General features: G+C 54.8%; 1 protein-coding gene across 1 annotated transcript; it reads left to right on the top strand.

The window, feature by feature from the left end:
* Window positions 1-5,849: 5,849 nt before the first annotated feature.
* Window positions 5,850-32,759, top strand: LOC139254779 (twisted gastrulation protein homolog 1-like). Its single transcript, XM_070873800.1, has 4 exons — window positions 5,850-5,985; window positions 16,412-16,511; window positions 25,855-26,067; window positions 30,919-32,759. The coding sequence occupies exons 1-4, from the start codon at window positions 5,878-5,880 to the stop codon at window positions 31,134-31,136; spliced, it is 639 nt and encodes a 212-aa protein (XP_070729901.1). The 5' UTR covers window positions 5,850-5,877; the 3' UTR covers window positions 31,137-32,759.
* Window positions 32,760-61,252: the final 28,493 nt, after the last annotated feature.

The following is a 61,252-nucleotide window of genomic DNA, read 5'->3' as shown; positions in this document are numbered from 1 at the left end:
CCCCACACACCCCCCCCCCCCACACACCCCCCCCCCACACACACACCCCACACACACCCCTCCCACACCCCCCTCCCACACACCCATATACCTCAGTAAATACATCGACTACATCCTGGAGTTCAGCCTCTGCATAGACACAGGCATCGTCCACGTGCTGTAGCTTGATGACAGAGGTTGGGGTGATCTTGGACCTGGCCTGGAGACGGTGAAGGTTGAACAGGTTCCCACTGGTTCTGTAGTTTAGTTCCACTCCAGCGGGGAGCTTGTTGACTGTGAGGTGGAGCATGGCAGCGAGGAAGATTGAGAAGAGGGTTGGGGCGATGACCCAGCCCTGTTTGACCCCGGTCCAGACGTGGATTGGGTCTGTGATGGATCCGTTGGTAAGGATCACGGCCTGCATGTCATCGTGGAGCAGGCAGAGGATGTTGACAAACTTTTGGGGGCATCCGAAACGGAGGAGGACGCTCCATAGACCCTCGCGGTTGACAGTGTCAAAGGCCTTTGTAAGGTCGAAGAAGGCCATGTATAAGGGCTGGCGCTGCTCCCTGCATTTATCCTGCGGATGTCGCGCTGCACAGATCATGTCCGTTGTGCCCTGTAGGGGATGAAATCCGCACTGCGACTCCGGGAGGAGCTCCTCGGCCACAGGGAGAAGACGGTTGAGGAGGACTCGAGCAACAACTTTCCCAGGGAGATAGCAGGGAGATTCCTCTGTAGTTACCGCAGTCAGACTTGTCCCCTTTTTTAGAGATGGTCACGATCACTGCATCTCTGAGATCTCCCGGCATGCTCTCCTCCCTCCAGATGAGAGAGATGAGACCGTGTATCCGTGCCAACAGCGCCTCTCCGCCATACTCCAGTGCCTCAGCAGGGATTCCATCCGCTCCCGTAGCCTTGTTGTTCTTAAGCTGTTTTTTTGGCTTTGCCTGCCTCGTGCAATGTTGGGGTTTCACTGAGGTGGTGACGGGTCACATGCTGCGGGATGGAGTCGAGAACACTCGAGTCAAAGGCAGAGTCTCGATTGAGGAGATCTTTGAAATGCTCCTTCCATCGGGCCCCGACAGCCTCGGTGTCCTTGATGTCTCCCTGTTCTTGGCCAGCAGTGGGGTGGGGCCTTGGGAGTTTGGGCCGTAGGTGGCCTTGACTGCAGTGAAGAATCCTCGCATATCGTGCCTGTCGGCCGGTTGTTGTATCTCCTGTGCTTTCTCCATCCACCACCTGTTCTTTAGGTCCCGGGGTTTTTGTTGGACCTGAGCCTTGAGCGGTCTGTAATGTTCTTTGCAGCTCCCGAGTTGGGTTGTTGCTTGAGGCTCAGAAATGTTCTACGCTTGCGATCTATTAGTTCTTGGATCTCCTGATCATTCTCATCAAACCAGTCCTGATGTTCTCTGGTTGAGTGACCAAGCGTCTCATCACAGGCACTGGTTATAGAGGCCTGGAGGGCAGACCGAGCGCTATGGGCATTCAGCATCTCAGGGTCATCAAGGCACGCCAGGTTAGCTGTGAGGCGCTGGCTGTATAGGGCTCTCTTAGCTGGGTCTTTAAGTACCCCGGCATTAACTTTTTAGCGGCACTGCTTCTGCTGTCCCCTCTGCTTTGGGGCGATGTTAATGTCGATGATGGATCGGATTAGGCGCTGGTCCATCCAGCAGTTGTCAGCTCCTGTCATGGCGCGGGTGATGCGCACATCCTTGTGATCCCTGGCTCGGACGATGACATAGTCGAGCAGGTGCCAGTGTTTGGAGCGAGTGTGTTGCCATGATGCCTGGTATTTGTCCCTCTGGTGGAACAGGGTGTTGGTGATGAGGAGTTCATGTTCTAGACATTTTGTCAGGAGTAGGGTACCACTGGAGTTAGCTTTCCCTACCCCCTCTCTGCCAATCACACCTCCCCAGAGGGCTGTGTCTTTGCCGACCCTGGCATTAAATCACCCAGGAGGATCAGTTTGTCGCCCGCGGGGACAGGGATGTCTCGAGGTTGGAATAAAACCCTCTTTGGCCTCATCCGTTGCATCGAGTGTTGGGGCGTACGCACTGATGACTGTGGCACATTGGTTCCGGGATAGGGTGAGACGGAGAGCAATGAGGCGTTCGTTGACCCCACAGGGGGGAGTCTTTGAGGCGGTCGACCAGCTCATTCTTGACGGCAAAGCCGACTCCATGAAGGCGGCGTTCTGCCTCTGGTTTCCCTTTCCAGAAAAAGGTGTAACCTCCACCTTGTTCCTTCAACCGGCCTTCCCCTGCCCGCCGGGTCTCGCTTAGGGCGGCGATGTCGATGTCAAAACGTCTGAGTTCCCGGGCAGCTATGATGGTGCGGCGTTCCGGCCTGTCGCTGTTGGAGTTGTCCATGTGGGTCCTGACATTCCAGGTCCTGAACTTCATATTAGTGAAGTGGAAGATGCCTGTGCGTGAGTTCTTTTAACGTGGGAAGGCCGCTACACACCGGCAGCTACACGGGCTGAGCTGAGCAAGGTCTTGGTCCAGTGGCAAGGGGATCCAAGGCGACTGGAGACCAGGCACAGCTCTATGAGCCGAATTGCCTACGGCAAAGTGTTGGCCGCAAGCTCTGCGCCGTGTCGCGCCATTGATGGGAGATGGCCCGAGGTCGGGAGACGGGCATTAGGAAGGTCAGCTGCCCGCTGGGGTTCCTAGGGATGTTTTGAAAAATTTCTTCCAAGGTTCAAAATTTCACCAGAGGTTTCCAAGTTGTTTTAAAAGTTGCTAAGAGTTTAAAAGTATTTCCAAATTATTTTTTTTTAAAGTTACACAGGTTGATTGAAGGTTTAATAAACAGATTAAGAGTTGGTTAAAAGCTATCGAAAAAAGTTCTACAAGTTGATTTAAAAAATTTAAAACTTTTCTCGAATTGTTTAAGAAGTTTAAAAGTTTAAAAATTGAGTCCCTTCGGCCGGTTCAGGGCCGGGCCCCGGGCAGAATGTTTCACAGTACTGCCCATACACACAGCCCCATGCGCACGCACAGCCCCACAGCCCCATGCGCGCGCACACAGCCATCCCCATGCGCGCACACAGCCATCCCCATGCGCGCGCACAGCCATCCCCATGCGCGCGCACAGCCATCCCCATGCGCGCGCACAGCCATCCCCATGCGCGCGCACAGCCATCCCCATGCGCGCGCACAGCCATCCCCATGCGCGCGCACAGCCATCCCCATGCGCGCGCACAGCCATCCCCATGCGCGCGCACAGCCATCCCCATGCGCGCGCACAGCCATCCCCATGCGCGCGCACAGCCATCCCCATGCGCGCGCACAGTCCCATGCGCGCACACAGCCAGCCCCATGCGCGCACACACACACACATATGCACACTCTCACACACACACATGTTGGCACTTGGAAAAATACGGGTTAATAATTGAAAGCCAGCACAGATTAGTTAAAGACAAATCATGGTTGACTAAGTTGATTGCGATCTTTGATGAAGTAACGGGGAGGTAGGATGTAGGCGGTGTGGTTGATGTTATGTATATGGACTTTCAACAGACATTTGCTAAAGTACCACATAATAGGCTTGTTAGCGGGATTACAGGGGCGGTGGCTGTGTGGATACTAACTTGTCGAAGGGCCCGATAACAGAGTAACGGTGAAGGGTTGTTTTTCAGACTGGAGGGAGGTATACAGTGGTATTCCCCAGGGGTCAGTACTAGGACCACGGCTTTTTTTGATATATATTGATGACCCCTGGAGTACAGGGCATAATTTCAAAGTTAGCAGATGACACATAAGAACATCAGGAACAGGAGCAGGAGTCGGCCATTCGGCCCCTCGAGCCTGCTCCGCCATTCAATAAGATCACGGCTGATCCGATCATGGACTCAGCTCCACTTCCCCGCCCGCTCCCCATAACCCTTCACTCCCTTATCACTCAAACATCTGTCTATCTCCGCCTTAAATATATTCAATGACCCAGCCTCCACAGCTCTCTGGGGCAGAGAATTCCACAGATTTACAACCCTCTGAGAGAAGAAATTCCTCCTCAGCTCCGTTTTAAATGGGCGGCCCCTTATTCTGAGACTATGCCCCCTAGTTCTAGATTCCCCCACGAGGGGAAACATCCTCTCTGCATCCACCTTGTCAAGTCCCCTAATAATCTGATACGTTTCGATAAGATCACCTCTCATTCTTCTAAACTCCAATGAGTATAGGCCAAACCTACTCGACCTTTCCTCTTAAGTCAAACCCTTTCATCTCAGGAAACAACCTAGATACGAAACTCCGAAATGTAATAAACAATGAGGAGGATAGTAACAGACTTCAGGAGGACGTAGGTGAAACGGGCAGATACATGGTATAAGAAATTTAATGCAGAGAAGTGTGGAATGATTTTGGTAGCAAGAATATTAATAATATTATTTTTTAACATCATTTTAAAAGGGATGCAGGAACAGAGAGACCTGGGGTTGTATGTACACACGTCATTGAATGTGGCAAGACACGTTGAGAAGGCTGTTAAAAAGGCAAATGGGTTACTTGGTTTTATAAATCGAGGCATAGAGTACAAATGCAAGAAAATTAGCCAAGTCCCGCTCACCCATCACCCACTGTGCTCGCTGCCCCGTGTCCTAACTCGCACCGAGTCCCACTCACCCATCACCCCCTGTGCTCACTGCCCCGTGTCCTAACTCGCACCAAGTCCCACTCACCCATCACCCCCTGTGCTCGCTGCCCCGTGTCCTAACTCGCACTGAGTCCCACTCACCCATCACCCCCTGTGCTCACTGCCCCGTGTCCTAACTCGCACCAAGTCCCACTCACCCATCACCCCCTGTGCTCACTGCCCCGTGTCCTAACTCGCACTGAGTCCCACTCACCCATCACCCCCTGTGCTCGCTGCCCCGTGTCCTAACTCACACCCAGTCCCGCTCACCCATCATCCCCTGTGCTCACTGCCCTGTGTCCTAACTCGCACCGAGTCCCGCTCACCCATCACCCCCTGTGCTCACTGCCCCATGTCCTAACTCGCACCGAGTCCCGCTCACCCATCACCCTCTGTGCTCGCTGACCTACATTGGCTCCCGACTAAGCAACGCCTCAATTTCAAAATTCTCATCCTTGTTTACAAATCCCTCCATGGCCCTCGCCCCCTCCCTATCTCTGTAATCTCCTCCAGCCCCACAAACCCCCCGAGATGTCTGCACTCCTCTAATTCTGCCCTCCTGACCATCCCTGATTATAATCGCTCCACCATCGGTGGCCGTGCCTTCTGTTGCCTGGGCCCCAAGCTCTGGAACTCCCTCCCTAAATCTCTCGAACTCTCTCTCCTCCTTTAAGACAATCTTTAAAACCTACCTCTTTGACCAAGCTTATGGTCACCTGTCCTTGTATCTCATTAGTCTACTCGGAGCTACGTCTCAGGATAAGGGGTCGGCCATTTAGGACTGAGATGAGGAGAAACTTCTTCACTCAGAGGGTGGTGAATCTTTGGAATTCTCTGCCCCAGAGGGCTGTGGGGGCTCAGTCGTTGAGTATATTCAAGGCCGAGATTAATAGATTGTTGGATATTAAGGGAATCGAGGGATATGGGGACAGTGCAAGAAAGTGGAATTGAGGTAGAAGATCAGCCGTGATCTCATTGAATGGCGGAGCAGGCTCGAGGGGCCGAATGGCCGACTCCTGCTCCTATTTCTTATGTCCTTGCGTATAACACAGCTCGGGAGGGAAAACTGGGGTTTGAGTGGGTGACGGGATACAGTTCAATCGGACCTCGTGTGTCAGGCCGCCCCTGGCTCCATGGGGGAAGGGGAGCCCGGGGCCGCGGAGAGGCCTTCTCCTTGTGATCCCACTGTTACTAATAGCTGCCCTGCTCATTCCTTCTCATTTCAAGTGTCCTTCCCGTCCAGCAAAAGGCCCGGGGATGGCTTGGCCCACCTTGCTATTGGTGCCCTTGAGTGTGCTGATCTCCTCCGCCATTGGCTGCAACAAGGCTCTGTGCGCCAGTGATGTCAGCAAGTGCCTGTTACAGGTAAGGCTTTCGGCGCGAGTCTTTCCTCACTCCCCACCTCCTTCCCCGATGTTTCAGCTATGATAGTTCCCCCCCCCCCCCCGCCCTCCCTCCCCTCCTTGACCGAGCCACATGGATGACAAGCGAGAACTGTTGGACCTCTTCTCAGGCAGTTCCCCCGAGTTGAGGATGACTTGCTCCCACACTAACACCAGTTCTCAGGTGACTGATGAGCCCAATGTGGGACCTCCCGTCTCTGTCACAGGTGGGGCAGACGGTGGTTGGAGGGACGGGTGGGTGGGGGGGGGGCTTGGGTTGCCGTGCGCTCCTTCCGCTGTTTGCGCTTGGCTTCCGTGTGGAAGAGTCTCGAGGTGTTCGGCGCCCTCCCGGATGCTTCTCCACTTTGAGCGGTCACGGGCCAGGGATCCCCGGGTGTCGGTGGGGATGTTAAATTTTTTTCCAAGGAGGCTTTGAGGGTGTGCTTGAAACGTTTCCTCTGCCCTCCTGGGGCTCGCTTGCCGTGTAGGGGTCCCGAGTAGAACGCTTGTTTCGGGTGTCCAGCATCGGGCATGTGGCCCGCCCATCGGAACTGCTCGAGTGTGGTCAGTGCTTTGGTCGATGCTGGGGATGTTGGCCTGCGCGACAACACTGGCGTTGTGCGGTCTGTCCTGTCAACGGTTGTACCGAGCTCTGGTTACGCCCCACCTGGAAAACTGTGTTCAGTTCTGGCCACCGCCCCTCAGGAGGGTTATATTGGCCTCGAAGGGCTGCAGTGCAGACTCACCAGAATGATACTGGGGCTAAAAGGGTTCAATTATGAGGACGGTTTGCATAGCCTGGGCTTGTATACCCTTTCAAGTCTGCCATCGTCAGCCCCTCCTGAATAAAACCCCACCCTTGACCCCTCCGTCCTTGCAAACTATCGCCCCGTCTCCAACCTCCCTTTCCTCTCCCAAGTCCTTGGACGTGTTGTCTCCCAAATCCAGGCCCTTCTTTCCCGCAACTCTATGTTTGAGTCCTTCCAGTTCGCAAGTGACACCCTGTGTGACTGTGAGCGGGGTAACCTATCCCTCCTGGACCTGTCTGCAGCCTGTGACACGGTTGACCACTCTATCCTCCTCCAACACCTCTCCACCATGGTCCTGGGTGGGCCTGCACTCGCCTGGTTCCATTCTTATCCATCTCATCGTAGCCCGAGAATCTCCTGCAACGGTTTCTCTTCCCACCCCCAGACCGTTACCTCTGGTGTCCCCCCAGGATCTATCCTCGGCCCCCTCCTATCTCCCATCTACATGTTGTCCCTCGGTGACATCATCCGAAAACACAGCCTCAGTTTCCACATGTACCCTGACAAGAACACAAGAAATCGGAGCAGGAGTCGGCCATTCGGCCCCTCGAGCCTGCTCCGCCATTCAATAAGGTCATGGCTGATCTAATCATGGACCCAGCTCCACTTCCCCGCCCGCTCCCCATAACCCTTCACTCCCTTATCACTCAAAAATCTGTCTATCTCCACCTTAAATATATTCAATGACCCAGCCTCCACAGCTCTCTGGGGCAGAGAATTCCACAGATTTACAACCCTCTGAGAGAAGAAATTCCTCCTCATCTCAGTTTTAAATGGGCGGCCCCTTATTCTGAGACTATGTCCCCTAGTTCTAGTTTCCCCTATGAGTGGGAATATCCTCTCTGCATCCATCTTGTCAAGCCCCCTCATTATCTTATCTGTTTCGATAAGATCACCTTTTGGAAAAGCAGAATCGGTCAGGCAGAGTCAGCATGGATTTATGAAGGGAAATCATGTTTGACAAATTTGCTGGAATGCTTTGAGGATGTAACAAACAGGGTGGATAAAGGGGAACCAGTGGATGTGGTGTATTTGGATTTCCAGAAGGCATTTGACAAGGTGTCACATAAAAGGTTACTGCACAAGATAAAAGTTCATGGGGTTGGGGGTAATATATTAGCATGGATAGAGGATTGGCTAACTCACAGAAAACAGAGAGTCGGGATAAATGGGTCATTCTTGGGTTGGCAACCAGTGACTAGTGGGGTGCCGCAGGGATCAGTGCTGGGACCCCAACTATTTACAATCTATATTAACGACTTGGAAGAGGGGACTGAGTGTAACGTAGTCAAGTTTACTGATGGTACAAAGATGGGAGGAAGGGCAATGTGTGAGGAGGACATAGAGAGGCTGCAAAAGGACATAGGCAGGCCTCATAATCTTATACATTTCGATAAGATCACCTCTCATTCTTCTGAATTCCAATGAGTAGAGGCCCAACCTCCTCAACCTTTCCTCATAAGTCAACCCCCTCATCCCCGGAATCAACCGAGTGAACCTTCTCTGAACTGCCTCCAAAGCAAGTATATCCTTTCGTAAATATGGAAACCCAAGCTGTACGCAGTATTCCAGGTGTGGCCTCACCAATACCCTGTATAACTGGAGCAAGACTTCCCTGCTTTTATACTCCATCCCCTTTGCAATAAAGGCCAAGATACCATTGGCCTTCCTGATCACTTGCTGTACCTGCATACTAACCTTTTGTGTTTCATGCACAAGTACCCCCAGGTCCTGCTGTACTGCAGCACTTTGTAATCTTTCTCCATTTAAATAATAACTTGCTCTTTGATTTTTTTTCTGCCAAAGTGCATGACCTCACACTTTCCCAACATTATACTCCATCTGACAAATTTTTGCCCACTCACTTAGCCTGTCTATGTCCTTTTGCAGATTTTTTGTGTCCTCCTCACAACTTGCTTTCCCACCCATCTTTGTACCATCAGCAAACTTAGCTACGTTACACTCGGTCCCTTCATCCAAATCATTAATACAGACTGTAAATAGTTGAGGTCCCAGCACTGATCCCTGCGGCATCCCACTAGTTACAGTTTGCCAACCTGAAAATGAACCATTTCCCGACTCTCTGTTTTCTGTTAGTTAGCCAATCCTCTATCCATGCTAATATATTACCCCCAACCCCGTGAACTTTTATCTTGTGCAGTAACCTTTTATGTGGCACCTTATCGAATGCCTTCTGGAAATCCAAATACACCACATCTACTGGTTCCCCCTTATCCACCCTGTTCATTGCATTCTCAAAGAACTCCAGTAAATTTGTCAAACATGATTTCCCTTTCATAAAACCATGCTGACTCTGCTGGATTGAATTATGATTTTCCAAATGTCCAGCTACTGCTTCCTTAATAATGGACTCCAGCATTTTCCCAACGACAGATGTTAGACTAACTACTCTATAGGTTCCTGCTTTCTGTCTGCCTCCTTGTTTAAATAGTGGCGTTACATTTGCAGTTTTCCAATCCGTTGGGACCTCCCCAGAATCCAGGGCATTTTGGGAGATTACAACCAATGCATCCACTATCTCTGCAGCCACTTCTCTTAAGACCCTAGGATGTAAGCCATCAGGTCCAGGGGACTTGTCCGCCTTTAGTCCATTATTTTACCGAGTACTACTTCATTCGTGATAGTGATTGTTTTAAGTTCCTCCCTCCCTAATAGCCCCTTGATTATTGGGATGTTTTTAGTGTCTTCTACTGTGAAGACCGACACAAAATATTTGTTCAACGTCTCTGCCGTTTCCCTGTTCCCCCGACAACACCCAGCTCTACCTCATCACCCCTTCTCTCGACCCCTCCACTGTCTCGAAATTGTCAGGCGGCTTGTTCCACATCCAGTACTGGATGAGCAGAAATTTCCTCCCAACTAAATATTGGGAAGACCGAAGCAAACGTCATCAGTCCCTGCCACAAAGCTCCGTTCCCTAGCCACCGACTCCATCCCTCTCCCTGGCAACTGCCTGAGGCTGAATCAGACCCTTCGCAACCTAGCTTCTGTATTTGACCCTGAGATGAGCTTCCGGCCACATATCCATACCGTCACCAAGACTGCTTACTTTCACCTCCACGAAATCATCTGTCACCACCCTGCCTCAACTCCCCTGCTGCGTAAACCCTCATCCATACCTTTGTTACCTCTAGGCTTGACTATTCCAACGCTCTCCTGGCCGGCCTCCCAGCTCCCACACTTGAGCTCATCCAAAACTTGGCTGCCCCATGTCCTAACTCGCACCAAGTCCCACTCACCCATCACCCCCTGTGCTCACTGCCCCCGTGTCCTAACTCGCACCGAGTCCCGCTCACCCATCACCCCCTGTGCTCACTGCCCCCGTGTCCTAACTCGCACCGAGTCCCGCTCACCCATCACCCCCTGTGCTCACTGCCCCGTGTCCTAACTCGCACCAATCCCGCTCACCCATCATCCCCTGTGTTCGCTGCCCCGTGTCCTAACTCGCACCAAGTCCCACTCACCCATCACCCCCTGTGCTCGCTGCCCCGTGTCCTAACTCACACCGAGTCCCGCTCACCCATCACCCCCTGTGCTCACTGCCCCGTGTCCTAACTCGCACCAAGTCCCGCTCACCCATCACCCCCTGTGCTCACTGCCCCGTGTCCTAACTCGCACCAAGTCCCGCTCACCCATCACCCCCTGTGCTCACTGCCCCGTGTCCTAACTCGCACCCAGTCCCACTCACCCATCACCCCCTGTGCTCACTGCCCCGTGTCCTAACTCACACCCAGTCCTGCTCACCCATCACCCCCTGTGCTCACTGCCCCGTGTCCTAACTCGCACCCAGTCCCGCTCACCCATCACCCCCTGTGCTCACTGCCCCCGTGTCCTAACTCGCACCGAGTCCCGCTCACCCATCACCCCCTGTGCTCGCTGACCCGTGTCCTAACTCGCACCAAGTCCCACTCACCCATCACTCCCTGTGCTCACTGCCCCGTGTCCTAACTCGCACCAATCCCGCTCACCCATCACCCCCTGTGCTCGCTGCCCCGTGTCCTAACTCGCACCAAGTCCCGCTCACCCATCACCCCCTGTGCTCTCTGCCCCGTGTCCTAACTCGCACCGAGTCCCGCTCACCCATCACCCCCTGTGCTCGCTGCCCCGTGTCCTAACTCACACCAAGTCCCGCTCACCCATCACCCCCTGTGCTCACTGCCTCGTGTCCTAACTCGCACCGAGTCCCACTCACCCATCACCCCCTGTGCTCACTGCCCCGTGTCCTAACTCGCACCGAGTCCCGCTCACCCATCACCCCCTGTGCTTACTGCCCCGTGTCCTAACTCGCACCCAGTCCCGCTCACCCATCACCCCCTGTGCTCACTGCCCCGTGTCCTAACTCGCACCAAGTCCCGCTCACTCATCACCCCTGTGCTCACTGTCCCGTGTCCTAACTCGCACCAAGTCCCACTCACCCATCACCCCCTGTGCTCGCTGACCCGTGTCCTAACTCACATCAAGTCCCGCTCACCCATCACCCCCTGTGCTCACTGCCCCGTGTCCTAACTCGCACAAAGTCCCGCTCACCCATCACCCCCTGTGCTCACTGCCCCGTGTCCTAACTCGCACCAAGTCCCACTCACCCATCACCCCCTGTGCTCACTGCCCCGTGTCCTAACTCGCACCAAGTCCCACTCACCCATCACCCCCTGTGCTCGCTGACCCGTGTCCTAACTCACATCAAGTCCCGCTCACCCATCACCCCCTGTGCTCACTGCCCCGTGTCCTAACTCGCACCAAGTCCCGCTCACCCATCACCCCCTGTGCTCACTGACCCGTGTCCTAACTCGCACCCAGTCCCACTCACCCATCACCCCCTGTGCTCGCTGCCCCGTGTCCTAACTCGGTGTTTAAGATGGTTACAGGGGTCGATAGGGCAGAGCGAGAGAAACCATTCCCTCTGGTGGGGGGAGTCCAGAACAAGGGGCTATAACCTTAACGTTCGAGCCCGGCCGTTCAGGGGTGATGTCAGGAAGCGCTTCTTCACACAAAGGGCAGTGGGAATCTGGAACTCCCTCCACCCCCCCCCCCACCCCAAGAAGCTGTTGAGGCTGGGGGGGGGCGTGTCAGTAGAAAATGTCAAAAATGAGATTGATCGATTTTTGAGAGATTAGAGTATTAAGGGTTACGGAACTGAGACTGGTAATTGGGAATACGAAACAGATCAGCCATGATCTAATTGACCGGTGCAACATGCTCGAGGGGCTGAATGGCCTCCTCCTGTTCCTGTGTAACAGGCTCGAGGGGCTGAATGGCCTCCTCCTGTTCCTGTGTAACAGGCCCAAGGGGCTGAATGGCCTCCTCCTGTTCTTGTGTAACAGGCTCGAGGGGCTGAATGGCCTCCTCCTGTTCCTATGTAACAGGCCCAAGGGGCTGAATGGCCTCATCCTGTTCCTATGTAACAGACTCGAGGGACTGAATGGCCTCCTCCTGTTCTTGTGTAACAGACTCGAGGGACTGAATGGCCTCCTCCTGTTCCTATGTAACAGGCCCAAGGGGCTGAACGGCCTCCTCCTGTTCTTGTGTAACAGGCTCGAGGGGCTGAATGGCCTCCTCCTGTTCCTGGGTAACAGGCTCGAGGGGCTGAATGGCCTCCTCCTGTTCTTGTGTAACAGGCTCGATGGGCTGAATGGCCTCCTCCTGTTCCTATGTAACAGGCTCGAGGGGCTGAATGGCCTCCTCCTGTTCCTGTGTAACAGGCTCGAGGGGCTGAATGGCCTCCTCCTGTTCCTGGGTAACAGGCCCGAGGGGCTAACTGGCCTCCTCCTGTTCCTGGGTAAGATCACCCAGTTGCCTGTCCTGGGGCTCACAGTTCTGTGTGCGGTTTGTCTCTCTGTGGGGATGTCTGGTAGGGCAGGCATTTCACCTGGAACACAACAGTGGAAGGAGAGGATGTCAGGACATTCTGCTGACCATCCGGATTCTCCTGACCCCTTTGTCGTCTCCTTCCCATCGATCCTCATCTCATCTCCGGGGTCACCTTGTCCTTCCTTTCACCTTTCATCCTTCACTCTGTCCTCATCTCCACCCGACCCACCTCCATCTTCCTCAGCCTCCACCTGACTCGTTGTCCTCCTGCCTCTCCCTCTTCTATCTCCATCGTCCTTGCCTCCCTCTTCATCATGTTCCAATGCTCCCAGGCCACAGGAGTTGTGCCAGAGGATTGGAGAACCACGAATGTTGTACCATTGTTTAAAACGGGAGGAAGGGATAGACCGAGTAATTACAGGCCAGTTCACTTAACCTCGGTGGTGGAAAAATGACTGGAATCAATTCTGAGGGACGGAATAAACCTTCATTTAGAAAGACACGGATTAATCAGGGACAGTCAGCACGGATTTGTTATGGGAAGGTCGTGTCTGACGAACTTGATTGAGTTCTCTGAGGAGGTAACCAGGAGGCTCGATGAGGGCAGTGCGTTTGATGCAGTTTACACGGATTTTAGCAAGGCTTTTGACAAGGTTCCACATGGCAGGCTGAGCAAAAAAGTAAAAGCCCATGGGATCCAAGGGAGAGGGGCAAATTGGATCCAAAATTGTGTGAGCAGCAAGAAGCAGAGGGTAACGGTTGAGGGGAGCTTTTGTGACTGGAAGGCTGTTTCCCGTGGGGTTCTGCAGGGCTCAGTACTCAGTCCCTTGCTGTTTGTGGTATATATCAATGATTTGGACTTAAATGTAGGGGGTATGATAAAGACATTTGCAGATGATACAGAAATTGGCCGTGTGGTTGACAGTGAGGGAGAAGCTCCAAGACGACAGGAAGATATCGATGTACTGGTCAGGTGGGCAGAAAAGTGGCAAATTTAATTCAATCCGGAGAAGTGTGAGGTAATGTATTTGGGGAGGGGCTAACAAGGCGAGGGAATACACGTTAAATGGTAGGTCACTGAGAAGTGTAGAGGAACAGAGGGACCTTGGAGTGCAGGTCCACAGATCTCTGAAGGTAGTAGGCCAGGTGTATAAGGTGGTTAAAAAGGCTTACGGAATACATAAGAACATAAGAAAGAGGACCAGGAGTAGGCCATAAGGCCCCTCAAGCCTGCTCCGCCATTTAATATCATGGCTGATCTGATCATGGACTCAGGTCCACTTCCCCGCCCGCTCCCCATAACCCCTTAATCCCTTATCGGTTAAGAAACTGTCTATCTCTGTCTTAAATTTATTCAATGACCCAACCTCCACAGCTCTCTGAGGCAGCGAATTCCATGAATGCTTGCCTTTATTAGTCGAGGCATAGAATACAAGAGCAGGGGGGTTATGCTTGAACTGTATAAAACACTGGTTAGGTCACAGCTGGAGTACTGCGTGCACAGTTCTGGTCACCACATTACAGGAAAGATGTGATTGCACTGGAGAGGGTACGGAGGAGATTTACCAGGATGTTGCCTGGACTGGAGAACTTTAGCTACGAGGAAAGATTGGATAGGCTGGGGTTGTTTTCTCATCTTCCTTGTCTCCATCATCATAATCTTGCTCATCACCCTCCATCCTACTCATCATCTTCTTGAAGTCCAGAACCAGGGCTCACAGTCTAAGGATAAGGGGTAAGCCATTTAGGACTGAGATGAGGAGAAACTTCTTCACTCAGAGAATTGTGAACCTGTGGAATTCCCTGCCGCAGAGAGTTGTTGATGCCAGTTCATTGGATATATTCGAGAGGGAGTTAGATATGGCCCTTACGGCTAAAGGGATCAAGGGGTATGGAGAGAAAGCAGGAAAGGGGTACATAGGTTGAATGATCAGCCATGATCTTATTGAATGGTGGTGCAGGCTCGAAGGGCCGAATGGCCTACTCCTGCACCTAATTTCTATGTTTCTATGTTTCCTCACCTCTGACCTCCTCCTCATCCTCCTCATCGTTCAGTGCCATTGGCAACTCCTCAGACAATGAATCAGTCCGTGCCCACATACAGCAAGACCCGGACAACGTTCAGGCTTGGGCTGATAAGTGGTAAGTAACATTCGCACCACACAAGTGTCAGGCAATGACCATCTCCAACAAGCGAGAGTCTAACCACCGCCCCTTGACATTCAATGGCATTCCCATCGCCGAATCCCCCACCGTCAACATCCTGGGGGTCACCATTGACCAGAAACTTAACCGGACCAGCCATAAATACTGTGGCTACAAGAGCGGGTCAGAGGCTGGGTATTCTGCGGCGAGTGTCTCACCTCCTGACTCCCCAAAGCCTTTCCACCATCTACAAGGCACAAGTCAGGAGTGTGATGGAACACTCCCTACTTTGCCTGGATGAGTTCAGCTCCAACAACACTCGAGAAGCTCGACACCATCCAGGACACAGCAGCCCCGCTCGATCGACACGCTCCCCACCACCTTCAACACTCACTCCCTCCACCACCGGCGCCCCCTGGCTGCAGTGTGCACCGTCTACAAGATGCACCGCGGCAACTGGCCAAGGTTTCTTCGGCAGCACCTCCCAAACCCGCGACCTCTACCCCCTAGAAGGACAAGGGCAGCAGGACCATGGGAACACCACCACCTCCACGTTCCCCTCCCAGTCACACACCATCCCGACTTGGAAATATATCGGCCGTTCCTCCATCGTCGCTGGGTCACAATCCTGGAACTCCCTCCCTAACAGCACTGTGGGAGCACCTTCACCACACGGACTGTAGCGGTTCAAGAAGGAGGCTCACACCTTCGCAAGGGGCAGTTAGGGGACGGGCAATAAATGCCAGGGGGCCTTGCCAGCGACGCCCACATCCCAGGAACGAATATTGAAAAAAGTTAGTATGCAGGTACAGCAAGTGATCAGGAAGGCCAATGCAATGTTGGCCTTTATTGCAAGGGGGATGGAGTATAAAAGCAGAGAAGTCCTGCTACAACTGTACAGGGTATTGGTGAGGCCACACCTGGAGTACTGCGTACAGTTTTGGTCTCCGTATTTAAGGAAGGATATACTTGCTTTGGAGGCAGTTCAGAGAAGGTTCACTCGGTTGATTCTGGAGATGAGGGGATTGACTTATGAGGAAAAGTTGAGCAGGTTGGGCCTCTACTCATTGGAATTCAGAAGAATGAGAGGTGATCTTATTGAAACTTACAAGTTAATGAGGGGGCTTGACAGGGTAGATGCAGAGAGGATGTTTCCACTGATGGGGGAGACTGGAACTAGGGGGCATAGTCTCAGAATAAGGGGCCGCCCATTTAAAACTGAGATGAGGAGGAATTTCTTCTCTGAGGGTTGTAAATCTGTGGAATTCTCTGCCCCAGAGAGCTGTGGGGGCTGGGCCATTGAATATATTTAAGGTGGAGATAGACAGATTTTTGAGCGATAAGGGAGTGAAGGGTTATGGGGAGCGGGCGGGGAAGTGGAGCTGGGTCCATGATCAGATCAGCCATGGTCTTATTGAATGGTGGAGCAGGCTCGAGGGGCCGAATGGCCGACTCCTGCTCCTATTTCTGATGTTCTCACCTCCATCTTCCTCCATCGTCTCCATCCAATTCCTCTGTCCCTATGAGTGAATGAGGAGCAGCTTGGCGAGGTTGGTTGCCGGGGGAGGGCGGGGTGAATGAGGTTGTGTCCCAAAGGTGTTTAATCCATTTCTATCGTTGTGCCAGGAGCTATGCCAGTGTCGGCCAATGGGGTCGGACTGCCCATGCTGTCGGGAATGTATGCTCTGCCTCGGGGTCCTGTGGGAACAGTGCTGTGGATGTATCGGTAAGTTATTGTTCGCCCTCCCTCCTATACCCATTTCCTGTAACCCCGACACCCCCTCCCCGTAACCCCGACACCCCCTCCCCGTAACCCCGACACCCCCTCCCCGTAACCCCGACACCCCCTTCCCCATCCCCTCACCTCGCCTATTCCTTTCCCCACCCCTCCCTAGCCCCATGCCATTATCACATCCTCAACACACCTTCCTTACCCCATCCCTTCCTCATTCCCTAACCCCCCCCCCCTTTCCCTGATTCTATGTGTATTTGTGAGTGGGAGAGTAAGGCAGAGAGAACAATGAAGAAGCCACAAGGTCGCTGAGGTAACGAGGAGGGGCGATGAGGGTGGTGTGTTTGATGTAATATACATAGATTTTAGCAAAGCTTTTGATAAGGTCCCACATGGAAGTAAAAGCCCCTGGGATCCAGGGCAAAGTGGCAAGTTGCATCCAAAATTGGCTCAGTGGCAGGAAGCAAAGAGTAATGACCGATGGGTATGTTTTTGACTGGAAGGCTGTTTCCAGTGGGGTTCTGCAGGGCTCAGAACTAGGTCCCTTGCTTTTTATGGTTTATATCAAAGTAGGGGGCATGATTAAGAAGTTTGCAGATGATACTAACATCGGGCGTGTGGTTGATAATGAAGAAAGCTGCGGACTGCAGGAAGATATCACTCAACTGGTCAGGTGGGCAGAGCAGTGGCAAATGGAGTTTAATCCGGAGAAGTGCGAGGTAATGCATTTGGGGAGGGCTCACAAGGCGAGGGAACACACATTAAATGGTAGGACACTGAAGTGTGGAGGAACAGAGGGACTGGCTGGAGAAGCTGTGGGGTTGATCTCCTTGGAGCAGAGGAGGTTGAGAGGAGATTTGATCAAGGTGTTCAAAATCATAAGGGGTCCGGACAGAGTAGATAGAGAGAGAGAAACTGTTCCCATTGGTGGAAGGGTCGAGAACCAGAGGACACAGATTTAAGGTGATTGGCAGAAGAACCAATCATCATCATCATCACAGGCAGTCCCTCGGAGTCGAGGAAGACTTGCTCCCACTCTAAAAGTGAGTTCTCGGGTGACTGAACAGTCCAATACGGGACCCACAGTCCCTGTCACAGGTGGGACAGACAGTGGTTGAGGGAAGGGGAGGGTGGGACTGGTTTGCCGCACGCTCCTTCCGCTGCCTGCGCTTGCTTTCTGCACGCTCTCGGCGACGAGACTCGAGGTGCTCAGCGCCCCTCCCGGATGCACTTCCTCCACTTAGGGGCGGTGTAAGAAAAGCTTTTTTTACACAGCGAGCGGTTGGGATCTGCACTGCACGGCCTGAGAGGGTGGTGGAGCCAGACTCGATCTTATTTTTCAAAAGGGAGTTAGATAAGTATCTGAAGGAAATTAATTCGCAGGGTTATGGGGAAAGGGCGGGGGGAGTGGGACTGGCTGAGGGGCTCTTGCAGAGAGCCGGCACGGGCTCAATGGGCCGAATGGCCTCCTTCTGTGCTGTAACCGTTCTCTGAACTTGGAGTGCAGGTCCACAGAACTCTTTTGGGAGGAACCAAAACATTAATTCTTAACTCGTGTCCCCCCCGATCTGGGGGGCACACCAAACATTTACAAGGCCCTTTTTTTGTGTTTTTTTGGGGGGGGTTTTGTGTTTTTGTTTTTTCTTTAAAGTTTTTTGGCACAAAATCATATTTTTTTCCTCCAAGTGCCCCCTATAAAAGGGGAGGGGGACATTAAAAACACCGGCAATTAAAACAAATTAAACTTTAAAACATAAAATCAAATTAAAATTGGGTTGCCGGGGGTGACGATGCACTCCAGTCCCTCCGGCGCCCACCTCTCGCGGAAGGCCGCGAGCGTACCGGTGGACACCGCGTGCTCCATCTCCAGGGACACCCTGGCTCGGATGTAACCGCGGAAGAGAGGCAGGCAGTCGGGGCTGAACGACCCCCTCGACCGCCCGCTGCCTGGACCGGCTGATGGCCCACCTTGGCCGTGCCCAGGAGCAGTCCTATGAGGAGGCCCTCGGACCTACCCGCTCCCCTCCGCACAGGGTGCCCAAAGATCAGGAGAGTGGGACTGAAGTGCAGCCAGAATTTCAGGAGCAGCCCCTTTAAATAATAAAACAGGGGCTGCAACCTTGTGCATTCCATAAAAACATGGAACACGGACTCCTCCAGACCGCAGAAATTGCAGGCGGCCTGGGAGCCCGTGAACCGGCTTAAAAATTTGTTGCACGGCACTGCTCCGTGCACCACCCTCCAGGCCAAGTCCCCGATAAATAGTGGGAGGACTCCCGCGTAGAGTGCCCTCCATCGGGGACCCCCGCCTCCTCCGGACGGCAAGATGGTACGCCATGGCGTGTCCGGACGGCAGGCGAGGATGGCAAGGTGGAGAGTGTGCAGGAGCAGCCCGTACAGGAAACCCCTCCGCGCGGAACTGAAAGGCACGGAGGGGATTTCCCCGAGGCGGCTCAAGTTGTGAGGCGCCGGCCCCCGAGGGAGGTTCCGGGGTTTGGCGCCGATGAGGAATTCCGTCCGGACGGGGGTCAGTTCGGACGGGATCTCCCCACGTGCTTGAGCCTCCTCGATGCACCTAACGGAGTCAGGGCCCAGAGCTGTTTTTAGCGACTCGATGGCATCGGCCGCGTGGCGGACGTTGGCAGAATTTAGGCGCCGCGCCAGCGTGTCTGGCGCCATCCAGCCCGCAATCCGCCATCGAGCAGGTCCCTGACCCTGGTCACCTCACCAGCCACAGCCCTCTCTTCCGACCGCCACATAAAGCCTCGGTCGTGGAGGTACGGATTCCCGAGCAGCGGCTCCTGCAGGACGGCCGCCACTCCAGCCGGTGGAGAGCTGCGCTTGGTGGAGACTTTGTTCCAGACCCTGGTGAGTTTCCTGTAAAAGACAGGCAGCTCCCGGAGGGCGGTCCTGGCACCCCCCAAGTTCACAAACAGGAGCTGCGTGTCATAATTGAGGCCGTGCTGCTGGCGGAAGAAATACGTCGCCAGAGCACACCACCTAGGAGGGGGCTCGACGTAAAGGTATCTCTGCAGGGTCTGAAGACGGAAAGTCGCGAGCTGGGCGCTGACGCACACCAACGACTGACCGCCCTCCTCAAGCGGGAGACTCAAGACCGCGGCAGAGACCCAGTGCTTCCTGTTGTTCCAGAAGAAGTCCACCAGCTTCTTCTGTATCTTGGCGACAAACGCAGGGGGAGGGGTCAAAGTGACCAGCCGGTACCACAGCATTGCGGCCACCAGCTGGTTTATGACTAGCGCTCGACCCCTGTAGGACAGCACTCGGAGCAGTCCTGTCCAGCGCCCTAGGCGAGCGGCGACCTTGGCCTCCAGCTCCTGCCAGTTCGCCGGCCAGGCTCCCTCGTCGGGGCTAAGGTAGACTCCCAGATAGAGGAGATGGGTCGTGCTCCAGGCAAAAGGCCTGAGCTCCTCCGGCAGGGAGTCCACCCGCCACTGACCCACCAGGAGTCCGGAACATTTCTCCCAGTTGATCCTGGCGGAGGACGCGGCCGAGTAAATCTCCTGGCACTCACGCATCCTCCGCAGGTCAGCGGGATCCTCTACCGCGAGGAGCACGTCATCGGCGTAAGCCGAGAGGACGACCTCCACGCCCGGCCCTTGCAGAGCCAGTCCCGTCAACCTCGTCCGCAAGAGGCGCAGGAAAGGCTCCACGCAAACGGCGTATAACTGGCCGGACATGGGGCATCCCTGGCGCACCCCTCTCCTAAAGCGAAGGGGCGCCGTCAAGGACCCGTTAACCTTAATCAGACACTCCGCGGCGGCGTACAAAAGTCGGATCCGGGCGACGAAATGCGTCCCGAACCCGAAAGCGCGCAGAGTTCCGAGCAGATAGTCGTGATCCACCCTGTCGAACGCCTTCTCTTGGTCGAGGGATAGGAAGGCGACCGACAGACCAGCGGTCCTGGGAATGATGGATGAGGTCCCGGACCAGATGGATGTTATCGTGGATTGTCCGGCCCGGGACCGTGTATGACTGGTCGGGGTGGATCATGTGGTCCAGCACGGCGCCAAGGCGAGCAGACATCGCCCTGGCGAAAATTTTGTAGTCCGTGCTGAGGAGGGAGACCGGGCGCCAGTTCTTAAGGAGGCGGAGATCGCCCTTCTTAGGCAGCAGGACGATGACTGCCCTGCGCCAAGAGAGGGGCATCTCCCCGGTCGCCAGACTTTCCCCCAGGACCCGCGCGTAGTCGCCCCCCAGGACGTCCCAGAACGCCCTGTGGAACTCCACGGTCAGCCCGTCCAGCCCCGGGGATTTTCCCCTCGAGAGCCGGTCGAGGGCGCCGGTCAGCTCCGCCAGGCTTAGCGGAGCTTCCAGATTTTCGGCAGGTCCTCCCACAAAACTCTACGCGCTTCCTCGCTGGACGGCTCCGGAGAGAACAGAGCCCCGCCCACACCAGGTGGTGGTCCGAACACGGCACCGGCCGCATGGAGGCCGCCGGGACGCAGGAAACGTACGCCCGAGACACGTAAAGGCGGTCGACTCTAGACCATCCAACTCCAGGCCTCACCCAAGTAAAGGCGCTGGAGTCGGGGTGGAGATTTCGCCAGACGTCCACCAAGTCGAAGGACCCGACCAGGTCCCTCAACTTCTCCATCGCCGTCATGCACTGCGGGGCACCGGAGCGGTCCCTCGCCTCGAGGGTGCAGTTAAAATCCCCCCCGAGGACAATGCAGTCGCCGACGTCGACGGAGCCAAGAAGAGCGGACACTTCTTCGAAGAAGCGCGTTTGCTGCGGGCCGGGCTGAGGGGCGTACACGTTCACGAGATGGAGCGGCACGTCCCCCAGGTGAACCGTGACGTGCAGCAAGCGGCCTGGCACGGGCTCCTCGACCCCCAAGATCTCCGGCTGAAAATGCGGGCCCAGCAAGATGGCCACCCCACTAGAATTGGCGGTGAGGTGGCTCATGCGGACCTCTCCTTGCCATTCCAGGAGCCACGTGGCTTCGTCTCCCGGAACGGTGTGGGTTTCTTGCAGGAAGCACACCGCATATTTCCCCTCCCGCAGGAGCGAAAAATTGTCAAATCTACGGCGTGCCCCTCTGCCGCCGTTGATGTTGAGGCTGGCTATGGTTATCTTCATGGCAAAAGCATAGTGCAACCTCTACCTAACCTATTGTGGGGGAGGGAGCGGAGTCTTTTGTTGACCTCCACTCCTTCAGCAGCCCAGCGAGGAACCTTTTGAGCCGGCGCAGCTCAAGGCCTTGCGCCTTTGATAAGGGACCGCTCGGGGCCATGGTTTTAGCGGCGGCGCGGACGGACGCGACGAGCAGCCCCGGCTCGGACCATTTTTCCCGGGCCAGATGGGCTCGGTTGCGGCGACCCTGGCTCTGGACCAAAAAGTCCCGGAGTTCCTCTGCGGGAATGAGGGGGGACTCAGCGGCGGGCACGAGGAGATCCACCGCCTCACTGGCGATGGACTCGAGATCTTCTCCCGCGTCCCCCACCGAGTCCCCGTCCTCCCCCGGGAGGTCGCCGCTAGCAGCCGGCCCGTCGACCGCACGAGGTACGGCAAACGGCCCGGCCGCTCCATCCGACCCTGGCTCTGCCCCGATCCCACCCCCAGGATCGTCGGCAGAGGAGTCCCCACTGGGCTCTTTTAAAAATGGTGCTGGGTCGGGAAGCGACAGCGGAAGGGGTTCCCCCTCTGCCCCAGGAACCGGGGAACAGGGAGAGACCTGGTCAAAGAAATGTACCAGGTCCTCCAAGTCCCCCAGCTCCACAGTAGGGGGCGAGGGTTGTTGTTCTTCCCCCTCCCCGCCGCCACCCCCCGGCCCAGCGTGTACAGAATCATTAACATTGTTAACATTTTCAGTTTCCGCCGGGCCGAGCGACTCCCGGGGGAAGTTGGTTAATAGCTGGGCGGGCTCAGGTTCGGCCTTTTCGGCCCCGCCCGCCTCGGTCCCCGGGACGCTCGACCCGGCCGCTACGCATTCCTCCGCTGGCCCCACGCCCCCCACGACAGGCAGATCTTCCACGCCATCCCCGGGAGGCAGAGGCTGGGCAGCCTCAACTGTCTCACCCTCCCCGGGGACAGACTCCTCTCGCCTACGGCGCAGTTTGGGGGCGCTGGTGGGGGACGCGGGACACGCGGCGGGCACCGACTCCTCCGCGGAGGGATGTTGTTCCCCCTCCGCCTCATTGGAGCGGCGCCTCCTTTAGTTCCTGGGGGGGGCGCGGAGGGAGGGAGACCCCCATGTCTGCCGAGGCCTCCCGCTCCGCTCCCCCCTTTTTCTTATCTTGCCCGCGCCCGAGTCCCTCTGTGATATTGGTCAAGGGCTCGGGCACGGGCTCGGGGCACCCCGCGCTCGCCGGTGACGGGGTTGGGCTGAGCGCGGTGATCAAATTGTCTGGCGCACTGAGGGGACCCGCCTCGAGATGTTTCGCCTTCCTCCGCGCCTTCTTTCCGATCGGACGCTCTCCCTCCCCCCCGCCGGAGGCCCTGAAAACAAAGGCCTCCGACGATGCCCACGCACCTACAGCTCCCGGCACGCGGACGCAACTAGGGGGAGGGGTGGCGGCGGCGCCAGCCTTGGCCGCCCTCGGTGGTTTGGCGGCCCTGGAGGCGGGGCAGTTCTTGCGAACGTGCCCCACCTCCCTACAGGCATGGCACCGCACGCCGTCCGACGTCCAGAAGACGCGGTAGGCAGTCCCCTCGTGCACCACATTAAAACTACCCTCCGTCGTCTCCTCCCGCGCCAGCCGGACAAAGAGCTGGCGGCGGAAGGAGAACACGTGGCGCAGGCTGTTCTCCCTGAGGCCGAGCGGTATGGGGTTGATCCCTGACCTTACCTCCCCCAGTTGGTGTAGGTGAGGGAGGAGGAGCCCAGCGGGAGCAAAGGGCGGGACGTTTGACACGATGACCCTCTGCGCGGTGGCCTCGAGAGGGTCCACCGGCAGGAACGTCCCGCCCACCGGGAGCCCCTTTTCAAGGGCCAGGGACACCGCCCGCTCCGACCCCAGGAAGAACACAGCCTTCCCAGACATCTTGGAGGCTGCGACAATGGCCGAGGGGCCGACTACCCCAGCCATCGCCCGCACGCACTCCTCGATGGTCATTGTGGGGTGAGTGTAGCTCTTGACCCCGTGTTTTTTTGTTATAAGTTTGAACGGTGGCAGGGCAGCAGGAGGTGCCGTGGATGTGGATGCCGCCTGCGCATACGTCCTTGCTGGCCCTGCCACCGGCGTGGATGGGGTCGCCATCACGGGGTCCCTTTAAGGGCTACACCCACCCCAAAGTCACAGGCCTTAATGTTCTTTAATTGGCCTCGTTGGTGTTTTGAGCAGAGGGAGCTCTCGATGAGGCACACCTCTCGCCTAGTTAACGAATGGGGAGGGGCCTTGCTCCCTCTGCTCAGTTGTCGTAATTTAACTTTAATTTAAGGAGGAAAGGGGCTCTCAGAGAGAGAGGGGAGAGACAGAGAAAGTGAGAGAGAGAGAGAGGGGGTGGGAAAGAGGGAAGCTGTGAGGGCAGGTCTCCCCTCACAGCGATGGGTGGGCGTTTATTGGGGTGCACTCCACAGATGGCAAGAAAAACGCAGTCTTTGTAGATGGTCTTCGGGTGGGGGGAGAAGATGTCTTCACCTGGGGTAGCTGGAGCCACCCAGGCACACACTCCCAACGATGTTAAATAGGGTGATTAGTAATACTTCAGCCAGGTAGCTCCAGCTATCCCAGGCTAGGCAATGGGGGAGGGGTGCTTCAGTGGTGTGTGGGGCCTAGCTGTAAGCAAGACCCCCACACACACTTCCACACACACACACCCCCCGCGATGTTCCGGCCCTCGAATGGTCTTCTTTCCTCCCCCCACCGATACAACAAAGTCTTTCGGGGAATGCACCAAAACACACCCACCTTTAGTTGATGAAGTTTCTCCCTCCTTCCACACTGGATAGTTGTTTATTTTTCCCCTCTCTCCAACTCTCTGTAGCAGTATTAAAGGTTGTTGAGTTTTCTGCTCTCCTCCTCTCCCTCTGGATGGATTGGAATGTAGAAAGCCCCTTCCTCCTCTTCCTGGGCTGTTTCCCAGGGCTCACTCCAGGCTTTCCAGACAGGAGCAACAGCAGGGAGTTCCTTCTCTCAGAACAGCACAGCGCCAACTGAATAGGCCACGCCTCCAAAGCTCCACCATTGGTCCACAGAACTCTTTTTGGGAGAAAATTAAAACATTAAATCATTAAATCGTGTCCCCCCGATCTGGGGGGGCGCACCAAACATTTCCAAGGCCCTTTTTTTTGTGTTTTTTTTTTGTTTGTTTTTTTGGGGTTTTTTAAAGTTTTTTTTTGGGCACTAAAATCATATTTTTTTCCTTCAAGTGCCCCCTATAAAAGGGGAGGGGGACACTAAAAACACCGGCAATTAAAACAAATTAAACTTTAAAACATAAAATCAAATTAAAATTCGGTTGCCGGGCGTGATGATGCACTCCAATCCCTCCGGCGCCCACTTCTCGCGGAAGGCCGCGAGCGTACCGGTGGACACCGCGTGCTCCATTGGTCCACAGATCCCTGAAGGTAGCAGGCCAGGTGGATCAGGTGGTTAAGAAGGCGTATGGAATACTTGCCTTTATTAGCCGAGGTATAGAATACAAGAGCAGGGAGGTTATGCTTGAACTGTATAAAACACTGGTTAGGCCACAGCTGGAGTACTGCGTGCACAGGTCTGGTCACCACATTACAGGAAGGATGTGATTGCACTGGAGAGGGTACAGAGGAGATTTACCAGGATGTTGCACTGGAGAGGGTACAGAGGAGATTTACCAGGATGTTGCACTGGAGAGGGTACAGAGGAGATTTACCAGGATGTTGCACTGGAGAGGGTACAGAGGAGATTTACCAGGATGTTGCCGGGACTGAGGAATTTTAGCGATGAGGAAAGATTGGATAGGCTGGGGTTGTTTGGAACAGAGGAGGCTGAGGGGAGACCTGATTGAGGTGTATAAAATGATGAGGGGCCTGGATAGAGTGGATAGGACGGACCTGTTTCCCTGGGCAGAGGGGTCAACAACCAGGGGGCAGAGATTTAAAGTAATTGGGGGGGAGGTTTAGAGGGGATTTGAGGGAAATGTCTTCACCCAGAGGGCGGAGGGGGTCTGGGGCGGAACTCACGGCCTGAAAGGGGGGTAGAGGCAGAAACCCTCACCACATTTAAAAAGTACCTGGATGTGCCCCTGAAGTGCCGTAACCTGCAGGGCTACGGACCCAGAGCGGGAAAGTGGGATTAGGCCGGATAGCTCTTTGTCGGCCGGCGCGGACACGATGGGCCGAAATGGCCTCCTTCCGTGCGGTAAATTTCTGTGGTTCTATGGTTCTCTCCTCAGGACTATGCAGTGAACAGAGTCGTCAGCAGTCTCAGCCGGCCTCTCGCAGCTCGGTGGAAGATCTGCCTCTCCCGATCCCATCCCTGTTCCGGGCATTGAGCACGGTGTCGGAGAACGACCAGCAAATGGATTGGACCATTGTCAGCATCAGTGTGCAGGAGGAGCTGAGACACCGTCACCACCCCCAGCACCTGGTACTGGGCCCCAGTAAAGGTAAGTGTGTGAGAGGCTGGCCCGTCCCCTCCATCCTCCTCGTCCCCTCCATCCTCCTCGTCCCCTCCATCCTCCTCGCCCCCTCCATCCTCCTCGTCCCCTCCGTCCTCCTCGCCCCCTCCGTCCTCCTCGCCCCCTCCGTCCTCCTCGCCCCCTCCGTCCTCCTCGCCCCCTCCGTCCTCCTCGCCCCCTCCGTCCTCCTCGCCCCCTCCGTCCTCCTCGCCCCCTCCGTCCTCCTCGCCCCCTCCGTCCTCCTCGCCCCCTCCGTCCTCCTCGCCCCCTCCGTCCTCCTCGCCCCCTCCGTCCTCCTCGCCCCCTCCGTCCTCCTCGCCCCCCTCGTCCCCCTCGTCCCATCCTCCATCCTCCATCCTCCATCCTCCATCCTCCATCCTCCATCCTCCATCCTCCATCCTCCATCCATCCCCCTCGTCCCCCTCGTCCCCCTCGTCCCCCTCGTCTCCCTCGTCTCCCTCCTCCCCTCGTCCCCTCCTCCCCTCGTTCCCTTCCATCATCCTCATCCCCCTCGTCCTCCTCATCCCCCCTCCTCCCCTCGTCCGCCTCATCCCCCCTCGTCCTCCACATCCCCCTCCTCATCCCCTTGTCCCCCCCACCCCTCGTCCCTCTCCCTCCCCTCCCTCTCCCTCCCCCTCGTCCCTCTCCCTCATCCCTTCCCCCTCGTCTCCCTACCCTCCCCATCCCCCTCCCATGTTAGCCGACATTGTTAACGGTTCCCTCTGTCCCCCTCGGTTACTCTCCCCCTCTCCCTCAAATCTCCCATCATCACCCCTCCCCTCAAAAAACCAACCCGTGACCCCTCCGTCCTTGCTAACTATCGCCCCGTCTCCAACCTCCCTTTCCTCTCAGGTCCTTGTCCGTGTTGTTGTCTCCCAAATCCGGGCCCATCTTTCCCGCAGTTCAATGTTTGAATCCTCCAATCCGGTTCCCACCCCTGTCACATTACCGAAACTGCTCTCATCACAGTCGCAAGTGACACCCTGTGTGACTGTGAGCGGGGTAACCTATCCCTCCTGGACCTGTCTGCAGCCTGTGACACGTTGACCACTCTATCCTCCTCCAACACCTCTCCACCATGGTCCTGGGTGGGCCTGCACTCGCCTGGTTCCATTCTTATCCATCTCATCGTAGCCCGAGAATCTCCTGCAACAGCTTCTCTTCCCGCCCCCAGACCGTTACCTCCGGTGTCCCCCCAGGATCTATCCTCGGCCCCTCCTATCTCCCATCTACATGTTGTCCCTCGGTGACATCATCCGAAAACACAGCCTCAGTTTCCACATGTACGCTGAGACACCCAGCTCTACCTCACCCTCCCTTCTCTCCACCCCTCCTCGGTCTCTCAATTGTCAGGCTGCCTGTCCCACATCCAGTTCTGGATAAGCAGGAATGTTCTCCAATTAAAATGTTGGGAAGACCGAAGCCATTGTTTTCGGTCCCCGCCACAAACTCCGTTCCCTCGACACTGACTCCATCCCTCGCCACAACTCCTGTCTGAGGCTGAACCAGACTGTTCGCAACCCAGGTGTCGTATTTGACCCTGAAATGAGCTTCCCATCACATAACCAGCATAACTAAAACCGCCTATTCCCACCTCTGTAACATCGCCCGTCTCCATCCCCTGCCTCAGCTCATCCGCTGCTGAAACCCTCATCCATGCCTTTGTTACCGCTAGACTTGGGGAGTAAAGGGTTATGGGGAGCGGGCGGGGAAGTGAAGTTAAGGCCAGGATCAGATCAGCCATGATCTTATTGAATGGTGGAGCAGGCTCGAGGGGCCGCATGGTCTACTCCTGCTCCTGTTTCTTATGTTCTTTTGTTCACTCCTGGCCGGCCTCCCACATTCTACCCGACGTAAACCAGAGGTGATCCAAAACTCGGCTGCCTTGTGCCCTAACTCACACCCAGTCCCGCTCACCCATCACCCCCTGTGCTCGCTGCCCCGTGTCCTAACCCGCACCCAGTCCCACTCACCCATCACCCCCTGTGCTCACTGCCCCGTGTTCTAACTCGCACCGAGTCCCGCTCACCCATCACCCCCTGTGCTCGCTGCCCCGTGTCCGAACTCGCACCGAGTCCCGCTCACCCATCACCCCCTGTGCTCGCTGCCCCGTGTCCTAACTCGCACCGAGCCCTGCTCACCCATCACCCCCTGTGCTCACTGCCCCGTGTCCTAACTCGCACCAAGTCCCACTCACCCATCACTCCCTGTGCTCACTGCCCCATGTCCTAACTCGCACCAAGTCCCGCTCACCCATCACCCCCTGTGCTCACTGCCCCGTGTCCTAACTCGCACCCAGTCCCGCTCACCCATCACCCCCTGTGCTCACTGCCCCGTGTCCTAACTCACACCAAGTCCCGCTCACCAATCACCCCCTGTGCTCACTGCCCCCGTGTCCTAACTCACACCCAGTCCCACTCACCCATCACCCCCTGTGCTCACTGCCCCGTGTCCTAACTCGCACCGAGTCCCGCTCACCCATCACCCCCTGTGCTCACTGCCCCCGTGTCCTAACTCGCACCAAGTCCCGCTCACCCATCACCCCCTGTGCTCGCTGCCCCGTGTCCTAACTCGCGCCAAGTCCCACTCACCCATCACCCCCTGTGCTCGCTGCCCCGTGTCCTAACCCGCACCCAGTCCCGCTCACCCATCACCCACTGTGCTCGCTGCCCCGTGTCCTAACTCGCACTGAGTCCCACTCACCCATCACCCCCTGTGCTCACTGCCCCGTGTCCTAACTCACACCAAGTCCCGCTCACCCATCACCCCCTGTGCTCGCTGCCCCGTGTCCTAACCCGCACCCAGTCCCGCTCACCCATCACCCCCTGTGCTCGCTGCCCCGTGTCCTAACCCGCACCCAGTCCCGCTCACCCATCACCCCCTGTGCTCACTGCCCCGTATCCTAACTCGCATCAAGTCCCGCTCACCCATCACCCACTGTGCTCGCTGCCCCGTGTCCTAACCCGCACCCAGTCCCGCTCACCCATCACCCCCTGTGCTCGCTGCCCCGTGTCCTAACCCGCACCGAGTCCCGCTCACCCATCACCCCCTGTGCTCACTGCCCCGTGTCCTAACTCGCACCAAGTCCCACTCACCCATCACCCCCTGTGCTCACTGCCCTGTGTCCTAACTCGCACCGAGTCCCACTCACCCATCACCCCCTGTGCTCGCTGCCCCGTGTCCTAAATCACACCGAGTCCCGCTCACCCATCACCCCCTGTGCTCACTGACCCGTGTCCTAAATCACACCGAGTCCCGCTCACCCATCACCCCCTGTGCTCACTGCCCCGTGTCCTAACACGCACCGAGTCCCACTCACCCATCACCCCCTGTGCTCACTGACCTACATTGGCTCCTGGTTAAGCAACGCCTCGATTTCAAAATTCACATCCTTATTTACAAATCTCTCCATGGCCCTCGCCCCTCCCTATCTCTGTAATCTCCTCCAGCCCCACAACCCCCCGAGATGGCTGCACTCCTCTAATTCTGCCCTCCTGACCATCCCTGATTATAATCGCTCCACCATCGGTGGCCGTGCCTTCTGTTGCCTGGGCCCCAAGCTCTGGAACTCCCTCCCTAAACCTCTCCACCTCTCTACCTCTCTCTCCTCCTTCAAGACGCTCCTTAAAACCTACCTCTGTGACCAAGCTTTTGGTCACCTGCCCTAATTTCTCCTTATGTGGCTCAGGGTCAAATTTTTACCTCAAAATATAGGAAAATGTGAGGTTAGTCACTTTGGTCGGATGAATTAAAAAAACAGAATATTTTTTAAAAGTTAAGAAACTTTGAAATGTTGGTGTTGAGGGAGATTTGGGGTGTCCCTTATGCAAGAAACACAGAAAGCGAGCATGCAGGTACAGCAAGCAATGGGGAAGGCACATGACACATTGTCCTTTACTGCAAGGGGGGATGGAGTATCAGAGTAAGGAAGTCTTGCTACAATCGTACAGGGCCCTGGTGGGACCACACCTGGAGTATTGTGCACAGTTTGGGTCTCCTTACCTAAGGAAGGATATACTTGCCATAGAGGGAGTGCGGCGAAGGTTCACCAGACTGATTCCTGGGATGGGGGGGATTGTCCTATGAGGAGAGATTGAGCAGACTGGGCCGATATTCTCCAGAGTTTAGAAGAATGAGAGGTGATCTCATTGAAACATACAACATTCTTACAGGGTAGATGCAGGGAGGGTGTTTCCCCCGGGGCTGGGGAGTCTAGAACCAGGGGTCACAGTCTCAGGATAAGGGGTCGGCCATTTAGGACTGAGATGAGGAGAAACTTCTTCACTTAGAGGGGGGTGAATCTTTGGAATTCTCTGCCCCAGAGGGCTGTGGAGGCTCAAGACAGAGACCGAGAGATTTGTGGGGTCCAGGGGAATCAAGGGATCGGGCGGGAAAGTGGGGTTGAGGTCGAAGGTCAGCCGTGATCTCACTGAATGGCGGAGCGGGCTCGAGGGGCCGAATGGCCGACTCCTGCTCCTGTTTCTGATGTTATTAATACAGGTTGAACCTCCCTTTGTCCGGCACCCTCAGGACCCTCAGTGCCGAATACGGGATTTTGCCGGATAGAGGGAGGTCAGCCCGAGGTCGGGGGAGGCGTGAGGGGGTCAGTGCCCTGAGCGGGCCCGAAGTGCCGGCTGGCCGCGAGGTGGGGGCTGAGTTTGGTCGCGTTCTGCGCATGCGCTCCCCCTCCCCCCCCCGCCCCCCCCCCCTTGGCCACCAGGATCATGCCGGACGAGGGAGGTCCAACCCTGCACGAGATGTTTGTTTATATCGGGAGCGGTAATCGGGCACCTACCGTTCCTGTGCGGTTAACCGCTGTCCTCTCTCTCTCTCTCGCAGATGTGGAGCCCGGCCCAGACCCCGGGGGGCATGCGACGGCCCCTTGCACCGTGGTCTACTTCAACGCCTGCATGTCCATCAACCACTGCAAGCACTCGTGCGAGTCGATGGGCGCCGCCAAGTACCGCTGGTTCCACAACGCCTGCTGCGAGTGCGTGGGCCCTGACTGCCGGGGCTACGGCAGCAAGGAGGTCGGCTGTGCCCGCTGTAACACCTGAGGGCCGGGGCAAGGCCGCAGCCTGCCTGCCGGGGGGGGGAGGGGAGGGGGGGGCGTTGTGTGTAGGTGCTGGGAGCGAGGGAGGGTAGAGCGGTAGGTTATAGTCAATGTAGGATTGTGTAGGCCGGTGTGTTAGTTTTGTGGGCCCCCCCCCCCCCGTGCCTGCGATCGCTTTTATCGGGACCGAGCTCCTGACTAGAATAAAACCCTGCGTTCATGTAGCCCCCTCACCCCCGTCACTCAGAAATCCTTTTGCATAGAATGAAACCGTCTCAGCGGGCAGCCGCTGTTGCCATGTTGAATTTGGCGGCCATTTTGCGTCCAAATGATTTGTCAGCGGCCATTTTGTGTTCCAGCAATTTGCCATGGCGGCCATTTTGCGTCCTAGCGATGTGCCACGGCGGCCATTTTGCGTCCCAACGATTTGCCACGGCGGCCATTTTGCGTCCCAACGGTTTGCCACGGCAGCCATTTTGCGTCCCAACGGTTTGCCACAGCAGCCATTTTGCGTCCCAACGATTTGCCACGGCGGCCATTTTGCGTCCCAACGATTTGCCACGGCGGCCATTTTGCGTCCCAACGATTTGCCACGGCGGCCATTTTGCGTCCCAACGGTTTGCCACAGCAGCCATTTTGCGTCCCAACGATTTGCCATGGCAGCCATTTTGTGTCCCCGCGGTTTGCCCGGAGCAACAGTGAGATAACGATCTGGTTTTTTTTGTGTGGGGCTGTTGATCGAGGCAGGAAATATCGGCCTCGGACACCAGGAGAACTTCCTGCTCTTCGCTCAATAGTGGCCGTGGGATCTTTAACTTCTACCTGAAGAGACAGAAGGGGCCCTTGGTTAAACATTTCCTTCTGACAGTGCAGCATTCCCTCAGTGTTGGCCTAGATTATAAGCTTGAACCCTAATTATATACAGATTCTGCCCCTCCGACTAAATTCCTGTCTGCTCCTAAGAGACTTCCTTCCAGGCAGTTTAGTTCTCCATGCCAGGGTTCCAGGAAAAACCTGAGGCCGATAGTTAATAGCCCACTCCGACACTCTGGGGAAGGGTGAGGCTAGCGCACCCTACAGTCCAGGAAGACCATTTTGCCCGATGTCCCACACTCCGGGGGACCGGTGTAACGGACGCACCCCACGCTCCAGGGGACCGGTGTAACGGACGCACCCCACACTCCGGGGGACCGGTGTAACGGACGCACCCCACACTCCGGGGGACCGGTGTAACGGACGCACCCCACACTCCGGGGGACCAGTGTAATGGACGCACCCCACACTCCGGGGGACCGGTGTAACGGACACACCCCACACTCCAGGGGACCGGTGTAACCGACACACCCACACCCAGGGGGACCAGTGTAACCGACACACCCCACACTCCAGGGGACCGGTGTAACTGACACACCCCACACTCCGGGGGACCGGTGTAACTGACACACCCCACACTCCGGGGGACCAGTGTAACCGACACACCCCACACTCCGTCCCTACAAAGGCCGCGTCAGCCGGTACTCAAGATGGCCGCCGCGATGAACCACGCTATCTTTTCTCTGTCTCCTCCGTAGTCTCATGTCGTGCATAAATTTAGTGGTTTTTTTTATACGTGCTGAATAAATATTTTTCTCCAATAAAAAAAATGAATGAGGCTGAATCGTGATTGTTTTTCCCCCAATAGGCCTTGGGGCTGAAATTGGCCCCTCCTTAAGTCCCATAAGGCCTTTCCGACCCATGGGGGTGCAGAACACCCGTTACCCCTGGGCCGGGGGGTGGCGGGAACGGGTTACCGACCCCCTTAAGGGCGCCGCGAGTGACACTGTCTCGCGGGAGGGCAGTTGCCGGAGCCCCCCCGACACCCTTGCCCGGCAGGCAGGGCACTCCGCCGCGGCCGCCATTTTATTTTAATTGGTATGACCGTGGCGGCCACGGTTACGAAGCTCGCTGAATGGGAGCGACGTGATGACCCGCCAGCATCGCGCTGATGACAACGCCCGCCTTCCGCCCCGCTCCCGACGTATTTCCACCCCAACACGTTGACAAAGAAAAAGAGGAATTTCGCTCCCCTCCCTTTGAACTCTGCCATTTGACCCCTGACCTCGGCCTCCTGTCCCGTCGGCCCTTTCGGCCTGTGTTTGTTTTCTTTCGATTCCAAAATGAATCGCTACAGCTTTTTATTCTTCCCGCCCCCTCTTGCAGTTCCCCTCCCTCCTCGCCCTGGCAATTGCCCTACCCCCCCCCCCCCCCCCCCCCCCAGCACCCGAGCATTTCCCTTCTCACCTCCCCCATCCCCCGTCACCCTGGGTTCCACTCCCCTCCCTCTCGCTGGGGGGGGGCAGTGTGACTGGCCCTGGCAGAATCTCCAGAAGCTCACATCAGTGGCTTAATCTTCCCGTGTGAGCCCACACAGGGAGCGCAGGCAGGAAATCGACTGCTACAGGCATCTTACTGAGCCCAAACCTGCCTTCTGTAGACACACACACTCAGACACACACACTCACTCACACTCAGACACACACACTCACACTCACACTCACACTCAGACACACTCACTCACACTCAGACACACACACACACTCACACTCAGACACACACTGAGACACACTCACACTCAGACACACACGCTCACTCACACTCAGACACACACTGACACACTCACACTCAGACACACGCACACACTCACTCACACTCAGACACACACTGAGACACACTCACACTCAGACACACACACACTCACTCACACTCAGACACACTCACACTCAGACACACACTGACACTCAGACACACACACACTCACTCACACTCAGACACACACACACACTCACTCACACTCAGACACACACTGAGACACACTCACACTCAGACACACACTCACTCACACTCAGACAGACACACACTCACACTCAGACACACACACACTCAGACACACACACTCACTCACACTCAGACACACACTCACTCACACTCAGACACACACTCACTCACACTCAGACACACACTCACTCACACTCAGACACACACACTCACACTCACACTCAGACACACTCACTCACACTCAGACACACACACACACTCACACTCAGACACACACTGAGACACACTCACACTCAGACACACACGCTCACTCACACTCAGACACACACTGACACACTCACACTCAGACACACGCACACACTCACTCACACTCAGACACACACTCACACTCAGACACACTCACACTCAGACACACTCACACTCAGACACACACTGACACTCAGACACACACACACTCACTCACACTCAGACACACACACACACTCACTCACACTCAGACACACACTGAGACACACTCACACTCAGACACACACTCACTCACACTCAGACAGACACACACTCACACTCAGACACACACACACTCAGACACACACACTCACTCACACTCAGACACACACTCACTCACACTCAGACACACACTCACTCACACTCAGACACACACTCACTCACACTCAGACACACACTCTCACACTCAGACACACTCACTCACACTCAGACACACACACACACTCACACTCAGACACACACTGAGACACACTCACACTCAGACACACACGCTCACTCACACTCAGACACACACTGACACACTCACACTCAGACACACGCACACACTCACTCACACTCAGACACACACTGAGACACACTCACACTCAGACACACACACACTCACTCACACTCAGACACACACACACACTCACTCACACTCAGACACACACTGAGACACACTCACACTCAGACACACACTCACTCACACTCAGACAGACACACACTCACACTCAGACACACACTGACACACTCAGACACACTCACACTCAGACACACACTGACACACTCACACTCAGACACACACTGACACACTCACACTCAGACACACACTCACTCACACTCGGACTCAGACACACTCACTCACACTCTGACTCAGACACACTCGCTCACACTCAGACACACACTGACACACACACACAGACACACTCACTCACACTCGGACTCAGACACACTCACTCACACTCAGACTCAGACACACTCGCTCACACTCAGACACACACTGACACACACACTCAGACACACTCACTCACACTCAGACACACACACACACACACACACACTCACTCACACTGACACACACTCACACTCAGACACACACTGAGACACACTCAGACACACACACTCACACTCAGACACACACTGACACACTCGCACTCAGACACACACACTCAGACACACACACACTCACTCACACTCAGACACACACTGACACACTCTCACTCACACACTGACACACTCACACTCAGACACACTGACATATCCCTCACACTGACACACTCACTCACACTCAGACACGCACACTCAACACAATCTCAGTCTCACACACAGACTCACACTCAGACATACACACACTCAGACACACTCACACTCAGATAGTCTGACACTAACTGAGACAGACACACTCAGACAGATACTCACACTCAGACACACACACACACTCAGACATACTCACACACTCAGACATACTCACACTCAGACACGAACTGAGACAGACACAGACTCACACTCCGATACATACACTCACATTCAGACAGACACTCACAATCAGAGAGGCTCACACTCAAGACAAACATTCATTAAGACATTTACACTCAGACACTCACACTCACACACACTCAGACACACAAACACACAGGCAGACAGTCAGACATTCACACACCCAGACGCTCACACACCCAGAGACTCACACGCCCGGAGACTCACACGCCCGGAGACTCACACGCCCGGAGACTCACACGCCCGGAGACTCACACGCCCGGAGACTCACACGCCCGGAGACTCTCACGCCCAGAGACTCTCACACACCAAGACACTCTCACACACACCAGACACTCTCACACACCAAGACACTCTCACACACACACCAGACACTCTCACACACACCCAGATACTCTCACACACCAGACACTCTCACACCCAGACGCTCACACGCGTAGACACACACACACACCAGACACTCTCACACACCCAGACACTCTCACACACCAGACACTCTCACACACACACCAGACTCTCTCACACACCAGACACTCTCACACCCAGACGCTCACACGCGTAGACACACACACACACCAGACACTCTCACACCCAGACGCTCACACGCGTAGACACACACACACACTCAGAAACACAGACATTTGCAGACAGACAGATACACACAGACATACACATACACAAGGTGCACACAGACACAACAACAACTTGTATTTATATAGCGCCTTTAACGTAGTAACACGTCTCAAGGCGCTTCACAGGAGTGTTTTAAGACAACACAAACAAATTTCACTCCGAGTCGCTTGAGAAGAAATTAGGGCCTGTAACCAAAAACCTGGTCAAAGAGGTAGGTTTTAAGGAGCGTCTTAAAGGAAGGAAGAATGAGAGGCGGAGAGGTTTAGGGAGGGAGTTCCAGAGCTTGGGGCCCAGGCCGCTGAAGGCACGGCCACCGATGGTGGAGCGATTATAATCAGGGGGGCAGAATTAGAGGAGCGCAGACATCTCGGGGAGTGCTCAGGCTGAAGGAGTTTACCATTATAAAACTTACATTTGTACAAGACACAGACCCAAACACACTGGCATATACAACAGCCACCCCACGTTAAAAGAATTCACGCACCATTTGAATTAAGTTCCTCAGTCACCGGAGTACGCATTTTTTATTGTGGAAGCAAGTTAGCCTTGACCCCGTGGGACTGCCTATGATGATGATGGTTTGACTGAGTGTGGCATCAAGGAGCCCCCGAGTCGAACAGAAGTCAATGGGAATCGGGGGGGGGGAAATTCTCCACTGGCTGGAGTCATACCCAGCACAAAGGAAGATGGTTGTGGTGGTTGGAGGCCGATCATCCCAGCCCCAGGACATCGCTGCAGGAGTTCCTCAGGGCAGTGTCCTCGGCCCAACCATCTTCAGCTACTTCATCAATGACCTTCCCTCCATCATAGGGTCAGAAGTGGGGATGTTCGCTGATGACTGCACAGTGTTCAGTTCCATTCACAACTCCTCAGACAATGAATCAGTCCGTGCCCACATGCAGCAAGACCCGGACAACGACCAATGCAAAAGGCAAGTGGACCGGACCGTGAAGGAGAGAACCTGTGTCTGTGCAACACCCCGTCAGTCCTTCGGGACCTCCCGCAGCGCCTCACAGCCAATCAAGTGCCTTTGAAGCGCTGTCACAGTCGGTATGTTTTGCACAGCAAGATCCCACAGGCAGCAATGAGATGTAAGACAGCAATCCGATGGTTTTTTTTTTGGTGATGTTGCTTTGAGGGATAAATCTTGGCCCCAGGACACCGTGGGGTGGCGGGGCGGGGGGAAGAACTCAAATAGTTCCGCGGGATCCTTCATGTCCACCTGAGAGAAGGCAGCCGGCTCCCTCGTAAGGACGGCACCTCCGACAGACCAGCGCTCACAGGTTGCACAGATTAGGCTTGGATTCCCTCGAGGATAGCAGGTTAAGGGGCGATCTAATCGAGGTGTTTAAGATGATTACAGGGGTCGATAGGGTAGAGCGAGAGAAACTACTTCCTCTGGCGGGGGAGTCCAGAACAAGGGGCCGTAACCTTAACGTTCGAGCCCGGCCGTTCAGGAAACACTTCTTCACACAAAGGGCAGTGGGAATCTGGAACTCTCTCCCCGCAAAAAAAACTGTGGATCAATTGAAAAATTCAAAACTGAGATTAATAGGTTTTTGTTAGGTAAGAGTATTAAGGGATCTGGAGCAAAGGCTAGTCGATGGATTTGAAATCCAGATCAGCCATGAACTGATTGAATGGGGGACAAACTCGAGGGGCTGAATGGACTCCTCCTGTTCCTGTGTAACAGGCCCGAGAGGCTGAATGGACTCCTCCTGTTCCTGTGTAACAGGCCCGAGGGGCTGAATGGCCTCCTCCTGTTCCTGTGTAACAGGCCCGAGGGGCTGAATGGCCTCCTCCTGTTCCTGTGTAACAGGCTCGAGGGGCTGAATGGCCTCCTCCTGTTCCTGTGTAACAGGCTCGAGGGGCTGAATGGCCTCCTCCTGTTCCTGTGTAACAGGCTCGAGGGGCTGAATGGCCTCCTCCTGTTGCTATGTAACGGGTTCGAGGGGCTGAATGGCCTTCTCCTGTTCCTGTGTAACAGGCCCGAGGGGCTGAATGGCCTTCTCCTGTTCCTGTGTAACAGGCTCGAGGGGCTGAATGGCCTCCTCCTGTTTCTATGTAACAGGCCCGAGGGGCTGAATGGCCTCCTCCTGTTCCTGTGTAACAGGCCCGAGGGGCTGAATGGCCTTCTCCTGTTCCTGTGTAACAGGCTCGAGGGGCTGAATGGCCTCCTCCTGTTTCTATGTAACAGGCCCGAGGGGCTGAATGGCCTCCTCCTGTTTCTATGTAACAGGCCCGAGGGGCTGAATGGCCTCCTCCTGTTCCTATATAACAGGCTCAAGGGTCTGAATGGCCTTCTCCTGTTCCTGTGTAACAGGCTCGAGGGGCTGAATGGCCCCCTCCTGTTTCTATGTAACAGGCTCGAGGGGCTGAATGGCCTCCTCCTGTTCCTATATAACAGGCTCAAGGGTCTGAATGGCCTCCTCCTGTTCCTACGTAACAAGCTCGAGGGGCTGAATGGCCTCCTCCTGTTCCTGTGTAACAGGCTCGAGGGACTGAATGGCCTCCTCCTTCTCCTGTGTAACAGGCTCGAGGGGCTGAATGGCCTCCTCCTGTTCCTATGTAACAGGCTCGAGGGGCTGAATGGCCTTCTTCTGTCCCTATGTAACGGGTTCGAGGGGCTGAATGGTCTCCTCTTGTTCCTATGTAACAGGTTCGAGGGGCTGAATGGCCTCCTCCTGTTCCTATGTAACAGGTTCGAGGGGCTGAATGGCCTCCTCCTGTTCCTATGTAACAGGCTCGAGGGGCTGAATGGCCTCCTCCTGTTCCTATGTAACAGGTTCGAGGGGCTGAATGGTCTCCTCCTGTTCCCTCAGTACTGGAGTGTCGGCCCTGGATTCTGGGGTAGGACTGGAACCCCCGACCTTCTGACTCAGAGGGGGAAAGTGCGAGACCGACTGAGGCTGAAGAGATGGCCTCATGGACAGCCTGTGGGGGCTATGTTCTCTGCGTATGTTGTAGAGATTCAATTTGTGCAGCCAATGCTGGTGGGGGGGAGGGAGAAAACTAACAGAAAACTGTGATGTCACAGATCCCTGAAGGTAGCAGGCCAGGTGGATAAGGTGGTTAAAATAGCACAAGGAATACTTGCCTTTATTAGTCGAGGCACAGAATACAAGAGCAGGGAGGTTATGCTTGAACTGTATAAAACACTGGTTAGGCCACAGCTGGAGTACTGCGTGCAGTTCTGGTCACCACATTACAGGAAGGATGTGATCGCACTGGAGAGGGCACAGAGGAGATTTACCAGGATGTTAAGAACATAAGAAACAGGAGCAGGAATCGGCCATTCGGCCCCTCAAGCCTGCTCCGCCATTCAATACGATCACGGTTGATCTGATCATGGACTCAGCTCCACTTCCCCGCCCGCTCCCCATAACCCTTCACTCCCTTATCGCTCAAAAATCTGTCTATCTCCACCTTAAATATATTCAATGACCCAGCCTCCACAGCTCTCTGGGGCAGAGAATTCCACAGATTTACAACCCTCTGAGAGAAGAAATTCCTCCTCATCTCAGTTTTAAATGGGCGGCCCCTTATTCTGAAACTATGCCCCCTAGTCCCAGGACTTGAGAACTTTAGCGATGAGGAAAGATTGGATAGACTGGGGTTGTTTTCTTTGGAGCAGAGGATTCTGAGAAGAGACCTTATTGAGGTGTATAAAATTATGAGGGGCCTGGATAGAGTGGATAGGAAGGAACTATTTCCCGTAGCAGAGGGTCAACAACCAGGGACATAGATTTAAAGTAATTGTGGGGAGGTTTAGAGGGGATTTGAGGGGAAATGTCTTCACCCAGAGATCTGGAACTCACGGCCTGAAAGGGGGGTAGAGGCAGAAACCCTCACCACATTTAAAAAGTACTTGGATGTGCCCCTGAAGTGCCGTAACCTACAGGGCTACGGACCAAGTGTTATGTATGTAACTATGTAATACTTGCCACCAGAGGGCGTGACTGTTGGAGTCCTAAAGGTCACCTGCACACACGTGCAGGGCCAGTATAAAAGGTCGGCTGCCATGTTGTTTAGGCACTCTGGAGTTGTGATAAAGAAGACTAAGTTTAGCTCACGGTACTCAGCCTCATGGAGTTCTTCTATGCACCACAATTGGCGACGAGCAACAGAATACGAACCTTCACACAACCATGGCTGCCGTTGGAATATGAGAGAGATTCGTAGAGGGTGATGATTGGGAAGCCTTTGTCGAGCGTCTCGACCAGTAATTCGTGGCCAACGAGCTGGAAGGAGACACTAACGCGGCCAAGCGCAGGGCGGTTCTCCTCACCGCCTGTGGGCCTAAAATATACGGGCCTCATCAAGAATCTGCTCGCTACCGACAAAACCAACGGCGAGGGAATATACCGAGCTGTGCATGCTGGGTCGGGACCTCCTCAAGCCGAAGGAGAGTATCCTCATGGCCAAATATCGTTTTTACACGCACCATCGCTCCGGGGGGCCCAGGACGTGGCGGATTATGTCGGCGACCTGAGACGCCTCGCGGGACCTTGCGATTTTGGAGCTGCGTTGGGGCAAATGCTGCGGGACTTTTCCGTGCCGGGCACCGGCCACGAGGTCGTTCTTCGAAAGCTGCTGGTTGCCGAAGACCCTAGACCTGAGCAGGGGGGGCCATCGCGATCGCCCAGGCGTGCATGGCCACGGACAATAACACCCAAACAGATATCTTCTCAACATCGAAGCTCACCGGGCAAGTACTGTGCATAAAATGGCGTCGCTGGCAGGCCGAACTGCACATGGCAGGGCCTGTACGTCTGTGGCTGCAAGGGTCTGTGATGACTCAGAGTCCGCCATCGGGGGTGAGTGTGAATCCATTGGCACCGTGTTGGTGCTGCGGGGGTAATCATCGGGTCCATCAATGTCGATTCAAGCACTACGTGTGCAAAGGCTGCGAAACAATGGGGCACCTCCAGCGAATGTGCAAGAGTGCTGCGACTGACCACGCGGCAGAGGATGATCGATCTGGCGGGGATCACGCAGCACAGGCAACTCGACCCGAGGAAGAAGTTCACCACCAAGAGCCCTCCTCTAATGCTAAAAGTCAAATTAAATGGAGTTCCAGTATCCACGGAGTTGGACACGGGGGCGAGTCCGTCAATAATGAGCCAGAAGGCTTTCGAGAAACTGTGCAGCAATAAAGGCCCAAACTGAGCCCGATTAATGCAAAGCTGCGTACCTACACCAAAGAGCTCATACCAGTCATTGGAAGTGGGGCAGTGAAGGTATCGTATGATGGAGCTGTGCAGGACCTATCATTGTGGATTGTTCCAGGCAATGGCCCACCGCTGTTTGGCAGAAGCTGGCTAGAAAAGATTAGAAGGAATTGGAACGACATCAAAGCACGATCTTCAATGGATGACGCCTCGTGTGCTCAAGTGCTGAGCAGGGAAATGTTTATACGTGACCTACACAGCACCCACCCAGGCATCGTCATGATGAAGGCTATCGCCAGGTCGCATGTTTGGTGGCCCGGCATTGACTCGGACTTGGAGTCATGCGTGCATCAGTGCAACACGTGCTCACAACTGAGCAATGCACCCAGGGAGGCTCCACTGAGTCTGTGATCATGGCCCTCCAAACCGTGGTCCAGGGTCCACGTAGATTTTGCCGGCCCCTTTCTAGGCAAAATGTTTTTAGTAGTTGTGGACGCTTACTCCAAATGGATTGAATGCGGACCATGTAATCCAGTACGTCCACAGCCACCATTGAAAGCCTCCGGGCCATGTTCACCACCCATGGTTTGCCTGACGTCCTTGTCAGTGACAATGGACCGCGTTTCACCAGCTCGGAGTTCAACGACCCGCAATGGCATCAAGCATGTCAGGTCTGCTCCGTTTAAGCCCGCGTCTAAGTGGTCAAGCGGAGCGGGCAGTCCAAACCATCAAGCAGAGCAAGAAACGTGCGACGGACGGCTCCCTGCAGACCCGCTTGTCTCGCATTCTGCTCAGTTACCGGACGCGACCCCACTCGCTCACCGGGGTTCCCCCGACAGAGCCCTCAAAACCCAGGCTCTCCCGAGTCCACCCGGATCTTAATGATCACCGTGGAAACCCGGCGACACCGGCAGAACATGTACCACGATCGCGCGGCTGTTTCACGTGACATTGACGTTGACGACCCTGTGTTTGTCCTGAATTACGGTCATGGTCCCAAGTGGGTTGCTGGCACTGTTTTGGCCAAGGAAGGGAACAGGGTGTTTAGAATCAAACTGTTAAATGGCCACCAACGTGCAGAAAGCATTTAGATCAGACCAAATTACAATTTACTGACAACCAGGAACGATTTGAAGAGGACATTGTTATGTCCTTAGATGCTCTGATAATGACTCCACGAGGCAATGTGTTGGACTTCAACTATAGTGACCTTAGTCCTTTATTAGATAATTCCAGAGTGAGGATCACACCTGGTGGCCTGCCTTTTATACTGGGCCTGGCACACCTGTACAGGTAACCTACAAGTCTCCCACTGCAGTGCCCTCTGGTGGCACACCTTAGTGACCATACAGCTGGTGTACAAGTTTCCCAGAGTAGTGCCCTCTGGTGGCACATCATATGTAATAGTACACATGTTTGGATACACGACATTACTCTCCCCCAAGACCTTAAGTGAAAATCGCCTTCATGCATTGCCTGTGCTCTGGGCTTAGCTCTATCTGGTTGACCCTTGGAGGGTTGTTTCCATCTTGGGTGAGTAGGTGGTGTTTCATTGGCAGTAGAGATGCTGGTGGTTTCTGTTTGTGAGTCCATGGCCACTCCATTCTCTCCTCTCCACATATCGATTATGCCGGTGGCTCATTACATTCATATACATTCACACAGAAAAAACTTTGCAGTTACATCATTACATTTGTGGTATAGTTGTGAGGCAAGTCCATTTGACCGGTGAGGTACGTCCTTGATATATACTTGGAATCAGTACTGGTGTGTGAGGACAAACTAGTGCCAGAACTGCTGGGTGGTGTCCCTGCTGTCTGGTGGTGGCACGGTGCCCGGTGCTGGCAGTGGGAACCCGGTTGGCTCAGGTTGCCCGCTCTCGGGGCCTTTGCCGCTGCTCCTGGCGTCGGGCGGGTGCACAGATGCCCTGTGACCCCCCCCTGACCTCTCCTTGCACCCTGGGTCACTGCTGTTCCCTGAGGAGCCGTCGTCTGGCAGTGCGCAGGGAACTCCTGACTCGCTTGCCCGGGCGTTGTTTGGTTGGGGATCCTGGCTGTTCCCGGTCCCCTTTGGGAGAAGCGTTGCTGGTGACCCTTCGTTCCCGGGTGTGGCCTTGGTGGCGATAGGGTCTGGGGGCTGCTCCTTAGCGCAGTTTGCTCTTTCAGGCTCGTGGCGGTTGTTGCCATCGGGTGCCTGAGAGGTGGAGCCGATCAGGGGCAGGGTATCGATACCGGAGCCGTTGCCCTCCTGAGATCGCTTGCTCAGCGGCTTGTACGTATTGGCTCCTTGTGGCCACACTCCATGATGCATAACTCTGGTCCCAGGGATGCAGGCTACTACATTGGGTAGCTCGCTGGACCTGTGCGCTCCCGATGGGTGTCTGCCCGCTGCATTGACTGCATGCAGTTGAAATCCTACATCGCACAACGTTTCATTACTCGTAGTAAATAACCTGTAGCTCCGATCGCGATCACACGACTTTTCTTTGCTTATTATTACATGTACACAGCTCTGATCATCAATTACACGCTTTACATTTGACTCACAGTTGCTATTACATTGATTGAGTGTGTGGAACTGTCCCTTTAAGTGTGGAGAGTTGCAGGTCTCCTTTAAGAGAGCCTTGCTTGCTTTACCCCAATCCTCTTCTTCGCTTGGCATCACATTTTGCTCCCATCAGCGCTGCACCTCTTGGTTCGGACGCCACCTTTCTTCCATCCACGATGTCGACTGCGGTGATCCTCTTCTCCCCGGGCTCTGCCACCGAGGCTGGGAAGTCGCCTTTGGATCCGATTTTCTTCCTCCGGAGTCCTGCCACTGGAGCCTGGAAGGTGCGTTCGGGACGTCCCAGCTGGATCATCTCCACGCAGTGGTGCTGGGCGGTCTGTGCCTCGGGTGCTGTGCTGGTCTGCTCCCTCAGGTGAGGGCTTGCTTTGCCAGGGGCCTTGCCAGCGATGCCCACATCCTGAGAATGAATAAAAAGAATTCAACTGAATCTTGGCTTCACCCTTTAATGATTAACCAACTGCTCTCCACAGACCAAAGAAAGAAAGACTTGCATTTATATAGCGCCTTTCACAACTACCAGACGTCTCAAAGCGCTCCACGGCCATTGAAGTACTTTTGGAGTGCAGTCACTGTTGTAATGTGGGAAACACCAATTTGCGCACAGCAAGCTCCCACACACAGCAATGTGATAATGACCAGATAATCTGTTTTTGTTACGCTGATTGAGGGATAAATATTGGCCCCAGGACACCGGGGATAACTCCCCCTGCTCTTCTTCAAAATAGGGCCATGGGATCTTTTACATCCACCTGAGAGAGCAGACGGGGCCTCGGTTTAACGTCTCATCCCTCAGTACTGCCCCTCCGACAGTGCGGCGCTCCCTCAGTACTGCCCCTCCGACAGTGCGGGGCTCCCTCAGTACTGCCCCTCCGACAGTGCGGCGCTCCCTCAGTACTGCCCCTCCGACAGTGCGGCACTCCCTCAGTACTGCCCCTCCGACAGTGCGGCACTCCCTCAGTACTGCCCCTCTGACAGTGTGGTGCTCCCTCAGTACTGCCCCTCCGACAGTGCGGCGCTGCCTCAGTACTGCCCCTCCGACAGTGCGTCACTCCCTCAGTACTGCCCCTCCGACAGTGCGGCGCTGCCTCAGTACTCCCCCTCCGACAGTGCGTCACTCCCTCAGTACTGCCCCTCCGACAGTGCGTCACTCCCTCAGTACTGCCCCTCCGACAGTGCGGCACTCCCTCAGTACTGCCCCTCCGACAGTGTGGCGCTCCCTCAGTACTGCCCCTCCGACAGTGCGTCACTCCCTCAGTACTGCCCCTCCGACAGTGCGTCTCTCCCTCAGTACTGCCCCTCCGACAGTGCGTCACTCCCTCAGTACTGCCCCTCCGACAGAGCGGGGCTCCCTCAGTACTGCCCCTCCGACAGTGCGGTGCTCCCTCGGTACTGCCCCTCCGACAGTGCAGCGCTCCCTCAGTGCTGCCCTCCGACAGTGCGGCGCTCCCTCAGTACTGCCCCTCCGACAGTGCGGCCCTCCCTCAGCACTGTCCCTCCGACAGTGCGGCACTCCCTCAGTGCTGCCCCTCCGACAGTGCGGGGCTCCCTCAGTACTGCCCCTCCGACAGTGCTTCACTCCCTCAGTACTGCCCCTCCGACAGTGCGGCACTCCCTCAGTGCTGCCCCTCCGACAGTGCGGGGCTCCCTCAGTACTGCCCCTCCGACAGTGCTTCACTCCCTCAGTACTACCCCTCCGACAGTGCGGCGCTCCCTCAGTACTACCCCTCCGACAGTGCGCCACTCCCTCAGTACTGCCCCTCCGACAGTGCGTCACTCCCTCAGTACTGCCCCTCTGAGAGTGCGGCGCTCCCTCAGTATTGCCCCTCCGACAGTGCGTCACTCCCTCAGTACTGCCCCTCCGACAGTGCGGCGCTCCCTCAGTACTGCCCCTCCGACAATGTGTCTCTCCCTCAGTACTGCTCCTCCGACAGTGCGGCGCTCCCTCAGTATTGCCCCTCCGACAGTGCAGGGCTCCCTCAGTACTGCCCCTCCAACAGTACAGCGCTCCCTCAGCACTGTCCCTCCGACAGTGCGGCACTCCCTCAGTGCTGCCCCTCCGACAGTGCGGGGCTCCCTCAGTACTGCCCCTCCGACAGTGCGGCGCTCCCTCAGTACTGCCCCTCCGACAGTGCGGCACTCCCTCAGTACTGCCCCTCCGACAGTGCGGGGCTCCCTCAGTACTGCCCCTCCGACAGTGCGGCGCTCCCTCAGTACTGCCCCTCCGACAGTGCGGCACTCCCTCAGTGCTGCCCCTCCGACAGTGCGGGGCTCCCTCAGTACTGCCCCTCCGACAGTGCGGCGCTCCCTCAGTACTGCCCCTCCGACAGTGCGGCACTCCCTCAGTGCTGCCCCTCCGACAGTGCGGGGCTCCCTCAGTACTGCCCCTCCGACAGCGCTTCACTCCCTCAGTACTGCCCCTCCGACAGCGCTTCACTCCCTCAGTACTGCCCCTCCGACAGTGCGGCACTCCCTCAGTGCTGCCCCTCCGACAGTGCGGGGCTCCCTCAGTACTGCCCCTCCGACAGTGCTTCACTCCCTCAGTACTACCCCTCCGACAGTGCGGCGCTCCCTCAGTACTACCCCTCCGACAGTGCGCCACTCCCTCAGTACTGCCCCTCCGACAGTGCTTCACTCCCTCAGTACTACCCCTCCGACAGTGCGGCGCTCCCTCAGTATTGCCCCTCAGACAGTGCGTCACTCCCTCAGTACTGCCCCTCCGACAGTGCGTCTCTCCCTCAGTACTGCCCTCCGACAGTGCGGCGCTCCCTCAGTACTGCCCCTCCGACAATGCGTCTCTCTCTCAGTATTGCCCCTCCGACAGTGCGGGGCTCCCTCAGCACTGCCCCTCCAACAGTACAGCGCTCCCTCAGCACTGCACTGGAGCATCAGCCTGGATTTATGTGCTCGAGTCCCTGGAGTGGGACTTGAACCCACAACCTTCAGTTTCAGAGGCGAGAGTGCTGCCCACTGAGTCACAGCTGACTAGTTCTAGGTCAAAAAACAGCACCCTTACTTTCCCTCCCTCTTCCCTTCCTCCTTTTCTCTCTCCTTCCCTCTCTCTTCCTGTTATGTATGCACTAACGGTACACACTGAGTACTGTTTAACTGAACAAGGTACACCCTTGGCTCTGCTTTAATACGGCCCAAAGTGCCTGACTCACACAATGGCTGGCCTTTTATACCAGAGCAGCACCATGTGCGTGCTGCTAAGTGGTCTCCAACAATTACACCATCTGGTGGCTACAACCAGCATGTACATACATGACAATACCCTCCTCTGAGATCTTATCACAGTCTTTCACAGGTTGAGACGGTCCGGTGCTTTACGCTCCCGGGTTGATTCCGGCCTTGGGTGCGTGTGCGGGGTCTGTTGTGGCTGGTGGCTGGATGGCTGACTTGTTGGGGGTGGCAGTGGCCATGTCAGGAATTGCAAGTCCATTTTTATTGAACAGGTCCGTGATGGAAATTCCGGGTTCACTGATGACCCTTGAACCCACTGAAGGCTGCTGGTAGGTTGGTTGGTCGTCGACGGTTTCTTCGTCCGATTGCTCTGGCTCGTCTGTGTGCCTCAGCTTTGTCTGATCCATGTGTTTCCTGCAAGTTTGCCCGTTCTTGAGCTTAATAACAAATACTCTGTTGCCCTCCTTGGCCATGACCCTACCAGCGATACATTTGGGACCCTGACCATAATTCAACACATATACAGGATCATTCACAGAAATCTCGCATGACACAGTTGCACGATCGTGGTCCCCTTGTTAACTCTGTCTTCTGTATTCAACATGATTTACTTAACTCCAGGTATACAAGCGATAACTTGGTCTTAAGACCTCTTTTCATCATGAGTTCAGCAGGCGAGACCCCTGTGAGTGTGTGGGGTCTTGTCCTGTAACTCAGCAGTATGCAGGACAAGCGGGTCTGTAGTGACCCTTGGGTTACTCTCCTCATGCTTTGCCTGATAATTTGTACTGCACGTTCTGCTTGCCCGTTGGACGCAGGCTTGAACGGTGCTGACCTTACATGTTTTATGCCGTTAAGTTTTACAAACTCCTGAAACTCCTGACTGGTGAAGCACGACCCATTGTCACTCACCACTATGTCAGGCAGACCATGTGTCGCGAACATGACATTGAGATTCTCTATGGTTGCCGTGGACGTACTGGATGACATGATTATGTATTCTAACCACTTCAAATAAGCGTCCACCACCACTAAAAACATCTTGCCCAGGAAGGGACCTGCAAAATCTACATGGATCCTGGACCAAGGTTTGGATGACCATGACCACAGACTCAGTGTCGATTCCGCTGGTGCTTTGCTGAGCTGCATGCAGGTGTTGTACTGATGCACGCATGCTTCCAGCTCAGAATCAATTCCTGGCCACCATACGTGGGACCTGGCGATGGCCTTCATCATCACTATACCAGGGTGTGTGCTGTGTAACTCACGCACAAACTTCTCTCTCCCTTTCTTAGGCATTACAACTCGATTGCCCCACAATATGCAATCTGCTTGAATAGACAGTTCGTCCTTGCGACGAATGTACGCTTTGGCCTCCTCACACATTTACTTAGGTATGGCAGACCAATCCCCTTTGAGGATGCAACCCTTTACCACCAATAATATCGGGTCCTGGCTGGTCCAGGTCTTAACTTGTTGAGCCGTGACAGGGGTTCCTTCACTCTCGAAAGCATCTACGATTAACATTAAATCTGCCGGTTGTGGCGTTTCCACCTCTGGTGTCATCAAGGCACGCCAGGTTAGCTGTGAGGTGCTGGCTGTATTGGGCTCTCTTAGCTGGGTCTCTAAGTACCCCGGCATTAACTTTTTAGCGGCACTGCTTCTGCTGTCCCCTCTGCTTTGGGGCGATGTTAATGTCAATGATGGATCGGATTAGGCGCTGGTCCGTCCAGCAGTAGTCAGCTCCTGTCATGGTGCGGGTGATGCGCACATCCTTGTGATCCCTGGCTCGGACGATGACATAGTCGAGCAGGTGCCAGTGTTTGGAGCGAGGGTGTTGCCACGATACCTGGTATTTGTCCCTCTGGCGGAACAGGGTGCTGGTGATGAGAAGTTCATGTTCTAGACATTTTGTCAGGAGTAGGGTACCACTGGAGTTAGCTTTCCCTACCCCCTCTCTGCCAATCACACCTCCCCAGAGGGCTGTGTCTTTGCCGACCCTGGCATTAAAATCACCCAGGAGGATGATTTTAATCCAAGCTCCCCGCTGGAGTGGAATTAAACTACAGAACCAGTGGGAAGCTGTTTAACCTACACCGCCTCCAGGCCAGGTCCAAGATCACCCCAACCTCTGTCGTTGAGCTGCAGTATGTGTCTGTGCACATTCTGAGGCTGAACTCCAGGATATAGTCGATGTATTCACTGAGGCATATGAAAGCATGGGCCTTACGCTTAACATCCGTAAGACAAAGGCCCTTCACCAGCCTGTCACCGCCGCACAGCACTGCCCTCCAATCATCAAGATCCACGGCGCGGCCCTGGACAACGTGGACCATTTCCCATATCGCGGGAGCCTCTTATCAACAAAGGCAGATATTGATGCGGAGATCCAGAGCACCAGCGCAGCCTTCGGCCGTCTGAGGAAAAGAGTGTTTGAAGACCAGGCCCTCAAATCTACCACCAAACTCATGGTCTACAGGGCTGTAGTGATACCCGCCCTCCTGTATGGGTCTGAGGCATGGACGATGTATAGAAGGCACCTCAAGTCGCTGGAGATATATCACCAACAATGTCTCCACAAGATCCTGCAAATCTCCTGGGAGGACAGGCACACCAACATCAGTGTCCTCCACCAGGCCAACATCCCCAGTATTGAAGCACTGACCACACTCGATCAGCTTCGCTGGGCAGGCCACATAGTTTGCATGCCAGATACGAGGCTCCCAAAGCAAATTTTTTTTTTTAAATTTTTCGTTGCCAATCTTTCCAATTCTTTGTCAAATCACAAACGCCAGAGGTCACCTTGCACACATCAAGGATCACTCTGCGCCAATGCTCTTAGCCAAAAGGCCGAGAGCCACTGCACCGTTCCTGGAAGTACTGCAATACCAGGTTCGTGCCATGGAGGTGGATGGGTCAGGCCCCCCACACACCTCCGTGGAGGTGGATGGAGACTCCCTAAGCAAATGCTCTATGCGGAGCTCCCTCGTGGTAAACGAGCCAAAGGAGGACAGCGGAAACGTTACAAGGACACCCTCAAAGCCTCCCTGGTAAAGTGCGACATCACCACTGACACCTGGGAGACCCTGGCCGCAGACCGCCCGAGGTGGAGAAAGTGCATCCGGGCAGGCGTTGAGCTCTTTGTGTCTCAACGCAAAGAGCATGAAGAGGCCAAGCGCAGGCAGCGGAAGGAGCGCGCGGCAAACCAGCCCCACCCACCCCTTCCCCCGTCGAATGTCTGTCCCACCTGTGACAGGGTCCGTGGCTCTCGTATCGGACTGTTCAGCCATCAAAGAACTCACTTTGGGAGTGGAAGCAAGTCCTCCTCGATTCCGAGGGACTGCCTATGATAACCTCTGGTGTGGGCAACGGCAACCGGCTCAAAGCATCGGCACAATTCTCTGTGCCAGGTCTATGGTGAATGACATAAGCATAGGCAGATAATGGATGCGGGATGAAGCATTGATATTGATACCTTTGCTCTCAGAAAACAACGAAATGAACGGCTTGTGATCGGTCTCTAATTCAAACCTCAGACCGAACAGGTATTGATGCATCTTTTTAACACCATACACACACGCTAAAGCTTCTTTTTCTACCATACTGTAGGCTCTTTCTGCTTTAGACAGGTTGAAGTTTCCCCGACTCATGAGCTTGTTGGAACATGCAACCAATTCCATATGACGATGCGTCACAGGCCAAAACTAAACGTTGACATGGGTCATAATGTACCAGCAGCTTGTTCGAGCAAAGCAGATTGGTGGATTTCTCGAAAGCTCTGTCTTGCAATGCGCCCCACACCCAGTTGTTGCCTTTTCTCAATAGCATGTGCAGTGGTTCAGTAAGGTGCTCAATTTAGGTAGGAAGTTACCAAAGTAGTTGAGTAGACCCAGGACCGAATGCAGCTCCATCACGTTCTGCAGCTTGGGTGCATTCTTGATGGTCTTGGTTTTCACGTCAGTGGTCTGATGCCATCAGCGGCGATTTTCCTCCCGAGGAATTCAACCTCCGGTGCCATGAAGATGCACTTCGAGCGTTTAATTCTGAGTCCCACTCTGTCCAAACGCAGTAGAACCTCTTCCAGGTTGTTCAGATGTTCCTTGGAGTCACGACCGGTGATCAGGATGTCATCTTGGAACACGGCGGTTCTGGGAACGGACTTCAGTAGACTTTCTATATTCCTCTGGAATATTACTGCAGCCGAGCGAATTCCAAACGGGCACCTGTGGTAAATAAACAGTCCTTTGTGCGTGTTAATGCACGTAAGTCTCTTCGATGTCTCGACCAACTCCTGCGTCATATAGGCCGACGTCAAGTCCAGTTTTGTGAACTACTTCCCTCCGGCTAGCGTCGCAAACAAGTCATCAGCCTTCGGTAATGGGTACTGATCTTGTTTCTGAACCCTGTTGATCGTAGCCTTGTAGTCTCCACAGGTTCTGACTGTGCCATCACTTTTCAGCACAGGAACAATGGGGATGGCTCATGCATTAAATTCGACCAATGATATGATCCCTTCACGCTGGAGTCTGTCCAGTTCGATTTCGACCTTCTCCCTCATCATATACGGACCTGCCCGAGCTTTATGATGGACGGGTCTTGTATCTGAGTCCACCTGGATCTGCACTTTGGCTCCCGTGAAGTTGCTGATACCCGGTTCGAACAGCGAGGGGAACTTGCTCAACACTTGGGCACATGTATCTTCCTCCTCCGATAATGCCTTTATGTCGTTCCAATCGCATCTGATTTTCTTCAACCAGCTCCTGCCGAGCAGTGTTGGGCCATTGCCTGGAACAATCCACAGCGGTAACTCATGAACCGCACCGTTATATGACACATTAATTTGTGCACTGCCAATCACCTTTATCAGTTCTTTGGTGTACGTGCGCAGCTTGGCATTAACAGGTCTCAGCCTGGGCCTCACAGTCTTCGTATCCCACAGCTTATTAAATGCCCTCTCGTTCATGATCGATTGACTCGCCCCTATGTCCAGTTCCATCGATACCAGTATCCCATTAAACTTCACGTTAATCAAAATTGGTTTACTCTTGGTTATGAAAGAGTACAGTCCATACACTGCCTCCTCTGACATCTCGGATTGCGTATCCGGATCCGCGCTAGTCTGACTCTCATCCTCCACGTGGTGTGTCGCAGCACGCTTGCTCATCTGCGGACACTTGCGCTGGAGATGCCCCACTCTCAGACAGCCTTTGCAACTATATTGCTTAAATCGGCACTGCTGGTGGCGATGATTTCCCCCACAACGCCAACACGGAGAAGTCGGATACATTCCCACTGGCGGACTTTGGGCAGCCACAGGTTTCGCGAACACAGCCGGATAGGCCCTGCCATGTGCCGCTCTGCCGAACGCCAAATCAATCGCATTTACAGTACTTGCTGAGGTTCGGTTCTTCACCGCTATTTGCTTTAAACTCCTGTCCGTGGTCAAACATGATTGAGCGATCTGGATGGCCCTTTTTAAATCCAACTCCTCCACCGCCAGAAGTTGGCGCTGGATCACCTCGTGGTTGATACCGATAACAAAGAAGTCCCGCAGCATGTCTGCCAACACCGTCCCGAACTTGCGTGGTCCCGCTAGACGTCTCAGGTCAGCAACGAATTACGCCGCTCTGGCCCTCTGATCGAACGTGTGTATAAAACCTGTATCGAGATGATGATGCCGTCGTCTGGTTTGAGGTGCTCCCGTACCAAAGTACACAACGCCCATACGTTTTCTGATACATATGCTTATCACAATGATAAATCACTCGCGGTCCATGCTGGAGCTGATCACCTTGTGACCTTTAGGTTTAATGTAAACTCCAAAAGTGAGCACCGCAGGGGGAGCCTGCTTTATGTAGGGAGGCAGCACGAGGTGCAGTAATGTGTGCCTCCCGGGCTTACCCCATCTGTTGGCTGTTACATGTAATTACATGGTACAGAGCATGACTGAAAATACCTCACAACACTCCCCCCCAAGCCTTAGATGCGGTTTACAGGTCGAGCCTGACTGGGGGTCTGCGCTCTCTGGCTGAGCGTCTGAGTTGGACGCTGGGTGTGGGTGACCTGACCGGAGTGTCGCTGCCTTGCGCTGCTGCGGCTCTGGACTATCCGGTGCGACGGTTCTGTCTCTTGGTGAACCGCCGGCTCTGTTGCTTGTGGTCGGAAGTCGATGTCACTGTCGTCATCCAGCGGGTCTGGATCATCGGGGAACCTCAATTTGGTTTGATCGATGTGCTTCCTGCAGGCTTGGCCATTGGTGAGTCCTACCACAAATCCCCTACTCCCCTCTTTAGCTACGACAGTGCCTGCGAGCCTAGGTTTAGCACGAAAACAGGGTCATCGACATTGATACAACGCGTTAGAGAGTTGCGGTCATGAGATGTACATTGCTTAGGACGCCGGTTTTCAACAATCTCACTTAAAACCGGGTGCACGAGGGACAACCTTGTTTTGAGGGTCCTCTTCATGAGGAGTTCAGCGGGTGGAACCCCTATGAGTGCGTGGGGCCTCTTCCGATATGCAAGCAGCACGCGAGACAGAGGGGCCTACAAGGGGCCCTCCGTCACCCGCAGCATGCCCTGCTTTATGATCTGTACTACCCGTTCAGCTTGGCCATTGGAGGCTGGTTTGAACGGGGCCGCCCTGACATGCTTTATGCCGTTAAAGCACATAAATTTGTGAAATTCGGAACTTGTAAAGCACGGTCCATTGTCACTAACAAGGACGTCGGGCAGGCCATGGGTGGTGATCATTGTCCGAAGGCTCCCTATTGTGACGGTGGATGTGCTGGAGGACATTATAATACGTTCGATCCGTTTAGAATAAGTAGCAATTACAACTAGGAACATTTTTCCGAGAAAGGGGCCCGCGTAATCTACGTGGATGCGGCACCAGGGTTTGGAGGGTCAGGACCACAGGCTCAGGGGGGCTTCCCTGGGTGCGTTGCTGAGTTGCGCGCACGTGTTGCACCGGCGTACGCACGACTCTACGTCTGCTTCGATGCCGGGCCACCACACGTACGATCTCGCAATGGCTTCCATCATTACAATGCCGGGGTGTGTGCTATGGAGATCCTTGACAAATAAATCTCTGCCCTTCTTGGGCAGGACTACGCGATTTCCCCACAAAATGCAGTCGGCCTGGACGGATAACTCATCCTTACGCCGGTGAAACGGCTTAAAATCACCACGCAACTCTCCACAAGTGCTTGCTCAGTTTCCACTTTGTAAAGTCCTTACACAATACCACAAATCCACACGAGGCACACTCTATGGACAAGGTCACTCCGTGACCTGAACCTTTATTCACAGGACCAAGAAGTGATGATCCTGCGTGGGACCTCCCTTTATATACCTGGGTGACCAGGTGAGGAGTGTCTCCCACAAGTTCACCCCCTGGGGTCAAGGTATGCATTTCTTACGTATATACAGTATTGCAGTGTTGTTACATTGTGGTTACATACATGACATCACCTCCCCCCCCCCCCCCCCCCGCCCAACGTCTTATTGGGATCACAGGTTAAGTCTCTCGGGTGGTCTGCGCTCTCTCGTGGAGCGCCGCAGTTGGGGCTCTGGTTGTTGAGCCTTGGCGTGAGTGTCTGTCCCCTGTGATGACTCCGGCCTGTCCGGGCTGACCGCCAGGACTGTGTATGCTTCTGAATGTTCTTGTTGTTCATTCACTGGCGGTGGTGTGAGCACCATCTCATGACCTTCCTCGGGTTCCTCAGTGTCCATGAGGAACCTTTTTTTTTTACTTGGTCCAGATGCTTGCGGCATATCTGCCCATTGTTAAGTTTAACCACGATGACCCTGTTCCCCTCTTTCTCTATTACAGCACCCTCAAGCCATTTGGGCCCCAAAGCGTGATTGAGAACAAATACGGGGTCACCAATTTCTGTACATCTCCCCCTTGAATTACGGTCATGGTACTCATTTTGGGACTGGCGCTTGCCTTCAACAATGTCGGACAAGACAAAATGAATGAGGGACAGCCGAGTTTTGAGTGTACATTTCATAAGGAGCTCCACGGGCGGGACCCCCGTGAGCGAGTGTGGGCGGGACCTATAGGCCAGCAGGAGGCGTGATAGGCGGCATTGAAGGGAAGGACCTTGAATGCTGAGCATGCCTTGTTTTATGATTTGGACCGCACGTTCCGCCTGGCCATTGGAGGCCGGCTTGAACGGTGCTGTCCTGACATGGTTGATGCCATTGCCCGACATGAACTCCCGGAATTCGTAGCTCGTGAAACATGGGCCATTGTCGCTCTCAATGATGTCCGGCAAACCGTGGGTCGCAAAGACCGCACTCAGACTCTCCACAGTGGTAGATATCGTGCACGAATTCAAAATGATGCACTCGATTCATTTCGAGTACGCATCAACCACGATGAGAAACATTTTACCCATGAACGGACCCGCGTAGTCTACGTGAATGCGTGACCATAGCCTGGTGGGCCAGGGCCACGGGCTGAATGGGGCCTCCCTGGGGGCATTTCCCAGCTCAGCACACGTCGTGCACCTGCAAACACAATGTTCCAGGTCTGAATCAATTCCCGACCACCAAACATGTGACTGGGCAATGGCCTTCATCAGCACGATGCCTGGGTGCTCGCTGTGGAGTTCCCTGATGAAAGCTTCCCTGCCCCTCTGCGGCATGACTACCCGGCTGCCCCATAGTAGGCAGTCGGCTTGGATGGAGAGCTCATCCAACCGCCTATGAAATGGTCTGACCTCCTCAGGGCATGCTCCGTGTGCGGGCGCTCAATCCCCAGTCAGGACACATTTCTTAATCAGAGATAGGAGGGGATCTCTGTTGGTCCAGAGTTTGATCTGGCGGGCTGTGATGGGGGAGCCTGCGCTGTCAAAGGCTTCGACGGCCATGACCATCTCAGCACTTTGTTCCGCTGCCTCCTCAGTGGTGGCCAGTGGAAGCCTGCTGAGCGCGTCAGCGCAATTTTCAGTGTCGGGCCGGTGCCGTATGGTGTTGTCATACGCAGCCAGCGTGAGAGGCTATCGCTGTATGCGAGCTGACGCATTGGCATTGACAGCCTTGCTGTCGGACAACAGGGATGTTAACGGCTTGTGGTCTGTTTCTAATTCGAACCACCTGGCAGAAAGGTACTGATGCATCTTTTTCACCCCATAGACACATGCAGGTGCTTCCTTCTCAACCATCCCATATCCCCGTTCTGCTTGAGAGAGCGACCTGGAGACATAGGCCACAGGTTGTAGTTGGCCCTCAGCATTGCCCTGCTGCAACACGCACCCAACCCCATTGGACGATGCATCACATGTCAGAACCAATTTCTTACAGGGGTTGTACAGGGTCAACAACTTATTTGAACAGAGTAGGCTACGCGCCCGATTGAAAGCCCGTTCTTGACAGTCCCCCCAAAACCAATTGCAACCCTTACGCAGGAGCACGTGTAGCGGCTCCAACAATGTGCTTAAGTTTGGCAGAAAGTTCCCGAAATAGTTCAAGAGTCTGAGAAATGAACGCAACTCCGATGTGTTGCAGGGCCTGGGCGCTCGTTGAATTGCCTCCGTTTTGGATTCGGTGGGCCGAATCCCATCTGCAGCAACCCTCCTGCCCAGAAACTCGACTTCGGGAGCCAAAAACACACACTTAGGCTTCTTGAGTCGCAGGCCTACCCGGTCCAGTCGGAGTAGCACCTCTTCCAGGTTGTGGAGGTGTTCCTCAGTGTCCCGACCCGTGATGAGGATATCGTCCTGGAATACGATCGTTCCAGGGATGGATTTGAGCAGGCTTTCCATGTTTCTTTGAGAAATCGCGGCCGCTGATCGAATGCCAAACGGACACCTGTTGTAAACAAACAGTCCCTTGTGCATGGTGATGGTGGTCAGTAGTTTGGATTCGTCGGCCAGTTCTTGGGTCATGTAGGCTGAAGTGAGGTCTAACTTGGTGAACAGCTTGCCGCCTGCCAGCGTGGTCTTGTAGGGATACCCGGTTGATAGTGGCCTTGTAGTCGCCACAGATCCTGACCAAGCCATCTGCTTTTTGGACGGGAACGATGGGGTTCGCCCAGTCGCTGAATTCAACAAGCGAGATGATGCCCTCTCTGAGCAAACGGTCCAATTCGCTTTCAATTTTCTCCCGCATCACATACGGCACAGCTCTGGCTTTGTGGTGCACTGGTCTGGCATCCGGGGTAATACGAATCACTACTTTGGTACCTTTGAACGTCCCGACGCCAGGTTGGAATAGCGACTCAAATTGCTGTAAGACCTGTGAGCATGAACTTCGCTCCACAGATGACACTGCGTGCACATCCCCCCAGTTCCAGTTCATCTCAGCTAACCAGCTCCTCCCCAACAGTGCGGGACCATTGCCCGGGACAATCCAGAGCGGCAGCCGGTTCACTGATCCATTGTGTGTGACAGCTAACGTTGCACTCTCTAGCACTGGAATGATTTCTTTCATATACGTCCGTAATTGAGTCTCAATACGTTCTAGTTTGGGTCTGTTGGCTTTGAGTGGCCATAGCTTTTCGAATCGTTGAACGCTCATGAGTGACTGGCTGGCCCCCGTGTCCAGCTCCATGCATACCAGGATGCCATTTAATAGAACCTTCGTCATCATAGGTGGCGTTTTTGTATATGAGCTATGAATGTTTGCCACACGAACCCGCTGAACTTCATGATTTGGCCCATGCGTCATCCTGTCTCGCAGACCCCTCTTCTGGTCCATCCATCTCGTAAATTAGCCTGGTCGCAGGCTTCCTGCACATTCTGGCTAAATGGCCAGTGAGGTTAAAATTTCTGCAGGCGAACTGTTGAAACCTGCAAGTCCTGGCAGCGTGTCTGCCCCCACACCTCCAGCATGAACTGAGATTCCCATTATTGTGAACAAAAAGCTGTTACCAGGCATTCCTCACTGATTGTCCCTTTGACTGCCCTTGAGCACCTTGTTAGTGGGTGTCAATGGCCCCATCCTGGGCCGCATTGTCCATTGTGAAGCCTGCCATTGTCTGTGTTGAAAACCTGTTCTGGGGTCTATTGCTGCCTGGGCTGTGTCGAACTGCCCTTGCCTGCCTGCTGGGCTCTGAGTCGCGTTTATGATATTGACCCCCTGATCCATCGCCACGTTGGAGTCAGGGTTGCGTGTATATATTATCTTGGTTTCCTCCTCCCCCGCCATAAATGTCTGAGCCAGCAACGCCGCCGCTTCCAAGGTCAAGTCCTTGGTCTCAATTAACTTTCTGAAAATCCTGGCATGACCGATGCCCTCAATAAAGAAATCCCTGAGCATCTCCCCCCTGCAGGCGTCTGTGAACTTACAGAGGCTGGCCAAGTGCCGGAGGTCCGCAACGAAGTCCGGTATGCTCTGTCCTTCACGACGTCGATGGGTATAGAATCTGTGTCGGGCCATGTGCACGCTGCTCGCCGGTTTGAGGTACTCACTGATTAGCTTGCTGAGCTCTTCAAAGGTTTTGTCCGCCGGCTTCTCGGGTGCTAGCAGGTCTTTCATGAGCGCGTAAGTCTTCAGTCCACAGCTGGTCAGCAGATGAACCCTTCGCTTGTCGGCCGCTGAGTCTCCCAGCCAGTCCTTCGTGACAAAGCTCTGCTGGAGCCTCTCAATGAAATCGTCCCAGTCCTCACCAACACAGTACCGTTCCTCTGTGCTATCAATTTCTCTCGTGGGTCGTTGATTCCTGTTTCTCGTCGCCACTGTAAAGTTCTTACACAATACCACAAATTCACACGAGGCACATTCTATGGACAAGGTCACTCTGTGACCCGCACCTTTATTCCCAGGACCAAGAAGTGATGATCCTGCGTGGGACCTCCCTTTATATACCTGGATGACCAGATGAGGAGTGTCTCCCAAAAGTTCACCCCCTGTGGTCAATGTGTGCATTTTTCATGCAATGTTGTTACATGAAGGTTACATACATGACACACTTAATATACAGTTTTTCACCTGGGACAGCAGTGGGTCTTATTTGGCGCGCCGTGACAGGTGACCCTTCGCCCTCAGAGGCCTCCATGGCCATGATCAGTTCCGCGGGCTGCTCTGCTTCACCCTTGGTAGTGGCGAGCGGGAGCCGGCTGAGCGCATCTGCGCAGTTATTGGTGCCTGGTGTGTGGCGGATCGTGTAGTCGTAAGCGGACAGCGTTAATGCCCACCTCTGAATGCGAGCTGAGGCGTTGGTATTAATGCCTTTGCTCTCAGAGAATAACGGCGTGAGTGGCTTGTGGTCGGTTCTAGTTCAAACCGCCGGCCAAATAGGTACTGGTGCATCTTTTTTACCGCGTACACACAAGCTAGGGCCTCCTTTTTGACCATGCAGTACCCCCTTTTGGCCTTGGAAAGGCTGCGGGATGCATACACTACAGGTTGGAGCTTACCCAACACGTTCGCTCACTGAAGCACACACCCGATCCCATAGGATGACGCATCGCACGTTAGAACAAGATGCCCGCAGGGATCATATAGCGGCAGTAGTTTGTTTGAGCACAATAAGTTTCTGGCCTTCTCGAACGCCGTTTCTTGATTTTTACCCCAGAACCCAGTCATCACCCTTACGGAGCAGTACATGTAATGATTCAAGCAAAGCGCTCAGCCCAGGCAGGAAGTTACCAAAGTAGTTCAGTAGTCCTAGGAACGAGCGCAGCTCCGTCGTGTTGCGTGGTCTCGGGGCCTTCTGGATCGCCTCCGTCTTGGAGTCTGGGGGTCTGATGCCATCTGCTGCAATTCTCCTTCCCAGGAATTCCACCTCTGGTGCCAAGAAGACACATTTGGTTCGTTTCAATCTTAGACCTCCTCGATTTAGTCGGCGTAGCACCTCTTCCAGATTATGGAGGTGTTCATCGGTGTCGTGTCCGGTGATCCAGATGTCGCCTTGGAAGACGACAGATTTCAGCAGGCTCTCCATGTTTCGTTGGAAGATCGCAGCCGCTGATTGGATCCCGAAGAGGCACTGGTTGTATACGAACAGCCCCTTGTGTGTGTTTGTGCACGTCAGCTTCTTGGACGATTCCGCCAGCTCCTGGGTCATGTACGCCGAGGTGAGGTCCAATTTCGAAAACAGCTTTCCGCCCGACAGGGTCGCGAACAAATCCTCTGCCTTGGGTAGCGGGTACTGATCCTGTAACGATACTCGGTTTGTGGTTACTTTATAATCTCCACAGATTCTAATTGTCCCATCACTTTTAAGAACGGGGACACTGGGACTGGCCCAGTCATTAAATTCCACTGGCGATGTAATACCTTCGCACTGAAGCCGATCTAGCTCGACTTCTACTTTCTCCCGCATCATGTAAGGGACCTCTCTGGCCTTGTGGTGAACGGGTCTCGCGTCTGGGCTGAGGTGAATTGTCACCTTGGCCCCTGTGAAGCTGCTGATGCCAGGCTTGAACAGTGACGGAAACTTGTCTAAGACCTGCTCACACGTGGCTTTCTCCACCGACGATAATGCTTTTACATCGCCCCATTTCCAGTTAAAATTCCGTAGCCAGCTTCTGCCAAGCAGCGTGGGCCTGTTACTGGGAACGATCCACAGTGGCAATTTATGCACAGAACCATCATACAGCACCTGAACCAGTGCACTTCCGAGGACCGGGATAATCTCTTTAGTGTAGGTGCGCAGCTTTGCGTCGATCGGGCTCAGCTTGGGCCTGTGTGCCTTGTGTGCCCATAACTTCTCGAAGGCCTTCTGGCTCATGATCGATTGGCTCGCACCCGTGTCCAGTTCCATCTGTACCGGTATGCCGTTCAGTTTAACGTTCATCATAATCGGGGGACTCTTGTTGGTAAAGGTGTGCACTTCATGCACGTGCACCCCTTGTACCTCTTCCTCCTCGGTCATCTCTGCGCGATCCTCAGGATCTACGCTTCACCTCCCATCCTCCGCTACGTATCGAGTTGTAGCACCTTTACACATTCGTTGGAGGCGCCCCAGCATTGAGCAACTCTTGCAGACATATTGTTTGAACCTGCACTGGTTTGCACGATGAGCCCCTCCACAGCGTGCT

The sequence above is a fragment of the Pristiophorus japonicus genome, unplaced genomic scaffold (genome assembly GCF_044704955.1).
Source record: "Pristiophorus japonicus isolate sPriJap1 unplaced genomic scaffold, sPriJap1.hap1 HAP1_SCAFFOLD_575, whole genome shotgun sequence".
Taxonomy (NCBI): Eukaryota; Metazoa; Chordata; class Chondrichthyes; family Pristiophoridae; genus Pristiophorus; species Pristiophorus japonicus.
The sequence above is the reverse complement of the archived record's forward strand: the minus strand, read 5'-3'. Positions and strand labels throughout refer to the sequence as shown.

What these genes read in the sequence shown, in the direction of transcription:
- LOC139254779 (XM_070873800.1), top strand. Translation starts at nt 5,878, where the DNA reads ATGGCTTGGCCCACCTTGCTATTGGTGCCCTTGAGTGTGCTGATCTCC. An exon ending in ACAGTGCTGTGGATGTATCG is followed by an intron (nt 16,512 to 25,854) that starts GTAAGTTATTGT and finishes TTCTCTCCTCAG; the next exon opens with GACTATGCAGTGAACAGAGT. An exon ending in GGTACTGGGCCCCAGTAAAG is followed by an intron (nt 26,068 to 30,918) that starts GTAAGTGTGTGA and finishes TCTCTCTCGCAG; the next exon opens with ATGTGGAGCCCGGCCCAGAC.